Source organism: Tachypleus tridentatus, chromosome 9 (genome assembly GCF_004210375.1).
Source record: "Tachypleus tridentatus isolate NWPU-2018 chromosome 9, ASM421037v1, whole genome shotgun sequence".
Taxonomy (NCBI): domain Eukaryota; kingdom Metazoa; phylum Arthropoda; class Merostomata; order Xiphosura; family Limulidae; genus Tachypleus; species Tachypleus tridentatus.
In genome coordinates this window covers 140,922,809-140,983,623 of record NC_134833.1, presented here as the reverse complement: position 1 = coordinate 140,983,623, position 60,815 = coordinate 140,922,809, and the positions used below count along the sequence as shown (strand labels likewise).

Sequence of the window (60,815 nt, the reverse complement as noted above, 5' to 3'; positions counted from 1 at the left end):
GTTTTAACTAAGATAAAAAAAAATCAGAGTTATATAGAATGTTACTTATTATCCATTCCTTATAGTAAGTATTTTCGTGCTTTGGATCTTTTATTCAGACTATAGAATCTGGTGAAAATATATTTGCAAGAAGTGACCATTAAGTCACTACAGCGAGACCCACATCTGGGAAGTAGATTAGCCAATCAACTTCAATTTTGTATATGAATAATGCATATAAAACGAATAATTATACTCGTCGTAAGACATGAAAACGATAAAAAAAATTATTGCTGATTTTTTATTGGCTATTCAGTCTGTTATTATATCAAATAATTACGATACGGTAGAATTACACGCAGTAATCAGTCTACAAAATGCATTGATTCTCTGCACCCCACCACCGCTTTCATCGAAAGTGTTGTCATTGAGCACTTATTAAATTAGCTAATACTCAGTTCGAAGACATGATTTAGGTGATATTATAATAAGAACCTGACGTCTTTGTGATTAATTAGTCCTGGATACTTGCTGAGTCGTATTCGTTTTTAGGCCTCTTTGCAGTTCAATGATGTGATATGCTTTCCTTTTTACCTCTACGCCTGCTAACCGAGATTTATAGACTAATCTACTAACATGGAGCTAATGTGATGATTATCTCAGATCGTTGGTAATATATACTACAACAACACTTTATCTTCTGTGAAAAAATAAGTATGGAAAGCGCAGAAGGTGGTCCAGAAATAATCTTAATTCTTTACTTAATCTGACAATTGAATTTGACTTAATCAATAAAATACTTAGTTTTGTACGATTTTATAAGCGCGTATCTAAACAAAAAACAACAGTAAACAAGGAAAGATAAGATACTATTAACTATAAATAGCAAAAACAAATCTTTAAATGGTTGTCAACTTGTATGGGTTCATCAATACACACACCTGGCCAAAATCTTAAGGCCAATCAACATAAAGACAAAATATGCATATTGCGTTGTTAGACTCAACCAATTATTTAAGTAGAGCTTTGAAAAATTAAAATAAGAAAAGGAAAAAAAAAAAAACGTTTATAGCATTTAATAGGGAAAATATGAACAATATGAAATTAGCCTAAATACTAGCTGGTCAAAAGTTTAAGACCATACTGAAACGAAGCGTTAATCGGTAAATTCGTAACGAAATTTAGTCATTTGTGTTCAAGCATTAGCATTGTCAACATCTCACACTGACATCTCCTGTGTTACATTGGGTAAAAACATGGCAAAGGCTAAAACTTTGGCAGAATTTGGACGTGGCAGAATTGTCGAGCTGTAAAACAAGGTATCTCTCAACGTGCTATCGCTAGTGAGATTTGGCGTAGTAAAAGTGCTGTTGCAAATTTCTTAAAAACCCTCAGGAATATGAAACGAGAATTTTAAGTGGTCGGCCCAAGAAAATTTCGCCGGCGTTGAGCAGGAGGATTCGACGGGTTGTCCGGTAAGACACCAGCCGATCGTCGAACTAGATTAAGGCCCTTACGGACGCAGAATGCAGCTCAAGAACAATAAGACAGCATCTACGAGAGAAAAGCTTTAAAACCGTAAATGTCTTCAAGGGCCACGCCTCCTTCCATACCACGAAACAGTTAGGTTAAACTTTGCTGAGAAGCACCAAACATGGGATATAGAAAAGTGGACGAAGGTTTCGTTCTCTGATGAGAAAACATTTAACCTGGATGGTCCAGATGGCTTTCAACGTTACTGGCGCGATAAGAATATCCCACCGGACACATTTTCTACACGACACAGTGGAGGAGGTTCCATCATGATCGTGGGTGCTTTCTTCTTCCATGGAACAATGGAGCTTCAGGTTATACAAGTGCGTCAAACAGCAGCTGGCTACATTGGCATGTTAGAGAGAGCATCCTTATTGACTGAAGACCCTCGCTTGTGTGGAAATGACTGGATCTTTCAGCAGGACAACACTGCAATCCACAATGCTCGCAGGACATTGGCGAATAACGTGATTCTTTTGGACCATCCGGAGTGTGGGTCTGAACTGAACCCCATTGAAAATGTTTGGGGGTGGATGGCAAGGGAAGTCTGTAGAAATGGACGTTAATTCTAAACAGTGCATGATCTTCGTGAAGCCATCTTCACCACTTAGAATAATATTCCAGCCAGCCTTCTGCAAACGCTTATATGAACCACGCCAAAGCGAATTTTTGAAGTTATTCGCAATGACGGCCGTGCAACTCGCTACTGAGGCCTCTTGTTGGGCATTTCCTACCCTGTTTAGGACTTCTTTTTGGTATGGTCTTAAATTTTTGACCAGCTTGTATTTAGGCTAATTTCATAGTGTTCACATTTTCCCTTTTCTTATTTTCATCTTTCGAAGCTCTACTCAAATAAGTGGTTGAATCTAACAACGCAAAATGCATGTGTTTTCTTTATGTTCATTGGCCTTAAGATTTTGGCCAGCAGTGTATGTCGTGGATTTGTAATTTTTTTTTACACAAACAGCAATTGGAAATCATAAGCTTATGTCGTAAATTACATTTTTGTGTGTGTGTGTGTTTTTTGTTAAAGCTTTTGTGTGTTTCATAATTAAGAAAAATATAATGTAAAATCATAGTATCGTAGAAAGTTATATTTTCAGTATTTTCATTTAGTAATTTGCTTTGGGAGATACTGACGTAACGATGACACAGGATTTAGAAAGCTTATAAAGTTGTCCTAGAAACCTAGAATGTTTATGAATATTAATATTAGATCGAGAACCTTTAATAAATATCTAAAAATATGGATACATTATGAATACAGGATTCAGTAAAACATTTAGTTTAGTATTCATTTCAGTTCTTCAGTAATTGGGAAATTAATGAAACTTTTGAGGCATTGTAATTATCTCATATTTTAAATTATTTGATCGATTATATTCGAAATTTTACAACTTACAAGTAAGTTTATTTGGACTTTGGTCGTACTAGTACTAGTTTCATTATCAAATAAACTTCTGTTGAAACCGAAAACGTTATTTCTGAACTATTACATCTCGCTGTGTGCAAATGACAGTAACCTGCATCAAACGTTAACGAAGAAATAAACTCATTTGTTATTATTATGTGGGCTCTTCGAATTGTTTCACCAAATAATTAAAAATAACTCGACCAAGAAAGAACATCTTACAACAGTGGTGTCGGTGGCTCCCCTTACTATAGGAAGTTTTCTATACTTCATGATCCGTGTGTAATTTACATAGAGAAAGAGTGTGTGTGGAAACATGAACGTGAAGTTAGGCTAGTTTCACGGTACATGACCAAGAAATTCCTACGTGCTACATTGCAATTACTGTACCGAGATTAAACTTCCAGTGGCAACAAGGATGATATCCATTATACTGCCTAAAAGGCAAGTATTTGTGCCAGGAGTTATTAGCAATAAATCTACATCTAGTGACTGGAGTATGTTTTGATGGCTGGAAGAGCTCTCGTAGATATGAAGAATAAACATATTAAGTATGACTTTACACGAGAAATACGTAAAACACGATGTGATGAAATGAAAAGTGGTTATATTATTGTTACTACTGATACGAACAGGTTTAATCGAGTTGCCATGGTATGGCTTAACAATTCCAGTCACAAGGGAAAACGTACTTCAACGTTATGCAAGTGTCGGTAAGGGGCATATGTTATACTGAAAAAAAAATCAAAGATATGGTTTATATAATCCAGAAAAACAGACATTCAAAACCGGAGGTCATCGTCCATGATCACTGTTAGAAGTCCATGGTCAACTTGGTAACTCCATAGAATAACTTGTCAACAGAAAGTTAGCCTGTTAAAAGGCCCAGGGTTCCAGTCGAGTGAACTTCCAAGGCATCAACAATAATAAAGCCACAAGTAGATTAGTTTGACCATCTTCCTTGGGATAATTCCCCAAGTGATAATACAGCCTGTGACTATAAGGGTTAAGGGATCACTGATCTGTATACCAAGAAGGTAATTTGCTGTAGTGTTTTATTTTTCATATAATCAAGAAACGGAGCAGTATTACAAGCCATATTTTCAATATTTTAATTCACTTGATTGTTTTAGGGATCTGCTGTCATGGTGATGATGCTAGATACAGAAAGTATATAAAACAATCCTAGAATATCTAGAATGTTCATGAATGTTAATTATCGAGAGAATTTACAAATATCTAGCAACAAGGATACATTATGTTTACGAGAATCACTGAAGCATTCAGTCAGTATTCAGTTCTTCAATGACTGAGATGTCAACCTAATATTCAGGTCAGTGCTAGTTATCATGAATTTTCAATTTCTCATTCGATTAGCCGTGAAATTATGCGTTAGTCTTAGTGCTTATTAGAGAGTAAATTACACTGCACAACAAAGTTTTTGCTTCTTGAACACTGTTGGGTGTTCCTAATAGAATTGTGGCTGCTGATCACGAAAATCACATCCAAATTTGCCCATCACGTTCCATTTCATCGAAATCTTCAGTTTTGTCAGGACATTGCTACAATGGAAAAACGATATCAGGGCAACTGGAATCCGTCAATGCTTGCTGACTGCTGTTGGACACTGCAACGTGATGCACCGGACATTGAATACAAACAAAAATCAGGAGCAAAACACTCTTAATTATGTTGAACATAACAGCGTATTAAAAACATAAACGCAATTAAATACGTTATTGCCGGTAAACAGTTAACTGTCTATTTCTCAGAGTTCCCACGTGATGAAGCAAAACCAAAACTATATTTGTACATACCCACCAGGTACCTGTCACAAGCAGCAAAAACTTTTCAGGAAACAAAACTTTTCAAAAAAATTGTTGTGCAGTGATATTAAAGAGTAAATTTCTGTTAAAAGTGAAAATGTTATTTGTGAATGAAAGTATACAATTGTTACAAGAGATACTGTCCTGTGGCAAACATTAAAGAAGGAATAAACTAATTTATTATCGTTATTTGGAACTTAATCAAAGCGAATAAGCAAGCGATCTCACTTTCATCGAACACAAAAGCAAATAAATAAATTAAATAAATCGTTATTTATTTCGTCAATAACGTTCTACAGGCTACGTTCAGTGTAAGCCTAACTATTTAAATTCGCAAGTAACTTTTCTACATAAATTCCGAAACTCACTTACGCCTGAATCACAAATAACTTTCAAGACATTTGGTGGCTAAATAAATGTGGTGTACATATCTACGACGCAATTTAAAATTAAGTGACTAACACACTAGCTAATCAACCGATAACTTGAGCTATCTATTAACTGGCTTAATGTGCTTAAATGCGAAACGTTCACATACCATTTTTGCACACTTCAAGAGAGGAACTTCCCACTACTATATAAAGAAAGATTGGACATTTTAAGTAACGAAACCAGCGTAAAACATCACCTTGAGTTATACATATAATCTACTTAATGTGAATTGTGCTTAATGCGTTTGAATTCATATAGAAATTATATAATGAAAATATTAAGAACTCGATGTTTCACATTTAGCAGTAGACAATGATCGGCAGCGAGTACTTGTACAGTGTACAGTTTAGTTATAGCGTGGCGGGTTAGTATTAATGAAAATGTTTTATTTTTTTCTGAAAAATAATGCGAATGTTCTATCGTACTGCAATTCAACAGAGATTTAACCATTATTAAAGGACAACTTTGCACTTCCTTCCAAACATGTAGGTGACGCCCTTCAGTTCTGTTTATTTGTAATTAAGCATAAAGCTAAACAAATAGTTATCTGTGCTCTGCCCAGCATTGGTATCGAAACCCGGTTTCTAGCACTGTAAGTGCGCAGACATACCGATCTGCCATTGTGGGGAGGGTCGTTCCGTACCGAGCTGTGGAATATAAAATTGTCCAAAAGTGGATCCCGATCGTAAATACAGGGTGGCCCGTAAGTCCCTACCCATCCATATATCTTATGTATCCATTGTATCTGTGTGCTGTCCCTCATTGTCCCTGCATAATATTATGCGACGCCATGATATGTGAGACATCGTCCTCAACATAGCAGGGGTTATTGTTCCAAATGTTGCGGTAACAGCTGCCTTCAACTCATCATTAGTATTATAACTCTGTTTAGACACAATATATGGATGGGTAGGGACTTACCGACCACCCTGTAGATAAGCTAATTTGTTCATAAGTTGTGAATATTATATTTCTAGGGATAAATGCAATGTTGTCCCTTCAGCATTATATAAAATACTTACTTCTATGTTGCTCATCCTAGGAATTTGTACTGGCGACAGACAACAAAAGCTGATGCTTTCTTAGTCACTAGTTTTTCATCATTTCGCCATTCTCTTTGATAATGTTTTAGAGTGATTTGAACACGTCAATGTACGTATATGTTTGCTTTGAAAATAAAAATGTTTTTTGCAACGTTTCACCGGATATATATATATTTTTTTCACAAAACAAAGTTCATTAGATGGTCCGTAAAACTCGTCGGTCAAAGGGCTCAGTTCGACGTGCAATGAAATAAAAAAGTAAAGTAAGAAACCTTTTTATTCTGAGAATTATCTTTATATTTCTTATAAGTACAAATAATAAGGAGGTATTAATGTCGCTTATGTTTTGTTTCTTGTTGTTCTTCTCACACAGTTTTGACACTTGTGATAAAAAAATCTGGAAAGTGTGGACATTATCGGCAGACATCACACATTGTTGATACAACCAACATCTACAGACAATACGGAGAAAATGAATATACTTTTGGTGAGGATCCCACACACATTCAGTTGCACTGCTCATTGTCCACTTGGACAAAACCTTTCCATAAGATGAAAGTGTTTGATCGTATCTAATTATTTTTCTTATATTTTTCCTCTTTCTTGATTTGTATTGGAGAATAAAAGAATACATCCAGGTTCTAGCAAGCATGCTGTTAACGTTGGTAAAAAGAAACTTGACCATTATTATCACAGTCAGTTAGTTTGTTCAAAAACACTGGTTTCAACTGTTATATTCCTATCTTTCAACTGCAACACCTTTTGAGCTGATGTACAAATACAAGCTAAGATTTTCATGAGTGCTGAAACACCTATTTGTGCATTTGCTTTCTTGTGAATGAAGTTAAAAATGAACATTTCCTTCTCACAGACAACTCATATAAGAAGATTCTACTAAGAAAGCTGTAACTTCAACTGCGTAGTTGTGAATGTAATTAAAAAATAATGTTTCTCGTTATAGACAACTCTTATAACAAGAATCTTATGGAACAGTTATAACTTCAACTGAGTAGTTGTGAATGAAATGAAAAACGAACATTTCTTCCTCACAGACAACTCTTATAACAATAATCTAACGGAACAAATGTAACTGCAACTGCGTAGTTGTAAGAGGATTGAAAACGAACATTTCTTCCTTACAGGCAACTTCTATAAGAAGAATCTACTCCTCGCTAGAGGCCCCATCAGTACCTTAACGCGGGGCTGTCCACCCCTTTTTATACAGTGTACACATTTAGTTCATTTGTTTCTATGTATGTTGATCAAAGCGAAAATCCATATCTGCGACATCTGATTTTGAGGCTCTTGTGAGGATACATTTACTTTGTCTTTATAGCTGGATCAGAGAACGTAACTAGTGATGTTTGTAAACATTGTTTCCAACTCATCTAGTCTAAATTCACTTTTTCTTTCTATTAAAACTGACTTTTTGTTAAACAACCGCATGAAGTTCTCCACTTCTACATGAAGCCTGATTGTAATGTATCCCTCCATATATATGTAGTATTAAATGTCAAATGAAATTTCTAAAGTAATCATGTATCGAATACCACAAAATAAGCAACTTTTAATTTATAAGCTTGAAAACTGATACTAAAATTATGTAACTAAATTTTACAGAAATATAAGAGATTATCTTGGTGGTCTGGTAGAATTATAATATGAAAGGTTCTTTAAGAAGAAAAACTGTTATGGGCGAAGTACTTTTTCACATTATGTGAATTAAATGAGTTATTCTTGAGGGTTAAAGTGATTCGCATACACTTTATTTTAATAGTTAGGCTATCGCTGTACTTACTACGCTTGCATCTAGCAAAGTGTTCAGGGACTGATTCAGCTTGAACCACATTAAGTAAGCTGCTTGTATGTCTTAACGTGATTTTTGTGTTAGTTTCGTTACTAAAAGATTGGAAAATCTATTTTGTGTTAATGGAAAATGCCTGCTTTTCTCCTGCAGTGTGTAAAATCTGTATGTGAGTGCTTCGAATTCAAGCACACTTGTTTTATTAAGCTACGTTAAACGTTTTAAACAGCCCTCGATATGTAACACCATAACAAATTCTCTTACCTGGTTCGGGCCCGGCATGACCAGGTGGGTTAAGGCGTGCAACTCGTAATCTGAGGGTCGCGGGTTCACATCCTCGTCATACCAAACATACTCGCCCTTTCAGCCGTAGGGACGATATAAAGTTTGATCAATCCCACTGGTAAAAGAGTAGCCGAAGGGTTGGCGGTGGGTGGTGATGACTAGTTGCCTTCCCTCTAGTCTTACACTGCTAAATTAGGAACGGCTAGCGCAGACAGCCCTCGTGTAGCTTTACGCGAAATTCAAAAACAAACTTACCTGGTTTACTCACACACTAACGAACTAAATCACTGGTGATTTCCTTACATCTCACGAACATTCGAGACGTCACGTAACGCCTATAGTTTCGTGAAACTTCTAGAGAAATGAGAAAACGCCATCTAACAACAAAATATCTAAATTAAATTACTGAGAACATGATTTAAATATATTATCAGTATAGAGTAACTTTCTGATGGCTCATTGATAAGTCCATGTACTGTTCGTTTGGTACCGGATTATGAAGCACATTTTCGACCTCTTCCTCCATTCTATGGACCTGTAACAGCTGAAAGTAATGTTACAATACAGCGGTGGGCAACAAACAAGCAGATATAACGTCATTATCATGTTATCGACTTAATTAAACAAATAAATAAAATAAAACATAGCTTACAATAATATTCTTGATACCCCTAAACAGGCCCGGCATGTCCAAGTAATTCAGGGACTCGAATCGTCCTCCGAGGATCGCGGGTTCGAATTCCCGTTACATCTTTCAGGCGCCCTTTCATTTATGGGGGCGTTATAAAGAGAGGATCAGTCTCACTATTCGTTAGTAAAAGAGTAGTAGCCCTCTAGTCTTACACACCTAAATTAGGAAGGACTAACGCAAACATCCCTCGTGTAGCTTTGCGTGAAATAAAAACAAAACAAAAACTATTTGCAAAATGACTAACTTCATGCACGAAAATAAGATTATAAGGTATACTACTTTTTGTGTTAGGGGTGAAATCTAGTGACAGTTATTTTAACCACAAAATTTGAGTCTTCAGTGCAAATCTAAGAATATGAGATAAATTACCAAAAATATTTTGATTTCGCATCTATCTTCTAGATTCATATGAACACATTAAATTCGAAGTCTGTCGTTTGTATATATTATTTATTTGTATCCTCCTAAAGATTTGTAATACAACGAACTTTCTGATTCCGTTTTTGAAGTGACTTTCTTCTGAAGAACCTTGAAGAAAGGTAGGTCATTTTGTTAACATTTTAAATAATTAAAAAAGTAGGTGTACTTCATTTTATTGAATCATTGTAATACTTCAGAGAGATTCATAAAATAATAATAATAAAGCGTTAAGGTATTTATGAAAATTTAAATAATTTCCATAGATCTCAATAGATGACACTAATTATAACTGTATCATAAACTTATTTATAATATTATTCAGATAGTATTCAAATTACTGGATTACTTCAAGTGGCTAAGAGGCCTTCAGTTAAATTAATAATTGAAAAAAAGTATATTTTTATTAGCTTTGATTAGTTTTGAGCTACTTTGATAGTAGGTTTATCTGCTCAAAATATTGTATATTCTATGTCTAAAAAGCGTACGTTGTAAGGGGTCCCATACAACATCAGTGATTTTAAATCTATATTGAAATAATCTTGAAATGCATAAAAACGGCGAATTCATGGCAATTACGCTTATTACTATTTTTCAAAGATAATTTCAATTTTGACTTAAAAGTCGCTTTTGTGCACCTGCATATAATAACTCACAAATACTGTAAAGTAAAAAGTATTGTTATGACGTCTGCGAGTAATATATTCACAATATTTCAATATCTAAAGATTCCAAATAAGTTATGAGCGATTTAATAATTCATGTGTATCACTAGAATGTTTTCACCCTATTATAAATACTATAAATATGGTAGGTTTCTTTTTATTGTTGTTTTTGTTAAACTCACCGTTACACAGTGGATTATCTTATCTGTGGTGCGCTAACTGCGTGATTAAGCTCCAAAGTTTAGCAACATAAGTCTTTCAACTTACCTCTGAACCATTGCGAGCAGCTCGTGATAGAATGGTTGGTAAATAATGTTGGACTAAAATAATGTACCTTTAATTGATAAAAATTATATATTTTAATTCGTTAGGCTGTGGGGCGTTATAAAATTACGGTTAATCTCACCAATCGTTGGTGAAGAGTATCCCAAGAGTTTGGTGATGGATGCTGCTGTCAGTAGCTCAACTCTAGGGACAGAGGCAGATAGTCAACGAACTCAAGCTAAATATGACTTTCTCACAGGCATGCCTATCATTCAAAAAAATAAAAATCTGAATAGACAAAGATCACCAACGAACTCAAGCTAAATATGACTTTCTCACAGGCATGCCTATCAAATAAAAATCTGAATAGACGAATTTAATAGCAGACATCTATCATCAAGGTTTTTCTTTTTGTAAAGCTCTCAAACAACCTCTGTACTTTTATACATATTGTAATAGTTTGTTGGGCGAGTTATTTTGGATTATTGAGTAAAAAGGAAGATGTGAAGTCGAGACAAGTTAGTGACAATGGAAGCGTTTTATTTCTCCGACTTCCAAGCTTCATAAGCTACTTTAACTGATGTTTATTAATAAATCTAAATTCACAGGATACGCAAATAGAATAATTTGAATTTCTTGCTATTTTTTTGCTCTCTACTAAACACACAGTGTATTATCTCTTGTTACTTCGACGAGAGCACAAACTTGATATTCCAAAACTGAATAATTGAGTAACAAACTCAATAAAATAATAACTCTCTACTTCTGACCGAATGTAACTTAGCGATCTACTATTAACTTCTATATATCTCAAACGCTGCAAAAAGTTAGAAGAATATTATAAATACTGTAATATTCTTACGTAAGTACTCGTTACGTGACGTCAAACCTCCTTCTAGCCAAGAACAATATAAACGTCCAAATTAAAAACGTAAGCTGAAACAATATTTTTGTTTAAATCTGCTCGTGGCCCGGCATGGCCTAGCGCGTAAGGCGTGCGATTCGTAATCCGAGGATCGCGGGTTCGCGCCCGCGTCGCGCTAAACATGCTTGCCCTCCCAGCCGTGGGGGTGTATAATGTGACGGTCAATCCCACTATTCGTTGGTAAAAGAGTAGCCCAATAGTTGGCAGTAGGTGGTAATAACTAGCTGACTTCCATCTAGTCTTACGTTACGTTACTAAATTAGGGATGGCTTACGCAGATAGTCTTAGTTTGTTTGTTTGTTTTGAATTTCGCACAAAGCTACTCGAGGGCTATCTGTGCTACCCGTCCCTAATTTAGCAGTGTAAGACTAGAGGGAAGGCAGCTAGTCATCACCACCCACCGCCAACTCGTGAGCTACTCTTTTACCAACGAATAGTGGGATTCACCGTCACATTATAACGCCCCCACGGCTGAAAGGGCGAGCATGTTTGGCGCGACGGGGATGCGAACCCGCGACCCTCAGATTACGAGTCGCACGCCTTACACACTTGGCCATGCCGGGCCACCGCAGACAGTCCTCATGTAGCTTTGCGCGAAATTCAAAAAACAAACAAACAAATTATATTTATATGTTTTTATTTATGTTTTGTTATTTTTACCAATCGTAGATTAAAACTGTGTGACAAGTTTTACATGGTGTATATTCAATTCACAATGTAGTTCTATAATATATTGTTGTTGTTTTTTATAATACTTAAATATTTATTTCTTGTCCAGGAATTACGTGTGCACTTTACTATCCAAATGCGCATGTATATCCACATCATTTTCACAGATGCAGCAAAAGATAGACATAAATATACTGTAGCATTCTGTACAACACCATGTTAAAAGCGTATCAAAGGTTTTATAAAAGCCTAACGTTAGATTGTAGAATAGAATTATAAGTGTATTTAATAATAGTATTAAATACAGCAAAATTTAGCCCTAAATGAACTAATGCAAAAACAAAGGTACACAAATTATATTGTTAATTTACCTCTATCAAATATACGTCATGCTTTATAATGCTAGGCCTAAAGCAAGTTGACTTACACATTTCGGTGTTTGTAATAAGAATTATTTTGTGTTATTTTATAAATTCTGTATTTTAAGAAATACAGTTGCAATAAAGATAATGATATGACCACAAATGTTTTGCGGGCCTCTGCTCGTTACGTATTAAACTCAACAAATCCATAATGCGAGAGTTGAAGAAAAAATGATACAACAACTTGCCATTCCTTTCGGAACTTTGACCTACCATTCAAAGTACTATTTATGTAAAATACGGTATTCGTGTCCTATTCATAAAAGAATACAGCTTTAAAACATCTCTTAAATAAAGTCAAATATCAGATAGATACACGTGAAAAACAAATGTTATTTGTAGAACAAAATGTAATTGTGGAAAACATCACAGGCAGACGTCTTCGGGTTCGCGTTAATGAACAGAAGATACTAACTACTAGTCTTTTTAAGATGAAGGAAAACTGACTGTTATCAAATATCGGCATAGTTGAAAAGGGGTTAGTTGTCCAATTAGATTAAACTTGGTTCACTAAATTAAATTAAATATCAGAGAAGAAATGAATGAAGCTACAAACATTGAAACAAATAATTCTGGACCGAGACACGGATTGAATTGTTAAAACGTCAGAATACACATGAGTGAATTGTAGAAAGAAAAATTATAAGCGGGCGCTGCATGGCCAGGTGGGTTAAGGCATTCGACTCGTAATCTGAGGGTCGTGGGTTCAAATCTAGTCACACCAAGCATGCTCCTCCTTTTAGCCATGGGTATGTTATAAAGTTATGGTCATTCCCACTATTCGTTGATAAAAGTATAGCCCAAGAGTTGGCGGCGGATGGTGATGACTAGCTGTCTTCCTTCTAGTCTTACACTGCTAAATTAGGGACGGCTAATGCAGATAGCCCTCGTGTACTTTGCGCAAAATTTAAAAACAAAAGAAAGAGATCCGCCGCTCCTATCTTACAAAAATATCCCTGAAGAATGAAAGTTAATGAAACGTTTGCAGAGATTTTGTTCATTTCTAGCAAATTTGTGCGTTTTGAAAACAAACAAAGACAAAGGAATGCAGTATTCTTAAAATAATATGCAAAACTTTTAAAATGAGACGTTTAAAACACAGTATAAGAGCTTCAAAAATAAAACCAACTGAGATTTCACTTTTAGTCTACACTTTGACCAAGGATAGAGCTGGGTACTCAACTGTCGCTCAAAATAAAAAAAAGTAAAACTGCAAATCTACGTAATTTGAAATATCGCGCCATCTGTTGTTCATTTGTCTGATGATCATGTTCGAGGTAGAAAAGTACGCAAACTTTCTCCCATAGACTTGGTTTGAATTTCGCGCAAAGTTACACGAGGACTATCTACGTTAGCCGTCCCTAATTTAGCAGAGTAAGACTCGAGGGAAGGCACCTAGTCACCATCACCCACAGCCAACTCTTGGGCTACTCTCCATATCGCACGTTTTGAAACACTTCTCTGTGGTACAAATAGCTCTGTAACATTTAAAAATAATAATATAAATCGTAACTCGTTTAGCTAACGCCTTTATTGAATGATTATTCGATTATTAAACTACAGTACGAAAAATATATAATATAACACAAAGATATAAATTAACAATTCTTACATAATATTAAAATTATATATTTCAAATTGTTCGCAAATGACTGTGGTGGTGATAAGGATTACAGCCTCATATTCTGAAAATTGTACGTACAATTAGTCGCACATGTAGGCCTAATGTTATTCGAATTGTTTTGCATTATTTGTTTGTAGTTAAGCACAAAGCTACACAAAGTGCTACATTTGGTTACTTTAAAACAAAGCCACATTGGGCTATATACTGTGTCCACTGCATGGAATCGAACCAAGGATTTTAGCCTTGTAAGCTCATAAACTTACCACTGTCCCATCGTGGGACTTTTCGCAAGTGAGCAATCCTCTTCTCAGACACTTCTCCGTATGTGACTATTTGATATCTATTCCTTTGGAATCACTACCTTTTTGAAAATATTGGATAAGCCTCAGAATGTAGAATATACTGTTAAACATTTTCCCAAGTGTAAATGCTTCAAAATATATTTACTTATCTGCATAACAAATATAACAGTTAACTGAAAAAAGAGCCTTTTCATATAACCTGAAATAATTATTAATCTTATTGGTGGGCTCAGCAGATAGACTTATGTGGCTTTGCTATAAAAACACACACACACACACATTAATCGTATTTAGATAGTTGATTCATTTTAAACAATGTTACGGCAAAGAGGCCACTAGCTTTGAAAAAGGAAATGCAATTAGTTAGCAGATTCAACCTGTCGGAGACAGCTTGGTATTCTCATGGTAAACTTAATCTTAGGTAAGCCTGCTTTATAAAGAGAAATTCATGCAATATAATTACAGAGTAAATACAAATTTAACTAAATAGACTGGATGTATAGTGTTAAGTGTATAATAATTATTTGAAGTGCAAAGCAAAAAACATTGTGTGTACTTGCATAGCTACTGGCCAGTTACCTGCTTATCAGGTCACTGAAGAGTAATTATCGCTTGAAAAGACTTTTCATCGAGCGACTCGTGTTTCAAACCGAGTAGAATCCTCTGTATTCGAATTAAACCCGACACTCCATGCGAAACAGAAAACTTCAGTTTTACCCACAAGTGACGAGCGTTTTCACGTGACTGGTCGTTCTGTTACAACGTACAAATGCTATTACTTCTAGATATCCTGCATTCGACCAATGAAAGTCATTGCTGTTATGACCCATGTTACACAATGTGCAAAGCTTCAGCTATAAATCTATGGACAGAATAGATATTAAGAGCTACAAAACAACAAAGAAAAAATGTAATTAGAATGAAACAGCTGAATGTTTTTCAGAAACGTGTTTGTGTGCAAAGCTACACAAAGGGCCATCTGTGTTCTGCTCACTGTGGTTATTTAAACCTGATGTTTAGCATTATAAGCATTTAGACTTACCACTAAGCCACCAAGTGGATTTGCATTAAACAAATATGTGAAAAAATGCAGATATACCTGCATTTAACAGCAGAGGATTTGAATGCAGCTACTAGATAATTTTTAAAACGTAAGAAGCTTTCTAGAAACATTCTACGTATTTCAAAAAATTGGTCTAGATTAGGGATGGTTTTGAAAATAATATAAAACATTGGAAATGGCTTTAAACTGTATGGGATAGAAATGAGAGATCTAAGAACAGAAGTGTCACACTTGTTAAGTACTAAAAAACATGACTATTGTGGCTACTAATAATCGCAAAGCTACACAATGGACTATCTGTGCCCTGCCTTCTGTGAGTATCAAAACCTAAGTTTCAGCATCATAGGACTACTGATTTACAGTACAATTACTTAAAAAATGACCTTCGTGTTCTTTTTTTTTTTTTTTTGGAATTTCGCACAAAGCTACTCGAGGGCTATATGTGCTAGCCGTCCCTAATTTAGCAGTGTAAGACTAGAGGGAAGGCAGCTAGTCATCACCACCCACCGCCAACTCGTGGGCTACTCTTTTACCAACGAATAGTGGGATTGACCGTTACATTATACACCCCCACGGCTGGAAGGGCGAGTATATTTAGCGCGACGCGGGCGCGAACCCGCGACCCTCGGATTACGAGTCGCACGCCTTACGCGCTTGGCCATGCCAGGCCCCTTCGTGTTCAAGTTGTTGAAATGTGCGAGAGCAAATGTTACACTACTGACAAAGAAAACTTATCGTCACATTAAAATTAGTTCCAGAAAGGTAGGTGATAGGTTTCGAATATCAACCAAGTCTATTCGTCAGTTTTATATGTATATACATATAATGCGATGTTATATTGATTTTCACAAATTATAAAATTCACAGGTAAAGTATTGGTCACTAAAATATTCAATACTGGTTAACTTCCTACAAACATACGTTTGTAGGCCACGTGATATTGTCGCAAATATGAAATGAATATCAAACTGACTTTCAGAACTGTATTGTAGCCGCCTTTTTCTGCTTAGTAACAATACCTTAATCATGAGTCTAAACATGTTTAAATTACTCACAAACAAATGGGACAAAATCTCAGTATAAAGATGTTTGTCATTCATTCTTGATGACGAGATACATCTGAGGTACATGTTTATCGTTGATTGCATGCCAGACAACTACACCGTACCCAAAAAATTATCTGTCGCTTCATGTTATTATAGTGCTCGCTGGTTGGGAAAGTAGAGATTTTTTAGAAAAAAGTCAAAAGTATTGATTACATGAAAGACAATCTTATTTTAGATACAAGTTTCTAAATTAGGGTTCAGTAAAGTATTTGGTTGAGAATCTATTATCTAATAAATTACTAAAATACCTACTAATTTCAATAACACATAATTAACAATGAAATAGAAAATTTTCCTAAACTGTCATAATTATTTAGGCGTGTTCCAATTTGCATTCGTTAACGAGGTTGTTTAAACAGCAGAAATAAGAAGAGTTGCATATTGCACGACACTGCTGACTGACTTTACACAAGTGAAGCTTTGAAAGTACAATTTAAACCTTTGCATATTCTCTGTTTACTCTTTAATATCTAAATATCGTTTTGTCTAAATTGTATTTGATATCATAACTTTGTCATTTGTAAATATAAATTGAAATTCAATGTCTTATGAAAGTAATCTCCTCACTGATGCTCCAACTGTGTTGAATATTTCTGTGAGAAAGTTAAGATAAATATCGAACGTGGAATACACAATACTGAGAGGTTTTATCTTCTCTTTCATAAGGAAACCTTTTATGAATTGGAACTAATGTTAAATGCATTATCATGTTGCTCCTATTATTAGTTGTACGTGAATTTTTAAAGTTTAGTTGTTTTTTTTTATTTTGGGGTAGTTTTAGCAGTACCATGTGGTCCATAAAGTCTTAAACTTGGTTTGATTCTTTGTTTTGCATAGTAGATAACATCTATTCTGCCTGAACTAACACTGCAGTAAAATATACCATCGTTTTGAAGTAATTGGTGACTAATATTTGTTGGTGAAGTAACGTCTTTGTATTTAGCCTACTAATACTGTAAGAAGACAAGGGTTAGAAGGTGATTCTATTAACCAGACAAAGAAATCACATTACATGTACAATTGAAGTGTACTTCGTTCAGTTCTAACTGGAAGTTACTTAAAGACGTAAATGCAAGATCGTGTTTCATTTGAAAGAAGTCATCAGAGAGAAAATTGTGGATCTAAACACAATCCAGTAGAATCCAACCATGTTTTCATATTCACAAGTACAAATGCTGAGTTTTCTTTTTGGTTTTATAATGAAAATTGCATTTATTCTGTTAAACTTGTCCATTCTCATTATTTTTCACACACACACACACACCATAGGAAATTGTCAAGTTGTCGGGCACAAGTTACGACACTTACATGTGCAGCTGAAAGTTGCAAGGAAATGAGTAAAGCTGAAAATGTTTCACTAATAATCTACTCTTCATAAAACTCTAATCTTTTCAGAGTAGAATTACTGTTACGTTGCATATGATGTACCTAACATGGCTTCAGATGCTTTATTCCACTTGTACATGCCTAGTTTTCTTTTCAAAGGTAGATGAAGCAGTTAATTACTATAGGTATTACTAACAAAGCCAGGTAAGCTATAAATTTTGCAGCCTCAGTTGTCATAATACCTGTAACAACAGTAGCTGAAAATATTTTAATGTTACGTATTGTAAAGAAGCAATTCTCTTCTCTCCAAGTTCAGAAAACATGGGGCTCAACAAGTACTTTTTGTTTTCAGCTCTAATTTAATCAAAAAATACAAATTAATTTATTTAGGGATAAAAACAAAGACATTTAGGTAACCAATTTTTGTTCTCGAGGAATTGACTAAAATATAATTACAATGAAAACTAGAACTACAGGGGTATTTTTGATTGAACAGACAAATATAAAAGTAATGGCCCACAAAATGTTCTAATGTACTTAACCTAAAGTTATGAGATGAAAATGGTTCATAATTTTTCAGTGTTTTGTATTTTGATTAATTAATAAAAATGTTTTAATATATTCATGTTAATGTGGATTTTGTTTAAAAGGAATCTGGAAAGTTTATAAAAATTACAACATTGAAAATAAAATTTTCCCTTCCCAGCCCTCTTACTGTAAAATGCATCTAACCCTATGAAATGTCAATTCTATAAAATTTATAAATACTTTTATTCAAGTTAGCCCCATGGTTCTGTTAGTTAAACTTATGAAACCAATAACACTACCAATCCTAACAGATGCACTTTTGTTTTTTTTCCAATTCTGACATCATAAATAACTCAGAATTGCGTAATTAACCCTTTGATAGTGGCTGCTTTAAACACACGTGAATTTTTTGCAAGATGATACTGTATACAGCACACTTGCATTCAACTGCCAGAGTTAAATCAGTTAATAATGGTTCAGTTCTAAAATTATATATACTCTTCAAAAAAAACAAACGCAAAAGGCAAAATATGAGACAAATTGTTAACAAGTTTATTCCGGGTAGTTCTGTATGACATGTGTGAAACTTTGCACATTCACTGCTGAACATCCAAAGTCTGCAAAGGCGAAGTCCACGCTCACTAGGTGAAGTTTAACGTCACTCAACGTCAATAACGAGTAGGCCCCCAGTGAGCATCAATAACTGCTTTGCATCTCCTGCTCATGGAAGTGATGAGATGACGAATCACATCCTGTGGAATGGCTGTCCACTCAGCCTGCAAAGCTGCTGCAAGCTGAGGTAGAGTCTGCGGTTGAGGTTGTCGCCGTCGCAGATGTCGGTCCAACTCGTCCCAAAGATGCTCGATGGGGTTTAAATCTGGTGATCTGGAGGGCCATGGAAGAACGTTGATGTTGTGGTGTCTCAAGAAGACAGTGGTGAGTCGGGCTGTGTGAGGACGGGCGTTGTCATGTTGAAAAACGTTGTTGACGTTCACCATGATGGGTTGCACATGGGGTCTAAGAATCTCGTCGACGTATCGTAGAGCCGTAAGATTCCCTCGAATGTGCAAAAGGTCTGTTCTGGCATTGTAGGCGATGGCAGTCCACATCATGACGCTGCCACCACCAAATCTGTCAACATCCTGCACACAGTTTGCTGCAAAACGTTCACGTCGGCGACGGTAAACACGGGTCATTCCATCCTGCCTACGAAGCATAAAACGTGATTCATCGCTGAACCAAACATACCTCCATCGTCGATGAGGCCATACCCGATGTGCCCGAGTCCACTGCAGCCGTGCTTGATGATGTTGCTGGGTGAGGATGACGCCTCTGACTGGACGTCGAGGTCGGATTCCTGCATCTCGTCGACGGTTGCGTACGGTCTGATCGGAAATCCTACGCAGCCTAACTAATACTAAGGTATGGTTGAAGCAGTAGACGTCGCAGTGGTGGTCCTATCCCGAAGGTGACGTAACCGGATGTAGCGATCTTGTGCAGGCGTGGTCACACGAGGTCTGCCAGATCATGGACGGTCACGAGTTGATCCATGTTGTTGGTGACGATTCCATAGCTTTGTAATGGTGCTTGGGTGGGCATTCACAGCTCTGGCAACATCTGATCAAGATTCGCCTGCTTCCAAGCGACCAATGGCGTTGTTGCATTGTGCTTCAGTCAGTCTTGGCATAACTGTATTGCGTGTTGGTGGCTTAACACAGAGTCATGGAAACCGAGAACCCGTCACTTTTATAGGGATTTTGCACATGTTGCACTTGCAAAACATGCAGATCTCTCAAACAAATTTATTGGACACGCATGCGTTTTGGCGAAAAATCCGATGTTTTCCTCCGTTTTCAAAGTGCACAACTTTTATTGTCATTTTGGTCTGACAATCAGTGCCTTAACACGTGTAACATCACATACTCTGAGCTTGTAACGTTATTACATATATTTCTCTTTAAAATAAAAAAATATCCCTTTTGCATTTCTTGTTTTGAAGGGTATATGTATTTAATGGTATGTAACTATTATAGAAAAAATTAAAAGCATTTTCATTTATAAAAAAAAAATTTTTTATTTCATTCATGATTTCATAATTATTAACATTTTACAGTTCTTTCAGTTCTTAATACTTAGAAATATTAAATGGTAATGCATACTGTACAGTGGCAGGTTTAATCATAAAGACTTGTATGATAAAGAGTACACAAGTGTAACTTCTGTGCAAATCGAAATTGATTATAAAGCACTGAACACAAAGTAATGACAAAAATAAGGAACATATCTACATCATGTTGACCCAAATGAATAACCTAAATGTAAACAAAAGAACGAGGAATCTGTAACTTATTATTTTATTGACATACTAATCTTACCATCTTAAGTTCAACTGTAAAACTGTTTTATAATGTCAATATTATTCACCTGCTACTAAATACACTATTCTTATTCCCAAAATATCTGTAATTAAAAAATATAAAACATTTACAGAAATACATATCCTTTGTTCAGGTATTAAGTAAACTGGGAAGTCAATTGATGTAGTATTCACATGTTAATTCAGTACTTTTTTAAAGTAAAATCAAAGCTTAAACTACGAGTGAATAAATCAATTTACCTTCTGATGAAAGTGTACAAAACCAAACTCAATTACAAGGTCAGTATTACACTTGTTTTAGCTTGGACATTTTGCAATTCAGACTTTCTTTTTTGTATGTATACAGATATAAGCACTATGCTCTTAAAACTGCTCAAAGTTATTATTTGTGAAAATTAAGACTCACATGTTAACTTTCTTTCCACATTGCTGTTTATTTTTACATATTGACTTCCCACTCGTCAGGAAGCACACCAGACAACAGGATCTGCTCATCAAGAGCTGGTGAATTTTTTTTCAGTCTTGGGGAACGCCTCAAAGGTATATTTTGTGATGTAGGGGTTTTAAAGCCCTCACTATCCCTTACTACACTTCGCTGTGAGGGAGTACGCCTACTGCCTCTCCTCTTGAATGAACTTCTTGAAAATTCTTTGCTTCTTGGAGGACGAAGTTGATCATTTCCTGATTTTGGGGTTTGAATTTGTTGATTTTTTTCATTGTTATCATTTTTGTTTATATTTGTATTATCTTTAAGAGGAGAAGGTCTCTTGTGTGTGCTGCTATCAGGAGATAAGGTACTGGGATGTTTACTCGAGTTTTTGCCTGTTCTCTGTGTTGCTGGTGTTTTTCTCAGTTCAGTTTTATCCTGTTTAGATTTTTCTTTTTTTCTATCACCTTCATCCATACTCATAGACCTGCGTCGTGGAAACCCAGTCAAAGGTAGGTTAGCCGGCAACTGACCACGCAGAACCCTTCCAGTTCCAGAAGGTCTGTCACGAAGTGACCTTGTGAAAGCAGAATTCCTTACAAAAATACTTGGAACTCGAATAGGAGTGTTGTGAGGAGTTCCCCGTCTTGACCGCCGGTCAAGTCTGCTAGGAGTACAATGGAGTGATGCAGTGATACTGTTGTACTTTACTATGCTTGCCTGGACCATGCCAGCATTACGAATTCTGAGCTTTACAATACTGTCTCTTTTTGTTCCATCACAAGCATTTTCCAGTTGTTGGAGATCCTCAGATAGAACGTTTTGAGCTTCTACCCACATGCACTTAGTGGGATCTTCACTCTGTTGATAGTGATTATTCTGGGATTTTGTTTCTTGGCCACTTTCTTCCAAAACTTGTGTTTTCTCAGTCAATCCTTCATTCTCCAGTGGAGTTATGAAGTTACTACTAGACAGTTTCATTTCATTCAAGGGCGTATTTTCCTTAGACTGTACCTTTTCTGGTTTTAACTCTTTACTTTCATGAATGCATGAATTTGTCTGGATTTCCAATATCTGTCCTGCCTTGCGTAATACTTGCAAGGTTTCACCTGTTAGCGGAGCAAACGCTGCTCCAGTGTGGCTGTGGAACTCAGAAAAGGTAGAAGACCGTTGAATTTTCTGACACTGTTTTGACTTACCACATCTCATTGAAGGCAAAGAGCTACATTTATCAAGTTTCCTTTTTCGAGTACGTCTCTCATCTGTTATAGAACCTCCAAGGCCACTGTCAAAAGAGGTAACTGACTGGTTACCATCATTTTTATCAACAGACTCTATGCTTCCTTCTTCACTAGCTGAGGGATGTGGAGTAGAATTACAGCTTACTTCTTTACTGTAGGAAGGAGAAAGCTTTTTGTGGGTGACTTTTGTTTCTGTGTTGGATTCTGCATCATTGCTGTTGATAGAAAACAGCTTGTTTAACCCTAAAGATTGAACACTACAACCTGAAAGCTCCGACTGACTCTCAGTTGGAATTCCAAACATGGTAAGTACATCAGAGCTAAAATCACTTATTTCAGTACAACTAATATCAGAACTGTTGTTGTTAGACCAAGTTGTGTTCTGACTAGTATTTTCCACTAAAGTAACATCAGAAGCAAGACCAACAGAGACCCTAAAAACATCATCCTCTGTTCTTGTTCTTTCATTAGGAATATCCCCTTCAAACATCAGTTTTGCAACAACACCTTGAACCTCTGGACTGTTCCATGACTGTTTGTTTAAACTCCCACCAGACTCACTTTGATGCACACTGTTACCATCAGTTACAGTGAAGTCTGGTGATAGGTAAGATGTATAAAGTATTAAAGAATCAGAGTTGTGTTTCGGTCTACAGTCAGATGGTAAACCTGTTTTGATTGTATTTGGTCTTCCACGACGTAGGGAACTTTTGGGAGCATAATGTTCACAATTAGTTGTCACTGTTGGTGTTTCGGGATGTTTCAGCTGATCATTGTAATCATTCTCCACAATTTTTTTTGTGTTGTTTACTTCACTGAGACTAAATGAACCCTGATGTTTTCTTCGAACGCTGCCTACTTTTCGGACAGAAATCGATGGTTTCACTAAACCTACATTTGACAAATTGCTTCTCAAAAACTTCGTCTGAACTGAGTTTTCTGATGCATACTTGGTATCAGTAGAAGTTGTTGAATTTTTATCATTGTTTATAGTATAAACATTTTGCTGAACATGAGTGAGAGGTTCTGTGCAATTCTCTTTCATACGACAGTCTTCCTTAGATAAAGACACCTTTACTATATCTGAAACATTTTCTTTTTTAATCTCTTGGAAACTTAAGTCTCTTGAGGTATTGTTTGGCAATACTGGGTCTATTAAAACAATGGAGTTAGTCTCAGTTTGAAGAACCATATCTGGCTGATGCTTTTTATCACCATCTACACAATCACTTATGTTTATGTCAGTCTCAAATCCTGATCCATGCAATCTCAGTCTATAAGGACTCTTGGAAAAAGTAATGAAATTAACATTACGACTGTTTAGTGGGTTTGCTGAAGAAACATCACTTTCTGAGCCATGGTACTTATGTGACAGTTGACTTTTAGGAGTATGTAAAGACAAAGATTCCACCTTTTCAGTTACAGAATCATTTAAAGATTTGTTGCAATTTCCCGAAATATTGACACATAATTTACGAGTTTCTACCTTATGTGGCTCAACACTGGGTTGAGGAGATGGCAGCTTGACAGCTGTATGTTCAGAGGGTAAAGCAGGTTTGAGATCCACTTGGCCACTCGTAGTTGAATCCTTAAATAAATAAAAAGACAATTTTCACAAGCTGTGCTGAGGTAAACTGATCTTCAATAATGTATTCCTTGATTATTTTAAGTGTTTTATTCTGGTTTCACTTGGTTCCAACAGTTGATGTTCAAGTCTCAATAAAAACCTTTTAAACCCCTTTATAAGTTTACTATAATGGATAATGTATTGTCTTTTTACAGCAAATATTTACATTTCCCTTTTGAAACATGGGATACTTTTTAAACTTTTATTTTGTAATCTTACACCATGATGTTTGTTTATGATTTGGTTTAAAATGTACTGTAAAATAAATTAAAAGTCAACCTATTTATAACCACATATCTATACATAATACACATGCATATATATTTTTAAAAACTGCCAGGTTAAAAAAAATTATTCTTTCATATCTTTAGTTGGTTGGAAACATTTTCACAACTAACACAGGTCTTCAGTCACCCAGATTAAATACATCCCAGTACAAATATATAAACAAAACTATAAATGAATTTCATGTTCTTTCAAACCCATAAACAACAATCTTATGTATAATAAAATTAAAATTACTTCCAAGTTTATTTATGAAATAACTTTCATATGATAATCTTTTTTATTAATTATTACAAGATCAAATTGGAAAAATAGAAAAAGTTATTGTAATATACCATGGGAACTTAAGATACGATTGTAGACATGTTGAGAGCATCTTAATGGACTTGGATTTTTAAAATCAAACTTGTTTTGATTCAATATATTACATTTTCATTTTGACCAATGTAACATTCACAACCATTCTCCTAGAGTACATCCACTACTAACAACTGCTACCGCTGATGTATGTCCACTACTAAACAACTGCTACCGCTGATGTACGTCCACTACTAAACAACTGCTACCTCTGGCGTACGTCCACTACTAAAAATCATTCTAATTAGAGCATGTCCACTACTGACACCGACTTCAACTCCAGTAATTTCACTACTAAAAACCACTAATATGCCCCTAGAGAAGAAATGTCCACCTTCAAAAAGCACACAGGTTATAAGGTTTTTATAATTTTGTATCATGACTCATTGAACCTATATGTTTTTATGACTTTACACATAATTGAATTAACATTGTTCTTTTTTGTATGAATCCCTTACTTAAGGGGTCAAAAATCTTTAGGGCCCCTTCGTGGGTTTGAAAAAATAAAGTAAGCTTGTATCTATATCTAACAGGCTGGCCAAATTCTTTCCAAAGTTTTCTTCCCCCTTCTGATACATACTGAAGATTGAGGTTTTCCTCATAATTCTACCCAACAAACACCACTTTTTCTTGTACTTGCACATGGAAACATTATACTAATATAACAGTATACTAACCCAATGAAGGTACCTGAAGCAGACAAACTAATGTTGTACTGAAACATATAGTATGTTGCCCAAAATAAAATCACTTCCTTATGGTTATAAGCTGTGGTTTGTCAATTAATTTTGTCTTGCAAACTGGTTAGAATTAGCAATGTAAATTTTAAACTGCAGTATGGTAAAAAAAAAAATGTCGAAAATGTTGATGGTTGGTTAAATATTGATTATTTTATAAAATACTTGACTAATCTATAACAAATATAACAAGCTAGATGACTGTCACTGCACAAAGAAACAGAGTTAAATCAGTTTCATGATTAGAGATCTTGGGAAAAAAATTGTATGTGTGTGAGGTGGAGGTGCTCAGTGGCCTTGTACACTTGTTTGGAAAATAAAGTGATGGAATGACCAATATTATGTTATACATCAATAACAGACATAGCAAAACAGTATTGTTTTTGTATGAGGACTGGTTTGGTTTTGAATTTTGCACAAAGCTGCACAAGGGCTATCTGCTCCAGCTGTCCCTAAATTTAGCAGTGTAAGACTAGAGGGAAGGCATCTAGTCATCACCAGCCACTGCCATCTCTTGGGCTACTCGTTTTACCAACAAATAGTGGGATTGACTGCCACATTATAACACTCCCATGACTAAAATAGCAAGCATGTTTGGTGAAACAGGGATTCAAGCCTGTGACCCATGGATTGCAAGTTGAATGCCTTAACCACCTAGCCATGCTGGACCATAATATCTCGTAGTTGTAGAATGTTCTAGACCTCTGCCAGTTGTTATGTATTATAGTTTACCTCAGATGAGTATCCAGTTTAATATTTTAGGTACATTACATATTACTATTTCAAATAACTGGAAGTTTTTATTTTTATTTAGAAGTTATTTAAATGTTCATATGTATCAAATTTATGATATTTACCAATAAGATTGATACATGTATTTTTTTTTAACCACAAATACATTGTAATACACAAACAAAAACAATACAATTTATAATAACAGTTATTACTAATAGTTATTATTGTTTGTACTTTTGTTTGTTTTGAATATCACTTAAAGCAATACAAGGGCTATCTGTGTGAGCCGTCCCTAATTTAGCAGTGTAAAACAGCTAGTCATCACCAACCACCGTAAACTCTTGGGCAACCTTTTATCAATGAATAGTGGGATTGACTGTAACAGTATAACACCCCCATGGCTGAAATAGCGAGTATGTTTGGTCTGACAGGGATGCAAAACCTCAACCCTCAGATTACAAGTCGAGGGTCTTAACCACTTGGCCATACTGGGCCTTGTTCTTCTATATTGGTAGGTTTTGATTCTCAAATGAAAGAACAAGTGCATTTCCTCCAAACATTTACAGGATTGTGACCACTGTACCAGGAAGTATTGAACAAATTTTTAATCATCGATGTACATGCACATGCACACACACACATATTTTTGGCCCATTTCCAAATTTAAATCTTTATATGAACATTCCATGATAGAAGAGGAGATTGTTCAAGTCTCAATAACGTCACTGCAGATTCCTGTATTTTATATTTGTGTATTACTGGTATTAATTTTACATGACTTAACGCCAATAGACAAATGTGTACAAAAACACTAATGTGAATGGCTGGTTTAGACCACAGATGTGATACTACACTTCAATAAAAACAAGTTTTAAACTACAGATCATAATAGTTTATAAAATATTCATAGTTTACAGAATACTTATGTTTTCTTTAAATCCTGTCCAGGTCTTTGTCTGATTGTGTTCCTGGCAATTGAAACATTCTCTGAAACCAATAGTTCTTTGTTAAAGATGTGGTGATATGTGGAGAAATAAAAATTTTAACTTGAACTAACCCTTTATTGGTATTAAAAGTTAACACACACACATCTTACAAACCCTGCCATACCTGGTGATGACGAAAAACTTGAGGAACAGTCTCTGCAAGCTGATGACGAGTTTTTTCTTGTCTGTACTTCTTTCCCGGGGAAGTCTTTGTAATGTCTGCTCGCCTACAAGTTCTACTGAAAATACAAATTTCACTCACTTTCATAAAAATAAGTAAACAATAAAACACTAGTAAATCAGTTCTTACAATTAAAGATAAATGTTTTGGGTCATTTACAAAATGAAATCATCAGACAAAAATCACAAAGAACGACTATTCCATAACCAGCATTTATTTCATTTTACTTGCTTTGTTATTAGGTAATTGTGTTCCAAAATTAAGTGAATGCAATTTTACATGCCATAAAAAAAATACAGTGTAATTTAACTCAGTCTTACATTAATCGGTATTTATTTTGAGCAAAAATATTGTCACTAATTAAAAAAGGAAGAAAAAAGAAATATTCCATATTCTTAAGCCCAAGAACTGTTAATTTTGCATGGTCTTAAATAAGAATACTTGAGATGCATTTTACTTTAAATTGCCTATAAAATGTTTACATTCACTATGTGTATTTTTTTTTAAACTGCAATTACATAGAGCTAATTTTCATCTAGTATTAATATATCAGCATAAAGAAATTAAATTAAAAACTGCACAATGGACAATCTGTACTATGCTCACTGCAAGTACTAAACCCCAATTTTTAGTGAGTAAGTTTTCAATCCAACTGCTGAGCTGGTGGGTAATTCCAAGTACTTTAAATAAGGTCAATATTTTGAGTGAACTTGTGTTTACTTAATCTTAACAAACCTAATGTGATGAAACAAACTGTATAACAAATTACAATGTACACATGTTCCATTATAGCAAGATTTTGTTTGTGAAAAATAAATATCATTACAGTCTAGACTTCTGAAGTAAATGGTCAATTTCAAGAAAACTCTGAAATTGAAAGTGCTTCCCTAACATGTCGGTTCAATATTCAATGGGCTATTATAAATTAGTTTCTTTAAAACATATAATAACCTAATCTGAATCACAATAATGAGCAATAAATAGGAAGGTGTTAGTTATAGCAGTGAAAATCTGCTACTCATTCAAGATTTTCAATTCTAAACTTTTACTAAATTTTTACTTTCAAAATATTTCATTTTTAAACTCACATGTAAGTCTTACACAACAAATGCATGTGTTTGAACCAAAATAGAAAATAGCCACCAGTAACTTTCTATAACATATCATGAAATGGACACAAAAAACGAATGTTTCATAAGCAGTAAAATAAACAATCTAAGAATTTATTTTACATGTTACTAAAACATTCATTGAGAAGATAACTAGAGACAAACTTTATTTTCAAGCTACAGAAATTTGACAAAACCAATACAAGTACATAGATTACCACAACGAAAGTCTATCAAATTATTTTCATCTTTGTCATTTCAATTTTCATAACATTTTATATTGAAAGCTATCATTTTTGGTTTAAGAACTTATTTAAATCTCTCAAAATATTAAGTTTTAATTTGAGGTCTCATGTTGTCTGGAACACCTCAATTACAAAGATATATAATATTCTTGGTGAGAATCAAAAAAGAAAAAAAACAAGGTACTTTCTCAAAATTTAATTACTACATCAGCTAAGCTTTGATACCTTTTCTTGTGTTTTGCATTGAAGAAGCTGAGAGACTTGCGTCTCCCCTCGCAACTTGATGTTTGAACACCGTAGCTGGTGTAAGGACTTGAACAAACTTCCGTCTTCTTTTCCCCAGTGTTTTGAGAAAAGGGTGATTGAGATGAAATGTTCCTTTTGTCTAGTGATTAACCAAGAAAAAAAAAAAAAAGTTAAAAAGGGCAAGTGAAGATGACAACTTACAAGGTAGAATTAAAAGGTTAAAAAATGTATAAGAATTAAAATATTGCTCCTCTGTATCCCTAAAAGTCACTAAGGTTGTAATGTGTAAAAATAGTGGGTCATTATCCCTAAAACATGGACTAAGGATATACATTAATTAAAATGAAAACATTGTGTCTTCACTTCTTAAAACAGTCACTAAAGCTGTATATATTGATGAAAATGCCTTTTTCCTACTTGAAATAGTAACAGTGGACACAAGTTGATGAAAAAATCCTTGTTTACAAGTTACTACTCCATTACTTCTGAATTAAACACAAAAATGAAAACTACAAACCTAGATAAACAACAGGAACCTTGGTCAATGTCTCAGCAAGGGCTGGTCTACATCAAAAAGATATTTCAACATTATAAATTTTAATTTGTAGGCTTGTTTTTCAGATTAGAATACATTAGTTGAAGTGTATCTAGTAGTAATAAGCATTTCAGAGTACATCACAATAAAACTCCTAATTATTTTAATCACATAATTATTCACTGTGCCAATATAGATTTTCATTAATAATATATAATACCAATTCAACTATTTAACTTAACATGGTTTGAAAACTTGTTAATTGGTCAAACTATTTTTATGTTCAATAACTCATATTTTCTACCAAAATATCATAAAACGTTCATTAGATGAATTAACAAAGCAGGGTTCTACATTAATTCTTTTAGCCATTTGCACATTTCAGCTACAGTGATTAGAATAGATCATTAGCCCATAGCTAGTTATGTAGAAAGTTTGTTAATAAAACAATATTTACAGAAAAAACAAAAACTTGTTATTGTTGCAGCAGATTAACACAATTTTCACATATTGTGAAACTCAAAGACTGTTATTGTCTCTTTGTAAATCATTAAAAAGTTGCAACAACTTCTGTTTGCTACATAAGTACAACAGTTAATCGGTATTACAAGTTTCAACTCTGGTACAAATGAGTTTGGCAATATAACCATCAACCATCATGCAAAGCTATTTAAAAATTAAAAGTAATTACAGCTGATACAGTTTTAAAAAATGCAATGTACAATGATCACAATGACGAATATGTTTGTTTATTTGGTGTGAATCACAAAGTTATACAAAAGGTTATCTTTGATATTTGCACCAGAGGTAAAGTGGATTTTGAGCTGTAAGCCTTCAGACTTGACAATAGAGGTACAATGAAAAATAATAAAAGTTTTAGTGTTTTAGCAGTTTGAAAGTAAAATTAGAGACTGGAATTCTGGCTGAACAATTTTTATAGTTTACATTATAGCCTAATAACACATTTTAAAATAAATTATACTTGAATTATATTTTTGCAAGATTTCTCAGCTACAATATTTGTTTATAATACCATTAAAATGCTCAAAATATAAATATTGTAAATATACAATAAGTACAACCCTTTGGAATGGTACGATACTGTAATTGTTGCCTTCAAGACAGCAAACTGACCAATGTCAATTCACAAAGAAAGAAAGGAACTGGATAATGCTAAATATAAGAAATTACTATCAACATTTTGCTAATAAAGACAAACAAGTCACGCGTGTTGGTAAAAAAAATAACAAAACATTCTTAATATTAAGCAACCAGTTCCATTGGAATTGTGTTTTATGTCAGTAAAATCATCCAAAAACATTTTTATTTGTCCTGGAATATCAAGCTAGCAATGTCACTTCTTTGCACAGAAAAGCTACATCATTTTCTATCATTATTAGCATCACAAGATATTATTAGGTTTATGGCTGTAAATGTCATTAACGGAGAATATACCAGTCCCAAGAAATACATTCTAATTTTTATCAGTATATATATGTAAGAAAAATCTATTTATTTAGTAAGGTTGATTTTGACTTACCATGGTAAGAGGTTATTAATCTGCAATTTACCTGCAGTTATCTTGGGCAGTACTGAATTTTCACTCAACGGTTTTGACAATCAAGTCCAAGTTTCAACATAGTGATTTAGCTTAAATGTTAAACTTGTTTTGAGCTTAAGGCTACAAAACAATGTAGAATAAAACAAATATATTGTTAATAATGTAATTTTGTTCAACTTATAACTACATTTAATACTTCTAATTTTTTCTCCTTCTTTGAGTTAATAAATGGTTTTACTAAAAATATGTATTTGAACCTTTAGCCTCCTGTTAAAACATAAAACAATGATAATGTTCAAACAAAATAGAAAAGTTTTTAACATGTGGAAATTTGTATTAATCGCAAAAGTGTAAAATTTATGGTATGAAAATATTATTACATGCATATCAGAATTTAATGAAGGAAAATGAAACAAGCAAGATCTTTAGGTAGATGAGAAACAATACACATTTAAGACAGTATAAGCACACAAAAATTGAAAAACTCGCAAGTATTAACACTTAGTATAAGCTAGCTGAAGCTGACTTCACAAGTAAAATGAAGGGAATTTTTGTTTAAACCAAATTGGAAGAGCACAATGAGATAAGGGATATAATTAACAACAAACATGTAAACAAACGCATGGTTGATTACAAATACATGAAAACCAAAACCAGTGTTTTATGAACCACATATACATAACAGTATACTATCTCTAGAATCATACAAAATGTAGCTCACGAAAAGTTTCTCTTCTACTTAATTGTCATTGTTGATTTGTTGAATTCTCATAAGCTATTTGAGGGCTATATGTACTAGCCATTACTAATCTTGAAACAACAGACCAGATAAAATGCAGATAGTCAATGACACCCACTAACAGATGTCTTTTCTGACCAATTAGTGGCATATAACTGCAACTCTTATTATCATGCATCCATGACTCCAAAATCTAGGACTTTTGATAACTAGACAAGAACAAATGGAGGCCCACTCTAAAACACTAACCATGGGGTTATATTTTGCACATATATATATATATATAGCAATTTACTGAATATCAGTTTTAGGGAGAGTTAATCTATTTAAATTAACAAGATAATCCCTCACTACAAACAAAGTGGGGTAGGAAATAGAATGCTTAACATCTATGTTAGAACACACTATATCATTATATTTATCTGAAATTATCACCCGTTAAACAGTTGCTTTTTCTTTCTCTTCATTCAGTGTAGTTTGTTTGTCTTTGGTGATAAAAGGGCACAAACTACAGTCTAAACTAACCACTGAGACATGCTCAGCTCAAGATATCATTAATTAACTGTGATTAAAATACATTGTTCACTTAAAGAATATTAATCACCTCAGAAACACTAACAGCACCACTTCTAGTTTTGGTGTTATTAAAGCTCACTTTTTTTGTTTTAAAAAATTCTTCCAACTTTAATGATGGAATTTTTTTTAAAACAAACAAAAGTGAGCTTTAATAACACCAAAACTAGAAGTGGTGCTGTTAGTGTTTCTGAGGTCACTTTTTGTTTGTTTTAAAAAAAATTCTTCCATCATTAGAAGTTGGAAAATTTAACAGAAAAACTTCTATTGGAATTTGCATTTTACTAAGCCAATCCTGAGATGAAATATTTATATTAATAGTATCATATAAATCACATAGTTAACTTTAAAAGAAGTCTTTCAAACATATTTTTAACATGAAAACTGCTTGTACAAATACAATCATTTATCAATATTACAAAAAATACAACCTAAACTCAACAGATTGACAGACAAACAGATGGCATGGGATCACAAAGGGGGCCTACTTTTTGGAAGCCGAAAGAGAAGGAAGGTCTGCATCAGCTTTGCGTTTTGAGCCTGACCTTGTTACTGGGGTTCCAGTGGATGAATTGCCAAGGTTATCATGGCTCACATCAGGAGTATCAATCTCAGATAAGACTCTACTAGGATTTGAGCGAGTTGGTGTTCTGACATGAACAATCTTTCTTAATCCACTCACAAACTCTGAAAACAAGGTTTTTACAATAATTGGCACATTAAAAACAGTCATTTTAACAGGTGTGTTAAAACTGTACATTTTTTCATATTGTATACTTTTACATACAATACACACAAATAAGTAATATACATGTTCAGGAACACAAATAAGTAATATAAATGTTCAGGAGATAAAACCTCTTCCTCATATAATTTAAAGACAACTAGTAAGCATTGACAATAGGATAACTAAATACAAACTAAAAATAGGTGACAAAGAATATTTATTTTATATGATAAAAATGTTTCATATATGTAAAAGACTGAAATATAATGTTTGATTTGATAACAAGAAGTTACTCTATTTTTCAAAGAAATTATTACTTGTGAGTCAAGTAAACTTAAAAGCTGACATTATGCAGTTCAGTGCAGTCACTCATGGAGACATCTTCCTATGTATAACATCACTTTAAATAATTTGACATTAAAATCAAATACCAATCAGGATATAACTGTTTATTTTTCATGGATAACTTCATTATTACATTTTTAATCCTACTTAAAGATAAACAAGTGTTCAAGTAAATTTTTTTTTAATTTGATAAAATTTAAGAAAATTTTATGAATAATCCATTTCTTTTTTAAACTATTTAAGAGAAAAATAGAGTAAAGCTAAAGCAATTTTACCTTGAAAATTTCCACTTCTACGTTTCTTTTTTGATCGTGGTGGTTCTTCAATAACATCACCAGATTTTTCAAGTTCATCTTCAGAGTGATTTGGCAGTTGGTGGAGTCCAAGTTTTCCCACCAAGAAATCAGGAACCTTTCCCACTTGTGATGCATTTTCGATTAGTCTGTAAATGATTTCTGTTTCGTGGCACATAAATTTGTTGCTGTTGAAAAATTTTAAACTGTGTTTACATTGGTTTACTTTTCCCAGTTTAGGATATCTTATGAAAATTACAATAAAGTTGAAGTGGCTAATATATTCCAAAACTAACATAATAAATCACGAAAATCAATAATTCACATGCATGATAAAATTTAAGTTGTACTAACAACTGGGTCCTACACAAAACAAGTAAGTGAAGGACAAATTATTTTAAATATCTATTCTGATATACTTATTTTGTTTATGAACCATTTTATAATTTTCTTTGCACTGATGGGGTTTCATCTTTTACTAATCCTAACAGCTTTATAAACAATGCTTTATGTATCAGTTTGATTACAACCTGGGAAAAAAAAAGTTTTGGCTTTAAAACAACAAAGTTGAATCTTACTGGGTTGCAAAATAAACAAAGTGATCTGAAGTTCATCATAAAACATGCAATATAAAGCCATTTCTTCTTCAATTATAGAAGAACCTTATTTGACATGAAGTATTCCATACTATGGATAACAAAAACTGCTCATTTTCAAGTGATGTGACCTACTAAAAAACTAATTTTTATAGAAAAAAGATAAATTTAATACTTTTTTAAAATTAACTTTAAATAAATATGTCTACATGTACACACATTCCTTATCATAGTTTGGCCAATGTATTAAGCCTTTTCCCTATTACTTGCTAAGCTACCACTCTCCATTTCAGCTGACTGCAAAACTGAACCAAAATCACAAATCACACTTGATAAGGAATCAAGGGCCTAAAGTTGGTTGGAGGACTGAGAATAGCTATATATTTAACTGCCTGCAAGAGAATAAGTGGAAGCATGTAAAGTTTCAAATTGGGTTTGCTTTAAGAAATGTTTTTACAGATGGCGCTGTAGACAACAATTGAACAAGCAACTGATTACACAAAAATGAAACACTGATGTACAGCATTATGATCCTGAAGTGAAACACTCAGAATGTATTTAATGTTCTTAAACAAATATTTATCCAATGAATAAGATTTTAATAAGTAATGTCCAGCAGAGTTGCACATCAAGAAATCTTTCATTATTGAGACTTGAACCACAGGCTCTCAATCTTAAAGAGACTGTTTGATTTACCATCTTGGCTCAAAGGGCTTGCAAGGATGAGAAAGCTACTCTAGAGTACCAATATAATAAGCCACTCTTAACCACCAGTATAATAAACAACAATATTAAGAATTTTGTCCTGGTAGACTTTGTTTACATTGGTGTTCTGAGGCTAATATTTATCAACTGAGTTGCCAAAACATAAGACTTAAACAGATAGCCTCCACCCTGACTATTACACACTTCATAAGATAGAAAAGTGACATGACAGACTTGATGCCACAGGTGAAGCCAAAGATAAATTATATACATGTTGTGACAAATTAAACCTATTTTTTATGAAAATACATCTTCAGAACAAACTGGCAGGTGAGTTAAATAAGTTGAATGCACTTAAGTATCTAAATTTTAAACACTAATATAAATACTAATTATTCTATTCATATCCAACCCCTGTGGTTTTCAAGCTGCTTAGCTGTTGATTTAGTTAAAGTGTACACAATACCTGGCCTTTTCTGCACATTCACTGAGAGGAAGTAGGTTTGGAGCCATTACAAGAGCTAAGTTGTGAGCATCCATTTTGTTACTGGTACTCTGAGCTGCTAGAGTTGAGAGAAACTGGAATGTGTGGCACAGTGTGTGCAGGTTTTCTGGAGCTAAAAGAAGGCATGCTAGGAGAATAGCATTAACTTGGGTTTCCTTGTCTTCAAGTTGAAGACACCTGATCATGAAACAAAATTATGTTACAAACAGTTGTTTACATTGCACATAATATTGTTTAATTAGATGAATAAAAATAACTTTTCAGCTATAGTAACCTTCCAACAATATTTACCATGGGATAATAAAGTTTGTTCCATGACATTAATATTTTAAAGAGTTTGTTAATCCAAACACACATTTTACTCTTCAAAAGAAATATCTGATGGGAACCGAGTGTATAATTTTGTACTTTGTCAATTATTTTTCTAGAAATTAGCAATCTACACAATTACTCACTGTAGTATTGACATGATCAGTATGTAGTTATCAATTTCTCAAAGTCATAATGTTCCATCTGATTAATAAGAGGAAGCAATCACGAAATATTCATTAGTATAATTACCAAAGATTTGTTTATTTTTTGATTATGTTACTTACATTTTACAAATAACTAAATACTAATAACAATGATAATCTGAGTAATTTTTAATGTTATATTCCAAGAATATTTATTTGTACTTCTGTTTTAAATATATAAAATTAGGAGCAAGTTTTATTGAATATATTGGACTTTAAAACAACAAAATTTTTACTTTAAAAAGAAAAGCATATACAAACAGTATACACAAGCTTCCAATGAAATAATTTATTTAAAGATTCAACCAATAACAATTTTTTAAAACTAAATAGAGGATTACTTCTTGGTGCTGTTTATTATTTTGAAATTCTTTATCCAAAAAATTAAATAAATAAAATGACCAGTTATTTTCTGAAACTTTTCTCTGCCATATTTATCAATAAACTATTCTTCCAGTGACAGATTTATTTTAAGACAACAATAAAAACAAAAATTCCATCATTTATTTGTAAAATTGAAACTTGTAAACTCAGAAAAAATTAAAAGGGAACACAGCTCCCAACCTCTTTATAGTTGTACAAAATTCCAAACTCATATGGTTAATGTAATACTTTATAACTAAACAAATATTATATAATGTGTCCCATACATTTGCTCATGACAGTACTCTTGGGGGGCAGAGGGAAGAAGCATATACATGACAGTTAAAGAATTAAAAACAAAATGCTCAATACTATGGGTCAATCAATAAACACCATATTAAGCTTACTAAACCTAATAATTAAAACAAAACTTTTGAGCACAAACAAAACTGTGATCTAATAGTTTATTTAACTAATAATTTAATTTATTGAGAAAAAAATTAAGTGTGTAAAAAACCTGATAAAAATATCGTGTAGGTGACACGGAATAACTGGCTCTGGGAGCTCCCTGAACCACTGTTTTAGGAGTGTAGCTACATCATTTGCATGGGCTTCATCTATTGATCCTCCATTCTCTAAATGACTCTGTTAGGAGGAAAATGAGTTTAATTCACTTTTAAGTTATATGAAATTTTGTATTTTATTAAAACAATGCTTGAAACCTTGATAATTCTTTGTTTTTTAGACACTGCTATTTATCCTGAGACTTAACCATTCTGACTAACTAAATATTCCTAGTTGATTTCATAGTTTTATCAGAGCTTATAAAAAAATCCTTACATGATATACAGTAATTTTGTTAATATTAAAAAATATATACAATAGTTATACTATTATTGTAGGCTACATTTTTAACATTTGTTTTGGACAATTTATTTGCTAAAGGGAGTTTTTGGCATGACAGCAATTACTGTGATTCCAAGAAATTTCCTCAATGTCTAGATTTGATGTGATATCTCAAAATTGAGAGATTTGTGGGAAAATGTTGTATAAAAACAATAGACTAAATGAGTTTGTTAGCAAGCCAGTCAATGAGTTAGCTGGTAAATCAGCTTGAGGCCATAATTTGGAAATTTGTGCTTCAATAAAGTAATTTGCAAGTGTTTGTTTAGTTTTGTTTGTAAAATAAGCCTGACAACAAAAACACCCTGTAAAACTTGTACAATTGAAGAAATAAACCATTTCTGTGACAGTCAAAATGAAACTGTTCAACAGTATAAGCCACCCCATCAGTATTCTCAGTTTGTATAGTGCATGCAATTGTTTAAAACTCACTTTTAGGTTTCTCTGTCTTACAACAGAACCCGTTTTTCGAAAGAGACCTTCAGTAGAAGAACTTTTCAGCAAGTGTTTTGTTGCCATAGCAAGAAATCTGAAAACATATCACAGAGACTCTTTTATTCTGTTATTGTTTATGGCTAAACACAAAAGACCAACAGTTAATAACAGGTTCAAACACATTTCCATATAAATAATGATTTATACATTTTCAAATGCATAACAAATTCCATAGTGACTATAAAGGAAAATGTTTTAGCCTTAGGGCTTATTCTACATGTTTTTAATATTGTAAAATCACCAGTTTCTGTTTTAAGCTTTTGAAACATTTAAAATCAGCAAACTAACAATAACTGTATACAAAATTCAAAACTTCTTTAAACTTAGTAGCTAAATAAATTTTAATTTATTTTTCACATGATAAACCTAAAGCTACTATTGTTATTCAATATTTGTTAAAGAAGCATGAAAATGCACGAAGTTATAAAAAAGACATTTGACTGATGGAGTTTACCACTATGTTAATTAAATGAAATAAAACCATCAGCACACACCATCATCAAATAAAACATTCTTCCAGTAACAGACAATAACTTTGCCAAAAAACAAGTCTGGTTCTATATACTTCTGAAGCCTCAACTCAATACTCATAATATTCAGTTACATATTTTACCTTTATTTCAACCAATCAAACCTAAGAGAAAGTTATAAAAAAGCCTTGAGGATTTTACAAATCTAGAACAAGGCATAAGGTTTAAAGAAATGTACATAAAACTTGACAAAGCCTCTCTTCATAAATCAAATACTTGTGCCTTTTTACACATTAAAAAAAATAATTACATATAGATAATAATTCCAAATACATTTTGTCACCAACATTAATTTAAAAAATACAACTAACATTCTAATTCACATTAGTAGTACCTTTACAAATGAAAGAATGTTCCTTTCATCAATGCCTCTTGAAATTTTACAAATTATAACAAGTTCAACAGTTATAAACAGTTCAAACACTGAAAGATTTCTCAAATTAATTTATCACTCAAGCAAGTTTTCATTATAATATAGAACATTTCAGAGGCATTCTAAATGTACTTCTAAAATTTAAAACTAAAGTTTTAAGTGATACAGTTTTCTTTAAATACAGCAACACAACTTACCGAGGCACAACAACCCCTGTCTTCTCTACCACTTCCCATTCTTGATCCAGAAGTGAAATACCAAAATGCTGCCTATTAGGTACATTTCTTTCAGTCCTTGTGTCCTATTTTATAAACATGTTACCTTGTCTTTAACTACAAGTTACAAAAACTGGCAGCTGGTTTTAATCTACATTAAACAGTCAGCATAATTTTATAAATGTATTAATACATGAGTATCAGTACAAAATTGTTTACTTTATTCTTATCAGATAGGAAAATAAGTGTGGTAATCTAACAAGTTAGCTCAATAAAAAACTGAATAATCAGATAAGTGTTTTTAATAATAATAGTTGTAGAATAATTATGGAAGACTTCATTTTTACACATTTCTTGGGAATGGAGTCAATCAGTAAGAAACGAGATATTTTAAAATGATTCAGAATGATTTTCTGCACCAACTTGTTAGATAGCCAATCAGAGAAAATGCCATTTTAGATTTATTGTTAGTGGCTACTTAGAATGTGATTACAATAGCTTATATGAAGAACATCTGGGGAAAAGAGAGCATTCCATACTTAGGTTTGATGCTGTCAGATATAGAAGACTGTTTAGTGTACATAGTACCACTAATTTATGATTTTGTTTATAATTCACTGATTTCTGAAATAGACAAACAGCTGCTACCACATAAATGAAAACAAAGTAAAAGTCATGTAAAAGAGAAGTTTGGTCAGAAAAAAGTTAATAAATGTAAAGTTAACTGTCATGGGAGTGAATGGCCTGACGACTGATATGATAGTGAGATTAACAGTTTGAGAATAATTTGTCTCATCAAAGGATGTTCTAAACTAATTGAACCTGTCTATGTGGACAAAAAGCAGACTATTATGGAAGTACAAAGAGCAGACAATTATTGTTATTTAAGGATACAACAGTAGTAAATCATACAGTAATGTAAATGAATTATACATTAATACTACTGCTATAAAAAGAGAGAAAAATAGTTCAGCATGTTGACTGAATTCTACAGAAAATAAATGGACCTAAGTGACAAGTATGGAACTATAGTATTTAAGATACAACTATGATCTCCAGTGTATAAAGAATTTTGAACATATGTTTAACTTGTTGCAAATACGTATTATTTTAAAAGCAAGTGGAGTGTGTGCTGTTCTTTTATTTATCGCTATATAATCACAAACACTTACTGTAGAAGAACCCTCAGCCCAACACACTCATATTTTTATATTATTATATATACAACTAAAAAGTAAATTCATGACACATGGTGAGCCACAGCTAGGATTACACAGTGGTAAATGGTGATAAAAGAAAACATGAATGACAGTGGAGATGACAATCATGCTACATAATCATGTCAAATTTTGATAAATAGATGGAAAAATAATAGCTTATCAGGTAAACATACAGTAAACTATAGTTGGTTGGTTGGGTGTTTTGGTGTTTTACAACACAAAACAGCTAGGCTATCTGTACCAATCATCTGGTAAAAAGTAAAAATTAAAGTAAATTTAGTAAAATTCATAAAAGGAAATTAAGGTAAAACAAAACAAAGTTAAAAAAATACCACACATGGACAGCATAAAACCAATATTTACATCTAGTCTACAACGTTAAGAGAAAAACTACAGTAGTACAAGTTGTAAAGGACTTTCTGTAGCGTAATTGTAATTATCATAACTCGTCACAAAGACTAACAGGTAAGTACAAAAACCACCGTCAGTCACCTGATGTTGGCATTTCCAGTCCAGGTTCCGAGTTATTTGACGTTATGGTCATTTTCAAAAAGTAATAAAGGTTTTAAAAGACTTGAAGCAAAATCTAATAACTCGCCAGGATGACTAACAGGTTGTTCAAACAGCAGTGTTAGTCACTTAAAGTAAGCCTTTCCAGACCTGGTTTCAAGTTATTTGATGTTATGGCCATTTTCTAATTTCAACTTGAACTAGATGGACCGTGATTCTTAAAAGGGAACCACATTAAAAAAAAGTCTAATGTATAAATTAAAAACTTAAATGGCAATAAAAAGATTAACGGCCTCTGAAAAACTAAAAACATTTCCAAGGTGGATAGTGTCACCATCACCAATAACACTAACATTATGGACAAATCTTAGGACAGAACATGTTTAAAATGATGTCATAGTTGAGAATTGTAATAACAGCAAGAACATAAAATGTGGCTTATTGTGATCTAAGTGTTACACAGACTACACATTGGTGCATCAGTTCCAGATAAAAGAAGATGAGTTAAAAACTATTACCAATGTGTAGTCTAGTTAGAACAACTTCCTCTTTCCAATCCTTATGGAAGCAAGATGGCCAAAGTCCAAAAAAGGGTTTTATTTGGAAAAGCTTGTTTTCACATTGCTCAATCCAAGTTGACTGCCAGCTGGCATGGAACAGGCACAGTGGTGATAGTGCCAGAACAGATAGATTTAGCTGCGGTGTCAGCGAGCTTGTTCCCGCGAATACCAACGTGGCCTGGTATCCAGAAAACCTGGATAGAAGTAGATGTTAAAGAAAAATGGGCCAGTCAGTTTTGAATATCGTTGAGAATAGGGTGTGAACCAACGTGAAGCAATTCCAGGGCCAGTAGTGAACTAAGCGAGTCAGTATAAATAGTGCAGTTTGAGTACTGCTTAGGTTCAATGTGAACCAGTGCAAGAAAAATGGCATACAGTTCAGCAGTGAACATAGAAGCTGTAGAGGGGATTGTGCATGCAACTACCAAACCATGGCAGAGCCCACACAGTCACCTGATTTTAACCATCTGTATAAATAGGAATGGAAGGATGGTTCAGAAGATGTTCAGCAAATAAAAGATGGTACTTTCAATCAGGAGTATTTTCTTTTCTCAGATGACTTGAAGACAAAGGTCACATTTGGGGACTGCAAGAAGCCATGGTGGGATGGGCTGACCAGTAGATACAGCAATATTATCCAAGGACCCAATTCATCCAACTCCACCTGGATATGAAGGCCAAAAGGAGCAATGACAGATCATCCATTCTGAAAAAGTATGGCCCACCAAGGAAGGAAAACACAACCCCCAGGTGGGATGCTTTGGTAAGAAATGAAGTTTTGAAGCATGTAGTAAAGACAGTTGTAAACGGCATAGGTGCAAAGAAAGTTCATGAGACTATGTATAAGCTCTGAACTGCAGAAGTGCAGAAAGCCCCAGTGCAGAGCAGAAGTCTTTGATGATGAATGGTGTCCAGCATTTTTAAGGCCAAGGTTCTCGCAGAGCCAAGGACCAGTGATCCAAAGTCAAGTTTCGATTGAATAAGAGCACGATACATCTTTAGCATAGAACATTGATCCACTCCCCCAAATGGTGGAAGAGAGGACATGGAGGATGTTTAGTGCTCTTGTACATTTGACCTGTAGCTGCTTGATGTGTGATAGAAAAGTTAGCTTATGGTCAAAGATAAGCCCCAGAACTTTGTCCCAGGGACCACAGGCAGTGCAATATCAATATGGAGTTCAGGATCAGGATGAATGATCCATTGGCAGCAAAAGTGCATGCAAACAGTTTTTACAGAGAGAGAAGTTAGAGCCATTTGCTGTGGTCCACTTCAGTAAATGACTGAGGGAAATCTGTACTTGCCACTCAATATACCTCATGTTCCACTTCTGACATGAGATGTGAAAGTCGTCAACATAGAGCCTCTTTGCAACAATGAGAGGAAGTTGTTCAGTGATGGCATTAATCGTTATACTGAAAAGGTGACACTCAAAACACAGCCCTGAGGGACTCCGAGTTCCTGTAGAAAAGAACGGGAAAGTGTCAAACCCACATGAACTTGGAATCTCCTGTCCACTAAAAATTTAATAAAAATGGCAAAGAAAATGGCCACATAACCCATATATATGGAGGTCTTGCAGAATGGCATACCTCCATGTTGTATCACAAGCCTTCTCAATGTCAAATAATATTGATACAAGATGTTTTCATTTGAGAAATGTTTCTCTGATGTTTCAAGTTGTATCAGGTGGTCCACGGTGGAGCGCTGTCATCGGAACCCACACTGGGCGAGAGGAGGTTGTTTGATTCAAGGAACCAGACAAAATGAACATTAACCATCCTCTCTAAGGTCTTACAGAGAAAGCTCGTCAAAGCAACTGGACAGTAGTTTGAAGGAATCTTGGGATCCTTCCCAGGCTTAGAGAAAGTTAGTACAATAGCCTGGCACTAAGCAAAAGGAAAAACGTTCTCCTGCCAGATCTAGTTAAAAACAACAATAGCAACAGAAGTAGGAGAAATATGGTTCAGCATTTCATAGTGTATATAATCAGGTCCAACTGTTGTACTGCTAAACCAATGAACGGCCAGTTTGAGTTACACCAACGTAAAGGGACGATAATAGTCGTAGAGACAATCAGCTCAAAAGGAAAGTGATGATCGCTCTGTCCGAGTCTTGATGGCTGAGAAGGTGGAGGAAGAAGCAGAATTGCTAGATACCCAGTAAAAGCTTTTACCTAGAGCAGTGGTTCCCAACCTTTTTTATACCCTGCACCCCTAAAAAAATTTAATATGTTCTTGCACCCCTCACAGTAATTATTTATTTGAGAATAAAGGTAAAGGTGGCCAAAACAAATTTGTATAATTAGTTTTTAATGATATATAAACAAAAATGAAACATTTGGAAAAGAAAATATCACAACAAACTAAAAGTTGCATAAACCCTACACGAACTACAAAAAAATAAATTTTCATCCATGCATGTAATGAAATTTCTTTAAATTCAAAATGTTCAAATGTTCATAAGCCAATTTAAATTTAATGGCTCTTTTGTTCCTGTTTATTTCTTACGAGTTTTTCAAAGCATGGCACTTTGTTGCTGATAGCAATCTGCAAGTCTGCCTGTGCACCCAAGCGATTTCTAGATTTTGTCTTGATTGACAAAAGGCACGAAATCCAAACTCGCATAAGTATATCATCGTGAATGGGATGAGCACATTTAGTGCTTTTTCACAGTCTTGGAAACATGTCCATTGCTGAACACCAATATTGTTCCAAAGTTTTGCTTTTAAACTGCATTTCAAGAACTAGATTTGTGCACAGCTCAATAAGATCTTCATTCAGTTCATCATCCAACATATTATCCAAATTGAAGGAGTATGGACTCGTAATCCATTCTTCAAAAGTTTCCAGTTCTCCTCCAAAATATCCATCAAATGAATTTGATAGTATTTCCAAATTACCCACAATTTCTTCACATATACACATGGAATTAGGGACTTGTCCTCACCTACCATTTCTTCAAATGATGGAAAATTTGAAAGATTCCCTCTTTTAACACATCGACACCAAAGATGTAACTTTTCTTTGAAAGCATTTAACTTTTTGCAGCATTTCAATACGTTTATGTTTTTTCCTTGAAGAGATACACTAAGGTCATTCATACGAGTGAAAATATCACTCAAAAAGGCTAGCTTTTGGTTGAAGGCCCATTTTTGAGCCTTCCATGCCATGTGGCAGGCAGGATTCCACCACAGATGAGTGTATCATGGAAAATGTGTCGAGGGTTTAGGAATACATTGAGCAGCTGCTTGTATAATACAGTTAGTTGCTGCTGACATACAGTCGTCTATTGATGGCTTACAGACGATTGCAGGATAAAGTTTTATGAGAGCAGTGAAAGAGGGCCAGTTTGTGTGATCCAGCTTCCACTGGGGCATGCGGGTTGGGTGGCACTGATCACGGCCAGTCTCTCTCAAAAGTATAGGAAAATGATCACTGCCTCGTGGATTATTGTCAACCCTCCATGAAAAATGGGAGAATAGTGAAAGGGAGCAAACTGAGAGATCAACAGCAGTAAAGGACTGACTAGGTGCATTAAAATAAGTAGAAGAACCAGTATTGAAAAGAGTAAAGTTGTGTTGAGAGAGCATATGCTTTACAAAGCAACCCCTCCCATCAGTATCAGCACTTCCTCAGAGGGGATGATGTCCATTCAAGTACACCAGGATTGAAAAGGGAGAAGGTAACCGTTCAATGAGAGCATCAAGGTCTGATTGATCATAGATCTCTCCAGGCAACAAGTAGAGAGACAAATAGTAATGGTGAAACCCAAGGAAACACGGATGGCTATAGCCTCCAAAGGTGTGTCAAGTGGCAAAGACAGGGTGGGCACATGCTGATTAACCAACAGTGCCACCCCCTCCATGCACTTGTCCATCACACAGCCTGTCATTTCTGTACAAAGAAAACTGCCAAAAGGTGACTGTATTGGCAAGTTTCAGAAATGTTTCCTGTTAGGAGACATACAGGATGGTCGGAAGCAGTGTTTTGATGCCATCCAAATTAGAAAGTAAATTTTGACAGTTCCATTGTATCTAGGTGGCCATTTTTATTTATTTGTAGGCAAATTGGGTGGAGAACCCTTCTGTTTACAACCACATCTTTCTTCCTTACTGTCCTCATTTAAGGGAGGTCTATCGACCTCCAAGAATCCTGCCCTGGGTTGATTGAACAGGTCTTTGCTGTTGGAATGGGATTCCAGTGACTGAGGACATGAACAAATGATCATTTTGCATTTTGGGATGGGAGAAAATGTATCCGAGGAAATGCCTGTACCTGGAACCAAAGGATGTGGATCTTGGGGTTTGTTGAAATGTATGTAAAGGACAGAGATGAATGTTGAAGTTGATTCATCAACTTTTTTAATCCTGTAAGTTAAAAGACTTTTCATTTGTTTTCAGAACAATTCTTTCATTGGCACAAAGAGATCTGTCTGCACTCCCATTGTAGTTGTGGAACAAAGTGCAGCAGCATACGTTCAAGATGAAGTAGACAGCAACTTTTGAGCCTCAGCATAAGTAATGTAATGAATCGTTCTCAAACGCTGCACCTCTTTTTCTTCCAACTATTTAAGGCAAGAACAAAAGTAGGATGGGTGAGAGCCATTGCAATTGATGCAATGAGGGTCCATTTCACACTCATAGGCATCATGGTCTTTGCCACCACAACAAGCACACGTCAGGGAACCACGACATGATGTCTTTGAGCGACTAAACCTCTGACACTGGAAACATCAGAGAGGGTTTGGAATGTATGGCTATACCCTACAATTAAGATAACCTGCCTTGATGGTGGCAGGTGGACATGATGATGTAAATGTCAGAACAAGGATATTGGTTGGCATTGTAATTCCATCTTTGCAAGTGGAGATACGTGTCACTGCAGAAACTCCTTGAGTGGAGAAACCAGTGAGAATCTCCGACTCGACGATGTTCTTCAAATCCCTCTCAACAATAACTCCTCATGATGAATTCAAAGTAGCATGAGGTGTAACCTCAATAGGTACATCCCAATGGCCTTTGAATGCAAGAGGAGTTCACTGTGTTGAGATGTGAATGTTTCCACCAATACATCACCAGATCGAAGCTTTTTTACTGACTTTAGAAAGCCAGCAAGTCCCTCCAGTCTCTTCTGAATAAAAAAGGGAGACATTTGACCTAAAGGTTTGTCTGAAAGGGAATGTAGAATAAGAAAATGAGGTACAACAGGTGTTACAGACATTGAAGATTGCTGCTCAGAATTTCCAAGATGTGGTCATTTACCTATGGACTGTTTTTCACTATTTTAAAGTTTTTATTTGGAGGATCCATAATAAAGGAAATTTCAGTGCCCACTGACCCCACCCACTATGGAGCCCTAGGAGGGAATGCACCACAATGTCAAACAAGGACACTGCAGCAATGCCGGGTTTCATGAGCACTATACCCAAACACCAGCATCAGATACCATGCCCACAACACCTGTTGAGATCATCCAACACTGGTACTTGGTTGACTCTAGCCCACGTGGACAAGCTAATTGGACCACCCCAAGGCTACCCATCTACAGGAATTCAAGGTCAAAGTGGTGTGTTAGGACCCGTCAACCACCAGGATCCCCCGTTTCCCTTCATGAATCGCCATACATAGCAAACACATGGGTGGATGTTTAGATCCCAGAAGAAGTAAACTGAAAGAACAGAGACTTCCCTGGGAGGTCCCCTCACCACATACAGAAATGCACACCAAGGGGCAGTAAACTATGAGTTTATAAAACAACTGTAAGAGCTGGAGAGAAAAGAGCATCAACAGAAGAAAGATTGAGAGAAAAATAATGAGGAAGAAAAAGGAGAGAGAAAATGAGATATTGGAAATAAAGAGGAAGAATAAGAGTATAAATTGAGAAAAAAAAAAAGAGGAAGATAGAGGAGACTAGAAATAGAAGGAATATAACAACACAATTTGAGGTTGTAAAGCTCACAACCAAAATTTAAAGAACCCAAGAATGACAACGAAGTCAAGGCCAGTTAATCCAAGCTGCCCAAATTTGATTAACAGAAAGATGACATGGATGGTTTCTTGGTGATATGTGAAAAAATCATCAAAAGTCAAAACTGAGACACAGGTGACTGGGCAGTTTGTCTCAGTCCATTTCTCACAGGATAAACCCTACAAGTATTTGCAAGCATCAGAAGATGCCATGGACTATAACAAATTAAAAGCAGCTTTACTGAAACAATATGAACATACTGAAGGGTTTTTCTCAGAAGTTCAAAGAAATGATGTATAATGTTGAATAAACTGTAATACAGTTTGTGGCACATCTGTGGCAATACTTGACCAAATATTAAAATACATTTAAGAAACTAGCTGACAGTTCATAAACATGTGTTCAACTGATATGTGACTATTCTTGAGGACAGCACCAAAAGATGTGGAGATAAGTTGATAGAACAAAAAAGCCCATGGAGAGAGTATAGCTAACAAGTTTGAAAAGTCTCCAGTTAATTTGAAACCAGTAATGGCTGACAGAAGAACCAGTTTATTTCAGAACTGATGCAGGAAGTGTATAGACTCATCAGTACTTGGCAGCTCTTTGCCACACTGTATAACCATGGATGGTATGGATCTTGTGTGAGTCATTGGAGTTTAAAGAGCATACTACAGAAGAAATGCCAAAAGAGACCATGTGACTGGAACAGGTACTTGTAGAAAGTATTATTTGCCTTTGAGAAGTCCCACAAGCAAATACAGGATTTTCACCCTTCAAATTACCATACGGCAGAACAGTATGAGATCTGAAGCAAATATTAAAGTCAGAAGTAAAAAACATACAATAGTATGTGTCAGACCTCAGAAACTAACCAGAAGAGATCTACCAACTCAGCCAATAGAGGTTGCATGCAGCTCAGGGCAATCAAAAGCATTTCTGTGACAAAAAGTTTTAGTTCTGACACCCATAAATCACAACCAGCTCACCCTGTAGTGGAAAAGACCTTTTGCAATACAAGAAATACCCAACAGAATGGACTACAAAGTGAATGTAAAAGCCAAGATCTACCATGCAAATCTCTTGAAATATCTTTGAAAAAAGATCCAATTGGTGCAGCTGTTGAAAATGGATGTTGCAGGCACAGCCATCATATATGCAGAATCAGAACATAATGACTGACCATGAAGATGAGGAATTACGTTAGTAGGTTACCTAAAAACACTAGGTGGAGATTAAACATACAAAGATGTCAACATCAGTGAGAAATAGGACTGACAAACAGAAAAAAAACAAAAAACTACAAGACCCACTTGTGCCAGTATGCAAATATCTTCATGGATAGACCAGAAAAAAAAATTGACTGATTGATTTAATGTTTTATGGCACAAAGCAGCTAGGCTATCTGCACCAAAGGTCCAGTAAAAAGGTAAAAATAAATTAAATGTAGTAAAATACATAAAAGGAAATGAAGGTAAAACAAAACATCATTGAAAAACAGAAAAAGTATAAAATCAATGTTGACACCTAGTCTATAATGTTAAGAGAGAAAGCAGAGTAAGAGAAGTTGTAAAGGCCTTTCTCTAGCAAAATGGTAATGATCATAACCCACCAGGAAGACTAACAGGTAAGTACAAGAACCACCGTCAGTCACCTGAAGTTGGCCTTTCCAGTCCTGGTTATGTTGTCATAACAGCCATTATCAAAAGGTAAAATAAGAAAAGTGTTAAAAGACATATAGCAAAATTGTAATAAAAATTAGCCAAATGTCTTGTAAAAAGGTAAAAGTAAAGTAAAATTTGTAGAAGGAAACAAAGGTAAAAACAAAACAGCAATTAAAAACAGAAAATGGCATAAAACCAATGTTGACATCCAGTCTACAAAGTTGTAAAGGACTTCCTGTAGCAGAATGGTAATGATCATAACCTGCCAGGAAGATTAACAGGTAAGTACAAGAACCACCGTCAGTCACCTGAAGTTGGTCTTTCCAGTCCTGGTTCGGGTTATGTGTCATTATGGACAGTACTAAAAGGTAAAGTAATAAAAGTGTTAAATGACATGCAGCAAAAGTGTAATTACAACTCGCCAGGACGACTAACGGGTAGTTCAAACAGCAGCGTTAGGTCACCTGAAGTTGGCCTTTCCAGTCCTGGTGTCGAGTTATTTAATGTCCTGTACATTTTACAATGTCAAATTGAACTAGAGAGATTGAGACTGAAAAGGGAACCACAATTAAAAAGGTGTAATGAATAAATATCAAACACTTAAATGAGGTTAAAAAGATTAACGGCCATTAAAAAACTAAAAACTTTATCAAGGTGGACAGTGTCACCATCGCCAATAACACTGTTCAATGTTACAGACAAACCCTGGGACAGAACATGTTTAAAATAGTGCCGTCATTGAGTCGTAACGATGGCAGGAAAGTAAAATGTGGCTTACAGTGATTCGAGTGTTACACAAACTACATATTGGTGCATCAGTTCCAGATAAAAAAAAATGATGAGTTAAAAAACTGTGACCAATGCGTAGTCTAGTGAGAACAACTTCATCCTTCCGAACCTTACGGAAGCTAGATGGCCAAAGCGCAATATAGGGTTTTCTTTGAAAAAGCTTATCACGTTGCTCACTCCAAGCGGACTGCCAGCTGGCACGGAGCCAAGCCTTGAATACAGGACCATAGCCCATGTACGGAATAAGCACAGTGGTGATAGTGCCAGTGCAGATAGATTTAGCTGCTGTGTCTGCAAACTCATTCCCGCGAATATCATCGTGGCCTGGTATCCAGAAAAACTAGATAGAAGTAGATGTTAATGAGAAATGGACCAGTCAGTTTTGAATATCAGCGAGAGCAGGGTGTGAGCCAACGTGAAGCGATTCCAGGGCCAGCAGAGAACTAAGGTAGTCAGTATAAATAGTGCAGTTGGAGTACTGCTCAGCTTCAATATGATCCAGGGCAAGAGATATGGCGTACAGTTCAGCAGTGAACACAGAAGCTGTAGAGGGGATTCTGTGCACAACCACCTTACTGCAACAAACCATGGCAGAGCCCACAGAGTCACCTGATTTTGAGCCATCCGTATAAACTGGAATAGAAAGGTTGTTCGAAAGATGTTCAGTAAATAAAGGACGGTACTTCCAATCAGGAGTATCTGCCTTTTCCAGATGACTTAAAGAAAGGTCACATTTGGGGGCTGTAATAAGCCATGGGGGGGAAGGGGGGCTGACCAGTGCATTCTGCAATGTTTTCCAAGGACAGACCCAATTCATCCAATTGAGCCTGGATGCAAAGGTCAAAGGGAGCAATAGCAGATCATCTGTTTTGAAAAAGTAAGACCCACTGAGGAAGGAAAACACATCCCCAAGTGGGATGCTTTGGTAAGGAGCAAAGTTTCGAAGTATACAGTAAAGACAGTTGCAAACAGTGAAGGTGCAGAGAAAGTTCGTGAGATTCCACATATAAACTCTGAACTAGAGAGGTGTAGAAAGACCCAGTGCAGAGTCAAAGTCCTTGATGATGAATGGGTCCAGTATCTTTCAGGCCGAGGGTCTGACAGAGCCATAGACCATTGATCCATAGTCGAGTTTTGAACGAATAAGAGCACGATATATTTTTAACATAGAACATTGATCTGCTCCCCAACTGGCAGTAGAAAGGACACTGAGGATGTTCAGTGCTCTTGTGCATTTGACCCGTAGCTGCTTTAAGTGTGGTATAAAGGTTAGCTTACAGTCAAAGATAAGCCTCAAGAACTTGGTCTCAGGGACCACTGGCAGCAAAACTTCATCGATACGGAGTTCAGGATCAGGGTGGATACCCCGTTGGTGGCAAAAATGCATGCAAACGATTTTAGAGAGAGAAAAATTAAATCCATTCGCTGTAGTCCACTTCAGTACACGATTGAAAGCAGTTTGTAGTTGCCACTCAATATATCTCATGTTGAGCCCGTTTGCAACAGTGAGAGGGAGTTGTTCAGTGATGGCATTTATCTTTATACTGAAAAGTGTGACACTCAAAACACAGCCCTGAGGGACCCCAAGTTCCTGTACAAAAGAACAGGAAAGTGTTGAACCCACACAAACTTGGAATCTCCTGTCCATTAAAATTGTTTAATAAACATTGGTAAATGGCCACTTAACCCATATATCTCGCAAAATGCCATAACTCTATGTTGTGTCATAAGCCTTCTTAGTGTCAAAAAATATTTAAAGAAGATGTTGGCATTTGAGAAAGGCTTCTCTGATTGATGTTTCAAGTCAAATCAGGTGGTCTGTGGTGGAGTGCTGTTGTCGAAACCCACACTGGGTGGGTGAGAGGAGGTTGTTTGATTCGAGGAACCAAACAAGACGAGCATTAACCATCCTCTCTAAGGTCTTACAGAGATAGCTCGTCAAAGCAATTGGATGGAAGTGTGAAGGAATCTTGGGATCTTTCCCAGGTTTAGAGAAAGGTAATATAATAGCCTGGCACCAGGCATCAGGAAAAACATTCTCCTGCCAGATCCAGTTAAAAACAAGTAGAAGAATATCAAGAGAAGCAGGAGAGAGATAGAGCAGCATGTCATAGTGTACATCATCAGGTCCAACAGATGTACTGCCAGACCGATGAAGGGCCATTTTCAGTTCCCCCAGTGTAAAGGGACAATTATGGTAAAAACGACAGTCAGTTCGAAAAGGAAAGAGGTGAACGCCCCACCTGAGTCTTGATGGCCAAGAAGGTGAAGGAACAAGCAGAAGTGCTAAATATTCAGCAAAAGCTTTCACCTGGAGTATCAGCGACGTTCCAGACATCAGCTACCTCTTGGCCATCAGAGAGTAAGATGGAGAGGGGGACAGAATTGTAGTGTCCACTGACCTTTAGAATCCTGTCCCACATGACCTTGGAACTGGTGGTAGAAGATATGCTAGTTGTGAACTTAATCCAAGATTCCTTCTGGCTTTGACGTCTTACCCACCTAGCATGTGCACGGGCCCGTTGGAAAGCAATGCGGTTCGAAAGTATGGGATATCTACGGAAAGTATCACAGGCCCGTTTTTGAGCCTTCCATGCCAAGTGGCAAGCAGGATTCCACCACAGATGAGGATATCAAGGAAACGTGTCAGGTTTTAGGAATACACCGAGCAGCTGCTTGTATAATAAAGTCAGTTACCACTTACCACAACAGTATTGAAAAGAGAAAGATTGTGATCAGAGAGCATACGCTCTACAGAGTGACCCCTCCTATCAATAACAGCACTTCCCTAGAGGGGATGATGTCCATTGAAGACCCTCAGGATTAGAAATGGAAACGGCAACTGTTCAATGACAGCATCAAGGTCTGATTGATCATATGTCTCTCCAGGGGACAGGTAGAGAGAACAAACAGTGATGGTATGACCCAAGAAAACACGGATGGTTACGGCTTCCAAGGGTGTGTTGAGTGACAAAGATAGGGTGGGCACATGCTGATCAACCAATAGTACTCGCCCATCACACAGCCTGTCATTTCTGTACAGAGAAAACTGCTGAATCGTGACTGTATCAGCAGGTTTTAGAAATGTTTCTTGTAAGGAAAGACATACAGGATGGTAAGAAGCAATCAGTGTTTTGATATCATCCAGATTAGAATGTAAACCTCGACAGTTCCATTGTATCAAGGTGGCCATTTTTAATGACGGGCATGAGAAGTGGCTGGAGAACCCTTCTGTTTATGACCACGTCTTTTTTCCTTACTGTCCTTATTCTCAGAGGAGGTCTATCGACTTCCATGGATCCTGCCCTGGGTCAATGGGGCAGGTGTTTGTTGTTGGAAGGGGATTCCAGTGACTAAGGATGCAAATGAATGATTGTATTGAATCGTGGGATTGGAGAAAAAGATGTATCAGAAGAAATGCCTGTATTTGAATTCAAAGGATGTGGATCTTGAGATTTGTTGGACTGTATGGGAGGAACAGAGATGGGTGTAGAAGTCGATTCATCAACCTTTTTAACCATGGATGTCAAAAGGCTTTTCATTTGTTTTGAAAACAATTCTCTTGGAGGTACAGAGAGATCTGTCTGCACTCCCACTGTAGTTGTGGAATGAAGTGCAGCAGCATACATCCGAGATGGAGTGGTGGACAGCAATTTCCAAACCTCAGGATAACTAATGTTATGGGTCGTTTTCAAATGCTGCACCTCATTTTCCTCCAACCATTTTGGGCAAGAACGAAAGTAGGAAGGATGGGAACCATTGCACTTGACACAATGTGGGTCCGTGTGACACTCATAGGCATCGTGGTCCTTGCCACCACAACGAGCACATCAGGGAACCACAACAGGATGTCTTTGAGTGGCTGAACCTCTGACATTGGAAACATCAAAGACGGTTTGGAATGTACAGCCGTACCCTGCAAATTAGATAACCTGCCTTGATGGTGGTAGGTGCACCTGGTGATGTAAATGTCAAAATGAGGATATTTATCGGCAGTGTAACTCCATCTTTGCGAGTAGAGATGCGATTCACTGCAGAAACTCCTTGAGTGGAGAGACCAGTGAGAATCTCTGACTCGGGGACATTCTTCACGTCCCTCTCAACAATAACTCCTCATGATGAAATCAAGGTAGCATGAGTTGCAACCTCAATAGGTACATTCCCAATTGCCTTTAAATTCAAGAGGAGTTCACTGTGTTGAGATGTGGATGTTTCAACCAATATGTCTCCAGATCGAAGCTTCTTTACAGACTTTGAAGAGCCAGCAAGTCCCTCTAGTCCCTTCTGAATAAAAAAGGGGGACATTTGCCCTAAAGGTTTTTCTGAAAGAAATGTGATATAATAAAATGGGGTACAGGTGTTCAAGATTGCTGCTCAAAGTCTTCAAGATGTGGTCATTTACCTATTGAATGTTTTTTCACTATTTTATTTAAATTTTTTGTTGGAGGATCCATACAAGAAAAGAAAAATTTTGGTACCCACTGACCCCACCCACCATGGAGCCCTACAAGGGAACGCACTACAATGTCATGCAAGGACATTGCAACAATGTCAGGGTTTCGTGAGCACTATACCCAAACACCAGCATCAGACACAATGTTCACAACACCCTTTGAGAAATTCCAACACTGGTACTTGGTTGGCTCTAGCCCAAGTGGACCAGCCAATTGACCCAAGGGGGGCCACCCAAAGGCTGCCTGTCTACAGGAATTAAAGGCCAAAGTGGTGCATTAGGGTTGGATCCTTAGACCACCAGGATCCTCTCCTCCCCTTCACGGGTTGCCACGCACAGCAAACACGTGGGTGGATGTTTAGATCCCAGAGGAGGTAAACTGAAAGAACAGAACAGAGAAAAGAAAAACCTTGTGCAACACAAAATTGAGACCACAACTAGGGGTCCAGTCAAAGTGAAGCTTTATGCAATGAGAGACCTTGAAAAGCAGGACACTGAAGCAATGTTGGAAGCTAGAATCAATTAGCCTTCAAAATTCAGCCTACTGTTCACAGCTGCAATAATGAAAAAAGAGGAATGGGTCACACTTCTACATGAAATTCCAGAAGCTGAATCTCATGATGTCTGACCACAAACCTATGGGTGACCCAGAGATTATCATGTTAAAACTAGGTGGGGCCAGGTTCTTTTCAAAGATCGTCCTCAGTAAACGTTATTAAAATATCCTGATGAAATTAGGGTCTAAAGAGAATACAGTATTTTTAACAGTTTTAAGCAGTTCAACAACAGCAATACTTAAATGCATGATGAAGAGGATGTTACACAACACCAGTATAGATCACTACGTGAATAACATTTTGACACACATTGCAAAATAGACTATCTGAAGAAATGCAGAGTGCTGTTCCAGTGACTGAAAGAAGCAAATCTCATCATCAAACCATCCAAGTGCTTTGTCGGATATTCTGTGCTGGAGTTTATTGAACACATGGTGAAGGACTGATAGCCATGGAAAATAAGGTAATATGCATACAAGCTACACCAAATTCTAAGACCAAGCAGCAAATCAAATCCTTCCTAGGGTTAGTGGGATATTATAGGAAATTTATCCCAAACTATGCTGAAGTTACTGCACTCTTGACTGCCCAGACCAACACAGACTTGCCCAACAAAGTGAAAAAGGAACAACCACATGAAGTGGCATTTCAGAAATTAAAGAACATGTTGGGCAACTCACCAATTCTCAGAATGCCAAACTTCAACAAATCATTCATTGTTCAGGCATTGGAATTGTGGCAGTACTCTTACAAGAACATGAAGGACTGTTTTCCGTAATATATACACTACTTGGAATCTCTGAAAGTGATTGGTGGTCTGTGTGGATGATGAATTCCTTCCCAAATAGATAGTTCTGGAACTTTTGAATGACAGATACTCTCCTTGAATCACGGAATAATTTTTCTCACTACTAAACAGATTTTTCACTTACACACCTCTGGCCAAAATCTTAAGGCCAATTAACATAAAGAAAAAATATGCATTTTGCATTGTTAGACTCAACCACTTATTTGAGTAGACCTTCAAAAGATAAAAATAAGAAAAGGGAAAATAAAAATAAAATAATTTTTTAGCATTTAATAGGGAAAATGTGAACACTATGAAATTAGCCTAAATACTAGCTGATCAAAAGTTTAAGACCATACTGAAATGAAGCATGAATCGGCAAACACGTAACGAAATTTAGTCATTTGTGTTCAAGCATTAGCGTTGTCAACATCTCCTGTGTTACATTGGGTAAAAACATGGCAAAGGCTAAAAAGTTGACAGAGTTTGAACATGGCAGAATTGTTGAGTTACAAAAGCAAGATCTCTCTCAATCTTCCATCGCTGTTGAGATTGGGTGTAGTAAAACTGCTGTTGCAAATTTCTTAAAAGACCCTGAGGGATACAGAACATGAATTTCAAGTGGTTGACCCAAGAAAATTTTGCCAGCAATGAGCAGGAGGATTCCATGGATTGCCTGGCAAGACACCAGCCGATTGTCGAACCAGATTAAGGCAATTACAAACGCAGAATGCAGCTCAAGAATAATAAGACGGCATCTACGAGAGAAAGACTTTAAAAACCATAAACATCTTTAAATGTCACACCTCCTTCCACACCACGAAACAGCTCGGTTAAACTTTTGAGAAGCACCAAACGTGGGATGTAGAAAAGTGGAGGAAGGTTTTGTTCTCTGATAAAAAAAAAAAAAAAAAAAAATTAACCTGGATGGTCCAGATGGCTTCCAACATTACTGGCACAATAAAATATCTCACTGAAGACATTTTCTACACAACACAGTGGAGGAGGTTCCATCATGATGTGGGGTGCTTTCTCCTTCTGCAGAACAATGGAGCTTCAGGTTATACAGGGGCTTCAAACAGCAACAGCTACACTGGCATGTTGGAGAGAGCATCCTTATTGACTGAAGGCCCTCGCTTATGTGGAAATGACTGGATCTTTCAGCAGGACAATGCCGCAATCCACAATGTCTGCAAGACAAAGGACTTTTTAATGATGAATAACATGATTCTTTTGGACCATCCAGCATGTTTGCCCGAACTGAACCCCATTGAAAATGTTTGAGGGTGGATGGCAAGGGTAGTCTATAGAAATGGATGACAATTCCAAACAGTGCATGATCTTCGTGAAGCCATCTTCACCACTTGGCATAACATTCCAGCCAACCTTCTGCAAATGCTTATATTGACCATGCCAAAGTGAATGTTTGCAGTTATTTGCAATGATGGCCATGCAACTCACTACTGAGTCTTCTTGTTGGGCATTTCCTACACTGTTTAAGACTTCTTTTTGGTATGGTATTTAGGCTAATTTCATAGTGTTCATATTTTCCCTATTAAATGCTAAAAGTTTTTTTTTTTATTTTCCCTTTTCTTATTTTTATCATTCAAAGCTCTACTCAAATAAGTGGTTGAGTCTAACAACGTAAAATGCATATTTTTTTCTTTATGTTAATTGGCCTTAAGATTTTTGCCAGCAGTATACAAGTAAAAAAAACTTTAGTAGTGAGAAAAATTATTATTCAGGGAGAGTGTCTGGCCATTGTATCTGTCATTCAGAAGTTCCAGAACTATCTGTATGGGAAGGAATTCATCATCCACACAAACCATCGATCACTTTCAGGCATTCCGAGGTTCAAAAATCAAGTGTTAGGATCACAAGGTGGGTGTTATATTTTCAGAACTATAGATTCTGCATTAAAGCCCTCAAATGGACTGCAAATAATGGTGCAGACTATATGAGCAGACTTGTGGGTGAGCTAAAAACAGTCTTTGTATACAGTGGAAAAAAAGAAACTTTCTCTTGAAGGGCTAATTGTCAGATAAAGGGCTGCTTAGTGCACATAGTATTAATTTATTTTGTGTTTGTAATTTGTTGATGTTAAGGATACTTATGGTTGTACTTGCAATCCATTGATTTTAAGGCTGTGGAGATTTTAAAATGCCTATGTGATTGACATATAAATAGTTGCAATTAGACAAGTGAAAAGAGTAAAGTCATGTGAAAGAGATGTTTAGTCAGATAAAAGTTAAAAAAAACAAAATTAACCATCTTGGGAGAGAATGGCCCAACAGTTAATATGTTAGACTGAGAATAATAGTTTGAAAGACTAGTAATTTGTCTCAAAGACTGTTCTAAGTTAAATTAACCTGTCTGTGTCAACTTTGACAAAAAGCACATGCTTATTGTAGTTAATTCAAGACGTGTATGTTCCTAAAATGAGGAAAGGACAACACAGAAATCAAATCTAACTGGCTTACTAAAGAGAAGAGAAAATCAGAAATAAATGTCATAGATTTATCAAGTTCAACAGATAAACTGAAAAATTTTCACAAATATAGAAAAGTTAGAGTTGGTTGAAAAAAAATATTAAAATTCAAAAATGTTCAATAAAAACTAGTGTCTAATAATGTTAAAACAGCAAACAATTTTTATATGTTAAAGAAAGCAAAACATTAAAATAGAGATTCAGCCTCTTACAGAGTGTTCATGACAAGGTTTTTCCTTAGTACTGTGAAAAGAAACAAATCTATTCTCCTGATTTTACAAGATAATAAGAAAAATATTCCCAACCCTGAGAATTCTTTTGGAAATATAGGAACAAACCAGAATCGTGTAGATATTAGTTCCTTGGTAGAAAGTAAAAAGATTGAAAAATTAAAAGTTGACAAATCACCAGTGAAAGATAGTTATCCACAAGGTTTTGAAGAGAGTTAAAGATCATACATGCCAGTTTTTATCTTTCCTTGTTTGTAGATCACTTAAACAATGAGTGAACGAAAATTTTAAAGGCTGATAACAGTTGCCCTGGATATTATAGTCCAATTTCTGTTACTTCTATAGCAAAAAAATCCACAACTGATAAAAGTTTCACAAGTCATTGAAAGAAATATGATATTGCAGATGAATTCCAATATGGAAATTTTCCCTTGATAATCCTTTTTATTTATGTTCACATGTGTGTAGGGTGTTATCTAGATGATAGAAATTAAACATGGTATACTTAGGATTTCAAGAAACACTTGAAAATATTATTTAAAAAAATCACACTTGTAAGGGTTGGAGAAAGACTAGTTAATTATTTTGTAGGATATTTGAATTAAAGAAGGTGTAATTCATAGAGTTCAGCCAAACTGGATCATTGTTACTGGGGGAATTCCTCAAATAAAGCTTGCTGATGACATTAAATTCTTAGGTATTTCTAGTTGTATTGAAGTACTATAGAACAAGATGACCAATAAGTTGAACAAAACTAATAAATGAAAATTATGGTAAATGCAAAGTAATGCATTTCCATTTGTGTATTTTGAATCACACATTTAATTGTAGATGGAAACCGCACATTATCAAGACTGAAGAAATGACCTAGTGGTGATGAATAAATCATTCAAGTCAATAAAGCAGTGCTTTGTTTCAAATTGTAATAAAGCTCACAAAATGTTATGGTGTATTTAGAAAAATACTGACAACAAGAAAAAACTAATAATCCTTATGCAAGTCATTAGTCAGACAGACTGCAGTTGAAATATAATGCAATTAATTATGGTGACCTTATCTAAGAAAGGTTTCAGAGGCAGGCCACTAGAACTAGAAATCCAATGATCTTAATGAAGTTTACAAGATTATCCATGGCATGAATAAAACAAAGGCCTCAACAACCCTTGTTCTACATTCTGCTAATAACAGAAACCTAATATTCAGAAAGAAAGATTTAAGTTCCAGTAGAAACAAATTTTCAAATACCATAATCAGATTGTGCAATGAGCTGCCACTTGCAGTAGTGAAGCAGAACATCAACACTTCATAGGAATTTAAGAGAGAAAGTATTTGCTGAAAAATAAAAGCAGGGTATAATTTTTTTTTACTTTTTTTGCAAAAGTGGTTAAACAAGAAAAGATATTGTAGTGGTAGTGCCATTAGAAGACTGCCTAGGGATTAGAAAATATTTAGGCTAATAGTAGTATTCATAATAAAACAAAGGAATAAACAGTTTTATTTGAGATCACAGTGATGTAAAATAAACCATTTTGATTTTACTCAATTCCTTAATTATAAATTAGAAAGGATTAAATAATGATAGTTACATTTAGTGTTAACATTACGCATTTGATATAAAAGCTACAAAAAAACAACAAAATTCATAACGTACAATTTTAAAACTCGATAAATGCAGAGAAAAGTAATAAACTTACTTGTTTTCCAATTACTTTTAATTTTTTAGTTTTTGGAATACGAACGCCAAGTTCCTTCAAAGCATGCAATACAACTTCTTGCAAATTGTCCCTCTCTTCCGAAACCATTCCTACCCCTGATGTTTTGACCATTGTGGTACTGCAAGAACTTTCAGGGAACAAAGTTGTGGATAGACCTGATCTACGTTTGGAAGCAGGTCTTAAAGAACAATCAGTCAAATGCTGAAGTTCCACGCGTAAGACAGAAAAAGTTGTAAAAATTCCCGAACATAGAGTATCACCTCGTAACCGAAACCTACCCAGTGTTGTTTTAAAAATGACAAATTTACTCCAATTGAAGAGGTTAATCCCTCTCAAAATATTCTAACTTGTTTTAAATTTCAAAGTAATCAAAAAATAAAATATAAAAACCATGATATTCAAACGTTATAATTCCAGAAGCTTACTTTCCTTATAATACAATCAAGCACACTGAGTTTGAAAGATCAAAATATGGCGCTGTCAATTTTGATTGGTTGATACAAATTGGAACTTAAGCGTCCTCTACAAACTAAAACTCTGTTAGTAACCAGTTTGCGTATACTTTACTACATCTTTACTACTTCTTTTCAACCAGTTAGCAGTTAATTAAAATTGAAACAACTTTTAACTGTTTTAATAACATTATTTGTTACATGATGCATTTCATCATTCAGAAAGTAAAAATTTATTTGCCAAAATCTCAAAAACTGAAATAATATAGCAAATACAATGTAGAATTTTAGGATAAATAACTATTATGCTCTTTATAAATACCCTTATGTTCTGATCTTATGATACATTATGTAAATTTTATCGCGTTGAATGTTATTATATCGTTGATTCAAAATTAGATTCGAAGTCACATATTCTTAGTGGCTTTGTCATAAACAATCATACAGCGTAACTTCCGAAAGCACTCGGGTTAAAGTGTTTTTATCTCATTCCTATCAAGACATCTTGAACTTACATGATTTCTAAAATCATACAATGTAATTCACAGAATACTGTGTGTATAATAACATACATCAAGTT

At 35.2% G+C, this 60,815-nt stretch overlaps 1 protein-coding gene across 3 annotated transcripts; it reads right to left on the bottom strand.

Moving 5' to 3' along the window:
• Positions 1–20,363: 20,363 nt before the first annotated feature.
• Positions 20,364–60,253, bottom strand: LOC143226532 (uncharacterized). 3 transcript variants are annotated; one of them, XM_076457598.1, is made up of 11 exons: positions 59,763–60,253; positions 38,824–38,927; positions 37,661–37,757; positions 36,843–36,970; positions 35,409–35,624; positions 33,624–33,829; positions 32,765–32,963; positions 29,386–29,432; positions 28,848–29,007; positions 27,212–27,326; positions 20,364–23,948 (listed from the first exon to the last, which is right to left on the bottom strand). In XM_076457598.1, the coding sequence occupies exons 1-11, from the start codon at positions 59,892–59,894 to the stop codon at positions 21,132–21,134; spliced, it is 4,221 nt and encodes a 1,406-aa protein (XP_076313713.1). In that variant the 5' UTR covers positions 59,895–60,253; the 3' UTR covers positions 20,364–21,131. The 3 variants fall into 3 exon arrangements, with proteins under 3 accessions (XP_076313713.1, XP_076313714.1, XP_076313715.1); XM_076457599.1 differs by having other exon boundaries at positions 20,985–23,948; positions 27,212–27,323; positions 59,763–60,027; XM_076457600.1 differs by having other exon boundaries at positions 20,985–23,948; positions 32,822–32,963; positions 59,763–60,027.
• Between the last annotated feature and the right edge of the window lie 562 nt (positions 60,254–60,815).

What these genes read in the sequence shown, in the direction of transcription:
- LOC143226532 (XM_076457598.1), bottom strand. Translation starts at nt 59,894, where the DNA reads ATGGTCAAAACATCAGGGGTAGGAATGGTTTCGGAAGAGAGGGACAAT. An exon ending in TAGAAGTGGAAATTTTCAAG is followed by an intron (nt 32,964 to 33,623) that starts GTAAAATTGCTT and finishes CCTTGTTTTCAG; the next exon opens with AGTTTGTGAGTGGATTAAGA. An exon ending in TCTCTTTCGGCTTCCAAAAA is followed by an intron (nt 29,433 to 32,764) that starts GTAGGCCCCCTT and finishes TTTTTGATGTAG; the next exon opens with ACCAGCCCTTGCTGAGACAT.